The following is a 72,089-nucleotide window of genomic DNA, read 5'->3' on the forward strand; positions in this document are numbered from 1 at the left end:
TTGCAGATGAGGTAACTGGGGCACCGAGAAGTTAAGTGACTTGCCCAAAGTCACACAGCTGACAAGTGGCCGAGCTGGGATTTGAACCCATGACCTCTGACTCCAGAGCCCATGCTTTTTCCACTGAGCCACGCTGCTTCTCAGAACGTGTTGGTGATGCAGTTCTGTAAAACGTGCTGAGGCTGGGGAGGAATTAGCCTGTAATTCAATTCAATCTTATTTATTAAGCGCAGCCTGCTCAAGGAAAATAACAGAACGTGTTGGTGAGTACAGCGTAGCTCAGAGGAAAGAGCACGGGCTTAGGAGTCAGAGGTCTTGGGTTCGAATTCTGGCTCCGCCGCTTGCCAGCCGTGTGACTTTGGGCAAGTCACCTCACGTCTCTGGGCCTCAGTTACCTCATCTGCCAAATGGGGATGAAGACTGCGAACCTCACGTGGGACAACCCGATTACCCTGTTTCTACCCCGGCGCTTACAACACTGCTCTGCACATAGCAAGCGCTTAACAAATACCAACATTATTATTTCTGTAAAAGGTGCTGAGGATAGGGAGGAATTAGCCTGTAATTCAATTCGATCGTATTTATTAAGTACTTACAGTGTGCAGAACACTGTATTAAGCGCTTTGGGAAGAACAATACAACAATAAGCAGCGACATTCCCTGCCCACAACGAGCTCATGGTCTAAATGCGGGGAAGACAGAGATCGGCGCTTAGAAGAGTGCTTGGCACATAGTAAGCGCTTAACAAATACCATTATCATTATTATTATTATTATTATTAGGACTTGGAGAGCTGAGAGTTCACTGGAGGGGGTTATTGTAAGAGAGGGATTTAAGGAGGTTTTGAATGTGGAGAGAGTTGGAGTCTGTCTTCTAGAGAAGCAGCGTGGCTCAGTGGAAAGAGCCCAGGCTTGGGAATCAGAGGTTATGGGTTGTAATCCCAACACCGTCACTTGTCAGCTGTGTGACTTTGGGCAAGTCACTTAACTTCTCTGTGCCTCAGTTCCCTCATCTGTAAAATGGGGGTTGAAACTGTGAGCCCCACGTGGGACAACCTGATTACCTTGTATCTCCCCCAGCGCTTAGACAAGTGCTTGGCACAGAGTAAGCACTTAACCAATTCCCTCATTATTATTATTATTGTCCACAGTATCTGACCAAAGGGGAAGCAGCATGGTCTATTGAAAAGATCCCAGGCCCGGAAGTCAGGAGGACCTGGGTTCTAATCCCGGCTCTGCCACTTGCCCGCTGCATGACCTTGGACAAGTCACTTGACTACTCTGTGCCTCAGTTCTCTCAACTATAAAATGGGGTTTCGACCCTTAGACTGCACACCCCATGTGGGACCGTGTCTGACCTGATTAACTTGTATTATCATTTTTTTTCATTATGATATTTAAGTGCTTACTATGTGCCAAGCACGGTTCTAAGAGCTGGGGTGGGTAATCAGGTTGTCCCACATGGTGCTCACAGTTTTAATCCCCATTTTACAGAGGAGGGAACTGAGGCAGAGAGAAGTTAAATGACTTCCCCGAGGTCACACAGCAGACAAGTGGTGGAGCCGAGATTTGAACCCATGTCCTCAGATTCCCAAGCCCGTGCTCTTTCCGCTAAGCCACGTTGCTGCCCCGCTTCTACACCATCGCTTATTATAGTGCTTGACACATAGTAAGCACTTAAAAGATACAATTTAAAAAAGAAAAATACTGACCATCTTAGGCATCCAACCTGTGTTTTTGTTTGCTGCCCATTTGCTCTTGTTTGCTGCCGATTTGTGGGTTCAAAGCTTAGGTGGAACCAAGTAGGGATCATCTGCTCAAATTCCAACACATTTGCCCCCATAATAGTAGTTGTTAAGCATTTATTCCGTGTGCTAAACCCTGTGATAAGCTTTGGGTAGATAGGATACAATCAGACACAGTATTTGTCCCACACAGAGCTCACAGTCTAAGGGAGACCAAGTAGGAAATCCTCTTTAACAGATGAGGAAACTGAGGCCCAGAGAAGTGAAGGGACTTGCCAGGGTCACGCAGCAGGCAAGCGGCGGAACCAGGATTAGAATCAGGTCCTCTGACTCCCGGAACCATTTCTTTCACTGCAGATTTGGTGGAGAAAGCACAGGTACAGTACAAAATACAATACAAAAGCAGCGTGGCTTAGTGGAAAGAGCCCGGGGTTGGGAGTCAGAGGACCTGGGTTCTAATCCTGCCTCCACCACTTGTCAGCTGCGTGACTTTTGGGCAAATCGCTTCACTTCTCTGGGCCTCAGTTCCCTCATCTGTAAGATGAGGATTAAGACTGTGAGCCCCACGTGGGACAACCTGATCACCTTGTATCTATCCCAGCGCTTAGAACGGTGCTCGGCACGTAGTAAGCGTTTAACAAATGCCGTCATTATTTATACAACAATAAACGGTGACATTCCCTGCCCACGGTGAGCTTACAGTCAAGAGAGGGGGGAGGCAGACATCAATACAAATTAGTAAATTACAGATATGTACACATATATAAGTGCTCTGGGGTTGGGAGAGGGGAAGAGCAAAGGGAGCAAGTCAGAGTGACGCAGAAGGGAGTGGGAGATGAGGAAAGGTGGGGCTTAATCAGGGAAGGCCTCTTGGAAGAGGTGGGACTTCATTAAGACTTTGTGTTGGGGGGGAGGGAGGAGATTGTCCGTCTGATAAAGCCTACGGCAGTGGCTATTCCCAGTTTGCCTCCCGGAAGCAGCATGGCGTGGGGGATAGAGCACGAGCCTGGGAGTCAGAAGCTCGTGGGTTCTAATCCCAGCTCCACCACTTGTCTGCTGGGTGACCTTGGGTAAGTCATTTCATTCTTTCAATCGTATTTGTTGAGCTTCAATTCTCTGGCCCTCAGTGACCTCATCTGTAAAATGGGGATTGAGACCGTGAGCCCCACGTGGGACAGGGACGGTGTCCAACCGGGGAAGCAGCGTGGCTCAGTGGAAAGAGCCTGGGCTTCGGAGTCAGGGGTCATGGGTTCGACTCCCGGCTCTGCCACTTGGCAGCTGTGTGACTGTGGGCGAGTCGCTTCACTTCTCTGTGCCTCAGTGACCTCATCTGTAAAATGGAGATTAACTGGGAGCCTCACGTGGGACGACCCGATTACCCTGTATCTACCCCAGCGCTTACAACAGTGGTCTGCACATAGTAAGTGATTAACAAATACCAACATTATTATGATCATTATTTGCTTATTTCCACCCCGGCGCTTAGTAGAGTGCCTGGCACCTAACAAGCACTTAACAAATACCACAATTATTATTATTAGTTTCAGGCTACCTTGAATGGATGAGCAGGGGAGAACTCCAGGTGGCTTAATGTCATCTAAGAATGAGGCGGGGAAGTGTTTAGTGACAGATGGCAGTAGGAAAGATGAGATAATATAAATACAGAAATAGATCGAAAATACAAAACAGTGTATAAGCTTGCTGCTGCTGACGATGATGGCATTTGTTAAGTGTTTTCTATGTGCCGGGGACTGTACTACGAGCTGGGGTAGATACAAGCTAATCAATTGGACCCAGTCCCTGACATGGGATTTATAATCTTAATCCCCGATGTACAGATGAAGTAACCGAGGCACAGAGAAGTGCAGTGACTTGCCCAAGATCACACAGCAGCAAACGGCGGAACCGGAATTAGAACCCAAGTCTTTCTGACTCCCAAGCCCGGGCTCTATCCACTAAGCCAAGCTAGTTATCATTTTTAGGTCACATCGGTCCCCTTCCTATCCCAAAACAGCGTGGATGATCGCAAGTCCCACTTTGGAATAAATAAACTCCGTCAGCCGTGTTCTGCATCAGCACCAAGGCCATTAGAAGCCTTGGATATTCATTCCTACTCTTCTCTCTGCCCATCATCGATAACTAACGTCATGAGCCAAAGCACTCTGCTAAGCTCTATGGTCGATACGATACAATTAGGTTGGACCAAGTCCCTGTCCCCGGTAGAGCTCGTAGTCTAAGGGGAAGAGAGGGCAGCTTATCCTATCCCTATTTTACGGGTGAAGAAACTGAGACCCAGTGAGGTCAAGTGACTTGCCCAAGGTCACAGAACGGGCTAATGGCAGAACTGAGATTAGGAGCTGGGTCCCCGGACTTCTTATCTGCAAAGGCTCTATCCTCGGCCCCCGGCAGTAATGTTTTTTGAAACCATCTGGTTCCCTTCTAATAATAACAGTGATAATCACTCAGTCGATCCGTGGTATTTGTTGAGCGCTTACTATTTGCTATTGTTTTAAGGAGATGTTCTTCCCCTTGATTCTATTTATTGCTAGTGTTCTTGTTCTTGTCCGTCCGTCTCCCCCGATTAGATCGTAAGCCCGTCAAAGGGCAGGGACTGTCTCTCTCTGTTGCCGATTTGTCCATTCCAAGAGCTTAGTACAGTGCTCTGCACATAGTAAGTGCTCAATAAATACTATTGAATGAATGAATACTATGTTCAGAGCACTGTGCTAAGCACTTGGGAGAATACTAAACAACAATATTAGCAGACACAGTCCAGCAGCGTGGCTTAGTGGCAAGAGCTGTGGTTTGGGAGTCAGAGGATGTGGGTTCTAATCCTGCTTCTGCCGCCTGTCTGCTGCGTGACCTCGGGCAAGTCACTTCACTTCTCTGTGCCTCAGTTACCTCATCTGTAAAATGGGGATTAGGACTCTGAGTCCCATGTGGCACAACCTGATTACTCTGTATTTAGAAGCGGTGTGGCTTAGTGGAAAGAGCAGGGGCCTGGAAGTCAGGGTTCATGGGTTCTAATGCCGACTCTGCCACTTGTCAGCTACTGTGACTTTGGGCAAGTCACTCAACTTCTCTGGGCCTCAGTTACCTCATCTGTAAAATGGGGATGAAGACTGTGAGCCCCAAGCAGGGCAACCTGATTACCCTGTATCTACCCCTGCACTTAGAGCAGTGCTTGGCACATAGAAGGCACTTAATAAATACCATCGCCATTATCATTATTATTATCATTATTACCTATACCAGTGCTTAGAACAGTGTTTGGAACTTAGTAAGCACTTAAATTCCATAATTACTATTATAACAAGTTTACAGTCTAGAGGGAAAAATAGGCATCCAGGAACAAAGTAAGTATAAAAGGAATTGATCATTACACCATCACACCCTAGTACATAATGAATAAGAAGGAGAGTCAAACTCATGAAGCTGAGCATGGAGCCCACTGCCTAAATAGCTACGATTAATAATAATAACAATAATGATAATAATTTGCAGTATTTAAGTGCTTACTACGTGCCGGGTACTGTGCTAAGTGCCGGGGTGGATACCAGCAAATTGGGTTGGACCCAGTCCCTGTCCCACGTGGGGCTCACAGTCCCAGATGAGGAAACAGAGGCCTTGAGAAGTGAAGTGACTTGCCCAAAGTCACACAGCAGTCAAGTGGGAGAGCTGGAATTAGAAGCCAGGTCCTTCTGACTCCCAGGCCCATGCTCTATCCACTAGGTCAAGCTGTTTCTCACTAGTAATGATGATCATTCATTCATTCAATAGTATTTATTGAGAGCTTACTATGTGCAGAGCACTGTACTAAGCGCTTGGAATGGACAAATCGGTAACAGATAGAGACGGTCCCTGCCCTCTGACGGGCTCACGGTCTGATCGGGGGAGACGGACAGACAAGAACAATGGCAATAAAAAGAATCGAGGGGAAGAACATCTCATTAAAACAATAGCAAATAAATAGAATCAAGGTGATGTACATCTCATTAACAAAATAAATGATATTTATTTATGAATCTATTAATAATAGTATGTATTAAGTACTTACTAGGCTCCAATCGCTGTACAAAAACTTGGGGGTAGATGCAAGATCATCAGGTTACACACGGGGCTCACCGTCTAAGGAGGAGGGGGAACAGATCTAGAATCCCCATTTTGCAGATGAGGGAACTGAGCAACATGGAAGTGAAGTGACTTGTCCAAGGTCACACAGCAGACAAGTAGAAGGGCAGGGATTAGAACTCAGCTCCTCTGACCCCCAGGCCCGGGCTCCTCTATTTCATTACCCTATTCATTTTGCTAATGAAATGTACATCGCCTCGATTCTATTTAGTTGCCATCGGTTTTGACGAGATGTTCTTCCCCTCGACTCTATTTATCGCCATCGTTCTCGTCCGTCCGTCTCCCCCGATCAGACCTTGAGCCCGTCAAACGGCAGGGACCGTCTCTATCTGTTGCCGACTTGTTCATTCCAAGCTCTTAGTACAGTGCTCTGCACATAGTAAGCGCTCAATAAATACTACTGACTGACTGACTCCTGGCCGTGCTGCGTCCCTTCCGTCTCCCAATTCAGGCCCCCAAGAGATCTGGACTGTTGCCTTGAAAAACAAAATCCTGTTGCGCAATTATTCCTTGTTTCTCCATCTTCTTAGACTCCTCCTTGGCTCAAGACAACAAGTTGAACCCAGCCAAAAGAAAAGGGTATGTTCTGTTGAGAAAGATTCATTATTTCCCAGTCCTCTTGCACTCCAGCTTCCAACACAAACTGGACCAGCAGATGTTTGTCCTAGTTTGGAAGCTAGAAATGGAGGGGAAAAAAATAATATTGTGTAACACTAAAGGATTTCCAAGGATCTTCTATCTGTATTTGGAGCTAATGTCAATACAAGCCATATGGATTTACTCTTGTAAATGGAATTAGTGTCACATACACACACCAGCACATACACACTCACACACCAGTTTTTTCCCTTTTCAGAGCAAAATGGAAATTACAGAGAGCCCGCTCTCTTCCTCACCGCCCCAGCTTTGGTGCCCTCCTATCGCGTCCCTTCCGATTGTCAAATGATAACTGTGTGTCGAAAGATCAAGGAAAATTGTCCACTTCAATCTAGTTTAAACCCGCTTCTAGCCTCTGGAATGTCGACTCTGTTTCTAACGCGTTTCTTGGCAGCGTCTGCTTTATTTGTGCTTAAAAATGAATCGTGCACCCTTAAAAGTGATGAGTTGGCTGACTTTCCTGTCTACTGAAGACAAAATAGAACAGATCACACAACCCTCCCCCGTCTTTAAAGGCCTGTTGAAATCACATCTCCCACAGGAAGCCTTCCTGATTGATTTCTGATCTCCCCACCTCAAATAATAATGATTATGGTATTTGTTAAGCGCTTACTCTGTGCCAGGCACTTCTCTAAGCTCCGCAGTGGATACGAGCATATTGGGTCAGACACATTCCCCGGCCCAAGTGGGGTTCACGGTCTTCATCCCCTTTTTCCAGATGAGATAACTGAGGCCCAGAGAACTGAAGTGGTTTGCCCAAAGCCTCACAGCAGATAAGCTGCAGAGCTGGGATTAGAACCCAGGACCTTCTGACTCCCAGGCCTGAGCTCTATCCACTACTCCATATCCCCTCTGCTGTTCCTTCTGTCCGTTTCCCCGACACAGAGCTACTAAACATATTCTAATACTCTACCCGCTAGACTCTATTGTTCTCGTCTGTCCGCCTCCCCCGATTAGACCGAGCGCCCGTCAAAGGGCAGGGACCGTCTCTATCTGTTACCGATTTGTCCATTCCAAGCGCTTAGTACAGTGCTCTGCACATAGTAAGTGCTCAATAAATACTATTGAATGAATGAATAAGCTCAACGTGGGCAGGGAATGTGTCTGTTTATCGTTGTACTCTCCCCAGGGCTTAGTATAGTACGAGAAGCGGTGTGGCTCAGTGGAAAGAGCCCGGGCTTGGGAGTCACGGGTCGTCGGTTCTAATCTCGGCTCTGCCACTTATCAGCTGTGTGACTTTGGGCAAGTCACTTCACTTCTCTGTGCCTCAGTTCCCTCCTCTGTAAAATGGGGATGAAGACCGTGAGCCCCACGAGGGACAACCTAATTACCTTGTGTCTACCCAGCGCTTAGAACAGTGCTTGGCACATAGTAAGTGCTTAACCAGTACCAAATTTTTAATTATCATTATTACAGTGCTCTGCACACGGTAAGCGCTCAGTAACGTGGCTCAGTGGAAAGAGCATGGGCTTGGGAGTCAGAGGTCATGAGTTCGAATCCCAGCTCTGCCACTGGACAGCTGTGTGACTGTGGGCAAGTCACTTCACTTCTCTGGGCCTCAGTTCCCTCATCTGTAAAATGGGGATTAACTGTGAGCCTCACGTGGGACAACCTGATTACCCTGTATCTACCCCAGCGCTTAGAACAGTGCTCGGCACATAGTAAGCGCTTAACAAATACCAACATTATTATTATTATTAAATACTATTGAACGAATGAATGAATGAACTCCCTAGCTCTCGGCCAGTGCTCTGCAGGCAGTTGTAATGTAAGCTCCTTGAGGGTGGGCAGCTTGGCTATTGACTCTATTCTAGTCTGACAAGACTTTAATCACTTTGAGGGCAGGGATTGAGTCTTCAAAGTCTCCTGGAGTGTTCGGTGCTCCGCAAAGAGTAAGCATTCAGTAAACACTTCTCAGTTCCCTCTGCTGTAAAATGAGGATTAAGAGTGTGAGCCCTATGTGGGACAGGAACCTCTTTCCCATTCACCCCACACATCCAATCCATCACCAAAGCCTGCCGGTCTCACTTCCACAATATCGCCGACATCCGCCCTTTTCTCTCCATCCGAACTGCTACTATGTTAGTACAATCACTCATTCATTCGTTCATTCATTCGATAGTAGCTATTGAGCGCTTACTATGCGCAGAGCATTGTACTAAGCGCTTGGAATGTACAATTCGGCAACAGAGAGAGACAATCCCTGCCCAGTGACGGGCTCACAGTCTAATCACTCATCCTATCCCTACTGGATGACTGCATCAGCCTCCTTTACTGAACTTTCAGCCTCCCGTTTCTCCCCACGTCAGTCTATATACTTCACTCTGCTGCCAGGATTATCTTACTGCAGAAACACTCAGGGCGTGTCACATCCTTCCTCAAAAATCTCCAGCGGTTGCCCGTCAACCTCCGTATCGAGCAAAAACTCCTCACTATTGGCTTCAAAGCCGTCCGTCCCTTTGCCCCCTCCTACCTCACCTTCCTTCTCTCCTTCTCCGTCCCAGCCCTCACACTCCGCTCCTCTGCGGCCGCTGAGCTTCTCAGTGGGGCCTCGTTCTCTCCTGTCCCACCTTCGACCCCTGGCCCATGTCCCACCTCTGGCCCGGAACGACCTCCCTCCTCAAATCTGCCAAACAATCACACTTCCCCCCTTCAAAGCCCTACTGAAGGCTCACCTCCTCCAAGAGGCCTTCTCACACTGAGCCCCCCTTTTCCTCAGCTCCTCCTCCCCTCCCTATGGCCCCAACTCGCTCCCTTTGCTCTACCTCCCTCTCTCTGCCCCACAGCATTTGAATGTATTTATGTCCATATCTATAATTTTATTTATATTGATGCCTGTTTACTTGTTCTGATGTGCCATTATATATATGTATATATAATTCTACTTATTTGTATTGTTGCCTATTTACTTGTCTTGATGTCTGTCTTCCCCCTTCTAGACTGTGAACCCGGTGGAGGCAGGGATTGTCTGTCCCTATTTGTTGCTGAATTGTACTTTCTAAGCACTTACTACAGTGCTCTGCACACAGTAAGCGTGCAATAGATACAATTGAATAAATGATGAATGAATGAATACCTTGTATCTACCCCAGCTCTTAGTGCTTGGTACACAGTAAGCACTTAACAAGGACCATAATTACTATTATAGTATTCTGCACAGAGCGAAAGCTCAATAAATACCATCGGCTGATTAACTTACTCTCCACACACCGCCGGCGCTCATTAAATACGATTGAAGGAGTGGGTCAACGTAATGATTTACTGGTTTTTAACCGTAGATTTGGAGAAGTACGTTCACGTTTGGGGTGAATAGAAAATGCCCTTTTTTTCAAATGAAAATATTTCTACCCACGTTGTATAATGGAGACTGCTGCTTCAGAGGTGCGATTTGCATGACAATAATGTCAACCACTTTTGAGGTCTTCTAAGCTTCCTATCAAGCCTGTCACATCAAGGCAAAGGTGTTGAATTAGTGTCCCAGTTCCCCCTCCTTCTCCCCTTCCCCCCATCATATGATGTATTCATTCATTCAATCGAATTTATTGAGCACTGACTGTGTGCAGAGCACTGTATTAAGCGCTTGGCAGATACAGTTCTGGAACAAATAGAGACAATCCCTGCCCAACAGTGGGCTCACAGTCTAGAAGGGGGGAGACCGACAATCACTTATACCTCACCCCAAAAACCCCAGCTCTCTGCCCCCTGGAGAATTTAGTCTCACTCTGTATAGTTCTGCCTTAATTAACAGGATTTGCATTTTAAGCCAACTCAGACCTCTCCAAATGATCAATTGTTTTATCGGGAGGAAACTGAGGCCCAGAGAAGTTCAGAGGTTTGTTCACTGATGGATCTAAGTGGGCCTAAAAGATTCAGCAGGCAGCTGGAGAGACTTGAAGGCGGGGTGGGTAGCGAAGATCGTACCGCCTGATCATTTCTTCAAAAAATGAATTATTTTTCCACACTCCTTGCAGGATTGGGAGCTTGTTTCTGCTTGCATCTTCTCTCTCTCCAAAAGCCCTCCTTCTCCTCAAAGAAAGGCTAAGACCCCCAGACAATGAGCTCGTTTTAGGCAGAGATTGCCACTGTTTATTGTTGTATTGTCCTTTCCCAAGCACTTAGTACAGTGCTCTGCATATAGTAAGCACTTAATACATATAAATGAATGAATGAATGAATGGGGGAGGAGGGGGGAATGGTAAAAGCCCCACCCTTCTAAAAACACATTTTGATGAAATTTTCAGGCACATAGGGTCTTCGAACTTCAAGATTGAATGAAGGAATGCAGTGAGGGAGAGGGAATTCTGAAGCTCACCTCATTGATTAAATGATACAAAAATCAGAGTCCGCTCTATCAGTGGTTTTCTTAACATGTGGGAATAATAATAATAATGGTATTTGTTAAGCACTTACTATGTGCCAGGCACTGTACTAAGCACTGGGGTGGATACAAGCAAATGGGGTTGGACACAGACCCTGTCCCACATGGGGTGCATGGTCTCGAGCCCCATTTTCCAGATGAGGTAACTGAAGCCCAGAGAAGTGAAGTGACTTGCCCAAGGGCACACAGCAGGCCAATGGCAGAAGCGGAATTAGAACCCATGACCTTCCGACTCCCAGGCCCATGCTCCATCCACTATGTCATGCTACTTCTCTACTGAGGAAACTGAGGCCAACACCTCCAACTTAACCTGTCCAAAACAGAACTCCTTATATTCCCACTCAAGCCCCAAGAGAAGCAGTGTGGCTTAGTGGAAAGAGCCCGGGCTTGAGAGTCAGAAGTCATGGCTTCTAATACTGGCTCTGCCACTGGTCTGCTGTGTGACCTCGGACAAGTCACTTCACTTCTCTGGGCCTCAGTTACCTCCTCTGGAAAATGGGGATGAAGACCGTGAGCCCCACGTGGGAAAACCTGATGACCTTGTAATGTTGGTATTTGTTAAGCGCTTACTATGTGCAGAGCACTGTTCTAAGCGCTGGGGTAGATACAGGGTCATCAGGTTGTCCCACGTGGGGCTCACCGTGAATTCCCATTTTCCAGATGAGGGAACTGAGGCCCAGAGAAGTGAAGTGACTCGCCCACAGTCACACAGCTGACAGGTGGCAGAGCTGGGAGTCGAACCCATGACGTCTGACTCCGAAGCCCAGGCTCTTTCCACTGAGCCACGCTGCTTCCCCCAGACCTTAGAACAGTGGTTGGCACACAGTAAGCGCTTAACAAATACCATCATTTTTATTATTATCATTAACCTTCTCATGAATTTCCCCTCCTTGTAGAAAGCACCACCATCCTTAGTGTCTCACAAGCCCATCCTTGGCGTTATCCTTGCCTCTTAACTCTCATTCAACCCACATAGTCAGTTTGTCACCAAATCCTTCACAGCCTCACTAAAATCCGCCCTTTTCCCTTTTCCTAGCACTTTTCCTATCCCGCCTTGATTAGCGTTTCAGCTCCTCGCTGATCTCCCAGCCTCCTGTCTCTCCCCACTCCAGTGCAAAGTTCACTCTGCTGCCCGGATTATTTCTCTCTAGAGACGTTCAGTCCATGTCCCCCCACTCCTCAAGACCCTCCAGTGGTTGCCCATCCACCCCTGCATTAAACACCGGCTTAAAACACTGGCTTAGGGAAGCAGCGTGGCTCAGTGGAAAGAGCACAGGCTTTGGAGTCAGAGATCATGGGTTCGAATCCCGGCTCGGCCACTTGTCAGCTGGGTGACTTTGGGCGAGTCACTTCACTTCTCTGGGCCTCAGTTACCTCATCTGTAAAATGGGGATGAAGACTGTGAGCCCCACGTGGAACGACCTGATTCCCTTGTGTCTACCCCAGCGCTTAGAACAGTGCTCTGCACACAGTAAGCGCTTAACAAATAGCAACGTTATTATTATTATTGTTCTCTGTGCCTCAGTTACCTCAGCTGTAAAATGGGGATTAAGACTGTGAACTCCACGTGGGACAACCTGATTTCCATGTGTCTACCGTAGCTCTGAGAACAGTGCCTGGCACATGGTAAGCGCTAACAAATGCCATCATCGTTATTATTATTATTCTCTGTGCCTCGGTTACCTCAGGTGTAAAATGGGGATTAAAACTGTGAGCTCCATGTGGGACAACCTGATTTCCTTGTGTCTAACCCAGCCCTTAGAACAGAGCTCGGTACATAATAGGCACTTAACAAATACCATCATCATTATTACTGTTTAAATAGCCTAAAGGATGAGGGCAAGTGTACAGTATAGTAAGTGCTCAGTAAGTATGACTGATTGATTGTCAGGGAAGGCTTCCTGGAGGAGATGGACCTTCAATAAGGCTTTGAAGGGGGGAGAGTCATCATCTGTGGGATTTGAGGAGGGAGGGGGTTCCGGGCCAGAGGCGGGACGTGGGCCAGGGGTCGGCGGCGAGATAGACGAGATAGAGGGACAGAGAGAAGGTTGGCAATAGAGGAGTGGAGTGTGTGGACTGGGTTGTAGTAGCAAAATAGCAAGATAAGGTAGGAATGGGGCAAGGCCTTACAGGGCTTTTAATAATAATAATAATAATAACAATGTTGGTATTTGTTAAGCGCTTACTATGTGCAGAGCACTGTTCTAAGCTCTGGGGTAGATCCAGGGTAATCAGGTTGTCCCACGTGAGGCTCACAGTTATTCGCCATTTTACAGATGAGGTAACTGAGGCCCAGAGAAGTGAAGTGACTCGCCCACGGTCACATACTGACAAGTGGCAGAGCCGGGGGTCGAACTCATGACCTCTGACTCCGAAGCCCAGCCTCTTTCCACTGAGCCACGCTGCTTCCCTAAGCCAGTGTTTTAAGCCGGTGTTTAATGCAGGGGTGGTTGGGCAACCACTGGAGGGTCTTGAGGAGTGGGGGGACATGGACTGAACGTCTCTATAGAGAAATAATCCGGGCAGCAGAGTGAACTTTGGACTGGAGTGGGGAGAGACAGGAGGCTGGGAGATCAGCGAGGAGCTGAATCACTAATCAAGAAGGGGTGGAAAAGTGCATTTGTTAGTGCTTACTATGTGCCAAGCATTGTTCTAAGTGTTCGAGTTGAGTGACTTGCCCAAGGTCACACAGCAGACAAATGGCAGAGCCGGAATTAGAACTCACATCCTCTGACTCCCAAACCTGTGTTCTTTTTAATGTTTTAGTGTTTCATTGCTCCCGAGGTGTCTGCCTCCAGTCCACCCATTCCCTGCATTTAATATCTGTGGTATTTGTTAAGCATTTACTACATGCCAGGCACTGTAATAATGTTGGTATTTGTTAAGCGCTTACTGTGTGCAGAGCACTGTTCTAAGCGCTGGGTAGATACAGGGTAATCAGGTTGTCCCACGTGGGGGGGGTCACAGTCTTCATCCCTATTTGACAGCTGAGGTAACTGAGGCCCAGAGAAGTTAAGTGACTTGCCCCCAGTCACACAGTTGACAAGTGGCAGAGTCGGGATTCGAACTCATGACCTCCGACTCCCAAGACCGGCCTCTTTCCACTGAGCCACGCTGCTTCCCGTGTACCGTACTAAGCGCTGGGGCAGAAACAAGCTAATTGGGTCGGACACAGTCCCTGTCCCCCATGGGGCTCACAGTCCTAATCCCCATTTTATCGCCAAAGTAACTGAGACAAAGAGCGGTGCCTCTACACCGTAAGCTTCTTGTGGGAAGGGAATGTGACTGTTTTTTGTTGTATCGTCTTCTCCCAAGCACTTAATACAGTGCTCTGCACCCAGTAAGCCCTCAATGAATACAATTGAATGAATGAAGTGACTTGCCCAAGGTCACAGAGTGGACAAGTGGCGGAGCCGGGATTAGAACCCAGGTCCTAGTGACCTCCAGACCAATACTCTATCCTCTAGGCCAAGCCGCATCTATCATTTGTAGATAGTGAGCCCCTCGAAGGACCACCTCTGTGTCTAATTCCCACCTCGCTGCTCCTTCCTAGCACTTAATACATGGGGTTTACCATCTTAATCCCCATTTTACAGGTGAGATAAATGAGGCGCAGGGAAGTGAAGTGACTCACTCAAGGTCACACAGCAGACAAGTGGCGGAGCCGGGATTAGCCACTAGGCCATGCACAGTGAGTGCTCAGTAAATACTATTACTAGCATTCCTACAACACAACAGGCAAAACTTCTGATCTTTCCTGCTAGAGCGAGAGTGAGAATTATAAGACCCAGATGGAAGATTCAGTACCTTACAGAGAAGCAGCATGGCATGATGGATAGAGCAAGGGCCAGGGAGTCAGAAGGTCCTGGGTTCTAATCCTGGCTCTGCCACTCGTCTGCTGTGTGACCTAGGGCAAATCGCTTCACTTCTCTGTGGTTCAGTAACCTCGTCTATATAATGGGAATTGAGACTGTGAGGCCCATGAGGGTTAGGAACTGTATCCACCCCCGCACTTAGAACAGTGCCTGGCCCATAGCAAGTGCTTAGAAAATATCATAATAATCATTATTTTTATTAGAAACTATTATTAATAATAATGTTAGTATCTGTGAAGCGCTTACTACGTGCAGAGCACTGTTCTAAGTGCTGGGGGAGATATAGGGTAATCAGGGTGAGGCTCACAGTCTTAATCCCCATTTTACAGATGAGGGAACTGAGGCCCAGAGAAGCGAAGTGACTTGCCCACAGTCGCACAGCTGACAAGTGGCAGGGCCTGGATTCGAACCCATGACCTCTGACTCCCAAGCCCGGGCTCTTTCCACTGAGCCAAGCCGTAGCTGTAGTGACCTTCCGACGCGACGCGGCCTTACAGCCACGCTCATCTACGGACGAAGGAAATTTGACTTTACGGTGGATCCAGATCTTTCTGTTTCCTCCGGCATAAATAATTGGCACCTAAATTGATTTGCAGCAATCAGCTATTCTCCACGTTAAAAAATAGATTTGTTAATCAGGAAAGCCCAGATGCACAGGTCTCATCCAATAGGGATGGTGCCTAATATGCAAAAATCAGAGCTTCAGAATTTCTTCTTTTGTTTGTTGGCTTCACATGATTTAAGCTCCCCAATTGATGCCACTAGGTTGTGGGAATGAAAAGCTTGGGCTCCATTTCTCATCTCTCGTCTCTGCGGAGCGAGGGTTGAAAGGATTTCATTTTCGGTCCTTTGAACCTGCTGGCTTTTGTAGGCAGAATCCAGGGTTCGGATTTAAATAGAACTCTGGTATTTCAATGGGAAGAATTAGCGTTAAATTGGAGGGGAGGGAGAGGAGTTGAGGCAGTGAGTGAAGAGGGGAGATCAGTTAACATAACGAAGGCTGGTCGTATTAGGGTACTGGCCCCGAGATTATCAGAATTTTTTCTTTGGTTCTTTTTGTTTTGGTTTGGTTTGGTTTTTTATGGTATTTGGTAAGTACTATGGGCCAGGCACTGTACCGAGCCCCGGAGTAGACACAAGGTAACCAGGTTGTCCCACATGGTCTCCTTTTACACACGAGGGAACCGAGGCACAGCCAAGTGACTTGCCCAGGATCACACAGCGGGCAGGTGGTGGAGCCGCTGGGATTAAAACTCGGGTCTTTCTGACTCCCAAACCCGGGCTCTACGCAATAAGCCATGCTGCTTCCCTGTATTTTAATAATGATAATAATGTTGGTATTTGTTAAGCGCTTACTACGTGCAGACCACCGTTCTAAGTCATCAGGGTAATCAGGTCGTCCCACGTGAGGCTCACAGTTAATCCCCATTTGACAGATGAGGGAAATGAGGCCCAGAGAAGTGAAGTGACTCGCCCACAGTCACACAGCTGACAAGCGGCAGAGCCGGGACTCAAACCCATGACCTCTGACTCCCAAGCCCGGGCTCTTTCCACTGAGCCACGCCGCTTTTAGATGAGGAAACCGAGGCACAGTGAAAAGTAAAGTGACTAGCCCAAGGTCACACAGCAGGGAAGTGGCAGAACTGGGATTACCTGACTTCCAGGCCTGAGTTTTAACCACGGTTTATGTGAGAGCCACCCGGAGGTCAGAGAGACTTTGGTTTTACTTCCTTCTCCTCCAATCTAGTCCACTACACGGTCGAAGTATAATAATAATGTTGGTATCTGTTAAGCGCTTACTATGTGCAGAGCACTGTTCTAAGCGCTGGGGTAGATACAGGGTAATCAGGTTGTCCCAGGAGAGGCTCAAAGTCTTCATCCCCATTTTCCAGATGAGGTAACTGAGGCCCAGAGAAGTGAAGTGACTCGCCCACAGTCACACAGCTGACAAGCGGCAGAACCGGGAGTCGAACTCATGACCTCTGACTCCCAAGCCCGGGCTCTTTCCACTGAGCCGTGCTGCTCTTCTAAGCGCTTACTCCGTGCCAGGCACCGCTCTAAACGCCGCAGTCGACACAAGATATCCGGATCGGTTACAGCCTCTCTCCCACTTGGGACTCACAGTCTTAATCCCCATTTTCCAGATGAGGGAACTGAGGCCCAGAGAAGTGAAGTGACTTGTCCAAGGTCACACAGCCGGCAAGGGGTCTCAGCAGATACGAGCCTGCAGTGGGACAAGCGAGGAAAGGTCTCTCTCAGGCTTCACTCAAATCCCAGAGGAAGGTTTGGGAATTGAACCGTCTGCCATTGAGCTGACCTCACCTCAGCATGCGGCGATAGAGGCTGGCAAAAGGCTGATTTGCATCCCGAGGATCCGATGCCCTTTCTCTATTAATAGAAATAACAAGGCACAGTGTGTCTCGATGCCATTCCATTTCCCACATGCCACCACACCTCTACTTCTATCGTCAGCTGGCTTCAGGGGAAGCTGATTTCTCTCCACGGCAGACCAAGAATATCCCATCGCGGCTAATGACGATTCGTTTGAGTTTCATCCCGTCTCGGAATCGTTAGGGTGGCTGTCAACAAGAGCGATTCTTGGGGTGGAATTCTCCCCTCTTCTCATTACCCTGCTAGAAAAATAAGGGATGTGTCTCGATGTGTCGTACTAAGCTTCTGGGAGACCTTGAATGTCGAAAGAGGCCGGTAAATAGTTTGGATTCAACATCCGCTCCTCCCAGCACTTGTTAAATGAAAAGCGTCAGATTTTGCACAGCCATCGAACGACGAAAAGGGGCCGGTGGACTAGTTTTCTCCGAGATGACGAAGGATGCATCTGAAAAAAAAAAACCTCTCCCGGCTTGGAATTAGGGAGGTGGTTTGCCCTTATTTTTCTGCTCTATAAAATAATCCTTGCTCAGGGGAGGCCTCATCGCATCCTGCCGACCGCGATTCTCCTCAGGACTTAGGACAGTGTCAGTGCTTAGTACAGTGCCTGGCACTTAGTATGCAGTCAACAAATACCACGATTATTATCATATTTGCCACTCAGAAAATACCACGGTGAGGTCTCTTCTTCCTGGCTGTGGTAGAAATAGTAAAGAAGAAGCAGCGTGGGGTAGTGGAAAGAGCCCGGGCCTGGGAGTCGGAAGATCATGGGTTCTAATCTCGGCTCCGCCACTTACCTGCTGGGTGACCTTGGGCAAGTCACTTCCCTCCTCTGTACTTCAGTGATGTCATCTGTAAAATAGGAATGGAGACTGTCCACGTGGGACAGGGACTGAGTCCAACCCCATTTGCTTAATAAGCATTTAACAATTACCATGATTATTATTATTATCTATGTTTAGTCAGTTGGACGTTTAATCAATCGGTAACATTTATTAAGCGCCTAGTACAGTGTTTTGCGCACAGTAAGCCCTCGATACAAATGTATTTACAATACAGTAAGCACTCAGCACAAACGTTTGACTGAATGAATTTATCGAGTGCTTACCCCGCGCGGCGTATATCGTGGTAAGCTTTTGGGAGAGTACGGTATTACTACCCGTGGGGCTTTGACTTTCTCCTATCGCCATCCCGCTTTTTTCGTTTCATTCAGAGTGCCTTGGATCATTCTAATAATAATGATAATAGTACTGTTGGTGTTTATTAGGTGTTTACTATGTGCCGAGTAAACACTGGGAGTAAATCAGTCTAAATCAATCATATTTTCTAAGCCCTTGCCGTGTGCAGAGCACGGTACTAAGCGATTGGGAGAGTACAACACAGCAGAACTAGCATGCGTTCATTCATTCAATCGTATTTATTGAGCGCTTCCTGTGTGCAGAGCACTGTACTAAGCGCTTGGAAAGTACAATTCAGGAACAGATGCAGACGATCCCTACCCAACAAAGGGCTCACAGTCGAGAAGCAGGAGACAGACAACAAAAGAAAACAAGTAGCAGACATGTTCCCTTAATGACCTTGCAAAATAATCCTGGTTCCGCCCTCCCCGGGGCTCATAAGGGAGGGAGAGGAGGTATTTTATCCCCATTTTACAGAGGAGAATGGAGGCCCAGAGAGGTTCCGTGACTTGCTCAAAATCACACAGCAGGTCAGGGACAGAACTGAAGTGCAATAAAGTTAGTCGACTTGTTCCCTTCCCTCAAGGAGTTTACAGTCTACTGTGTGCAGAGTCCTGGGCTGAGCTACTGGGAGATGATAATAAGAGAGTTAGTAGATATGATCCCTACCCTCGAAGAGCTTCCAGAAGAATGGGGACAGAGCACTGTTCTAAACACTGAGGAGACAATAGAGAAGCAGCGTGGCTTAGTGGAAAGAGCACGGGCTTTGGAGTCAGAGTTCATGGGTTCGAATCCCGGCTCGGCCACTTGTCAGCTGTGTGACTTTGGGCGAGTCACTTAACTTCTCGGTGCCTCAGTGACCTCATCTGTAAAATGGGGATTAAGACTGTGAGCCTCCCGTGGGACAACCTGATGACCCCGTATCTCCCCCAGCGCTTAGAACGGTGCTCGGCACATAGTAAGCGCTTAACAAATACCAACATTATTATTAATAAGAGAGTTCGTAGATGGGATCCCTGACCTCTGATACCAGTTCTTTGCTCCTTCATTCTTTTTCTCTCAGAAAGGAACCAGTTTCGTTCTCCTCTGGAATCCCTCTCTAATGAAGCCCGTTAGAAAATCTGGTTAACGAGGCCAGTACAGGACATCTGCTCTCTCTGCACCTGGCAACAGAGCATGGTCTTTCTACACTCCCGTCTTCCGTTTCACCTTGTCTCATCCCAATTCACTCAGTCGTATTTATGGAGAGTTTATTGCGTAGAAAGCCCTGTACGAAGCGCTTAGTACCGTCCTCCTGCCCTGGGCGGAGCCCAGGCTTTGGATCCAAGCCCAGATCTATTCGATTGAAGCTGACGGTGAGTCTCTGACCCTCAAGGAGCCTACATTCTAGGGAAGTTAAATTTCCAGAAAACCCAGTGAGATTTCCACTCATTCATTCATTCAATCGGATTCTATTCGATCGTATTTATTGAGCGCTTACTGGGTGCAAAGCACTGTACTAAGTGCTTGGGAGAGAACAACAGAACAACAAACACATTCCTTAGAGGCCACCTGTGATTTGGTGACCCTAAAGTTCTTTTAAAGCCATCTTTGAAGATGAAGATAAGGTAAAATAACACTAATGATGATGATGATAAGTGTGATATTTGTTAAGCGCTTACTAAGAGCTAGAGCGGGTGACAGACATTAATAGAAATAAAGTAAAATAGAGCAATAAAAAGAGGCAATCCCTGCCCACCACAAGCTCAGAGTCTAGAGCAGGGGAAAAAGACATCAATACAAGTAAACAGGCATCAATATAAATAAATAAAATGACAGATATATTATATAAGTGCTATGGAGTGGAGAGAGGGGGGAAGAGCAAAGGGTGTGAGTCGGGGTGACATGGAAGAGAAAGGGAGATGAGGAAAAGTAGGGCTTAGTCTGGGAAGGCCTCTTGGAGGAGATGGGCCTTCAATAGGGTTTTGAAAGGGGGAAAGTGATTATCTATGGGATTTCATTCAGTTCAATCGTATTTATTGAGCACTTACTGTGTGTAGAGCACTGTACTCTGAGGACAGATTTGAGGGGAGAGGGCATTCCAGGTGAGAGGCAGGATGTGGGACGGGGGTCAGCGGTGAGACTGGCTAGGTGGAGGGCCAGGGAGAAGGTTAACGGCACCAGAGGAGCGGAGTGTGCGGACTGGGATGGAGAAGGACAGAAGCCAGGTGAGGTAGGAGGGGGCGAGGGGAAGGACGGCTTTGGTCAGCAGGAAATGTGGGATCAGTCACAAGGAACTGTCAAATCATCTGCACCTTCCCCCCTCATGGTGCAATGGAAAGAGGCCGGCTCCGGGAAGCGGGACGCCTGGGTCCAGGAAGCTGTGGCTGCTGGGGCCGGGCCGTGGATGGGGAAGGGGTGTGAGGGTAGAAGGAAAGAAGGGCCAGGACGTCCCGCCAGGTGGACGGGACCGGTGGGAATCGGGAAAAATCTGTGGCGCACGTTGGAGGGGAAGACCACGGCGGTGAGCTAGGCCGCCGGCCTCCGGGCCTACGGGCTCTGGGCCCACGTCGCGTGGCTCAGTGGAAAGAGCACGGGCTTTGGAGTCAGGGCTCATGAGTTCGAATCCCAGCTCTGCCACTTGTCGGCTGTGTGACTGTGGGCGAGTCACTTAACTTCTCTGTGCCTCAGTTCCCTCATCTGTAAAATGGGGATTAAGACCGTGAGCCCCACGTGGGACGACCTGATTCCCCTATGTCTACCCCAGCGCTTAGAACAGTGCTTGGCACATAGTAAGCGCTTAACAAATACCAACATTATTATTATTATTATTACAGAGGGACCTGGACTTGGGCAAATCTCTCCACGGCCACTCCACCCTGTTCTGCGGCCCTGCCTTTAAGCCACAACCCCCTCCCAAATCCCTCTGGTGAGAGACATCCGACCTTGGAGTCTCGAGACACGAATAATGAGTTCCCCATTACAGTGAAAGATGTAGTCCGAGCACTTCGATAAGTCCAAAAGCCATTACCCTTCCGTGAACTAATTAACTTTAAATAGTTTCTCCAATACGTTAAGCTCCCGAGGCCATTTTGTGCTTGTTGGAAATGTTGAACATTGACTTGGTTGATTAACGCAGGTTCGCCGTATAGCGGATTAGCCGTGGGATTAATTCAAGTTCTATTGGCTAGAGCGGTTTAGATCCGGGGTTGATTTCTGATGGCCAATGTGTATCGATCAATCAATATCAATCAATCAGTGTTTATCGTGTTCAGACCACTGCACTTGGGAGAGGAAAATACAACACAGTCGGTAGACAGGTTTCCAGATGACATGGAGCTTATCATCTGGAAGGGAACTAGGACCTTTTCTTCAGGCCGAAGATCTAAATGGGGAAATTCTACTTAAAATGAATTAGAAATCTGACAGTTGCATTAAACTCTTTAGGCCCAGAAACAAACGGATGAAATGATTGAAGTGAATTCTCAGAATAACTGTGAAATATCACTAGATATAAAGCCCGGGCCTGGAAGTCAGAAGGTCGTGAGTTCTGATCCCGCTCCGCCACTTGTCTGCTCAGTGGCTTCTCACTGAGAAGTGCCTCAGTTCCCTCATCTGTAAAACAGGGATAGAGATGGCGTACCCCATGCGCGACAGGGACTGTGTCCAACACAATTCGCTTGTATCCACCCCACTGCTTAGGACAGTGCCTGGCACATAGTAAGCGCTTAACAAACACCACAATTATTAAACTGGGAAAAACCTTGCAAATTAGGGGAGTATAAGCATAAACCACTGTTTCAAGAAGAGGAAAATCATAGCAGGTAATTCTTAGATCCTTGATGGGGGAGAGGCAGAATGATTATTAAATTATCAATGCTATTTTAACTCTAATTATTCTACTATGATGATGATCATAGTAATAACAATAATGATATCTGTTAAGCAATTACTCTGAATCAAGAACTGTTCTAAGCACTGGAATAGTTACAAGGTTATCAGTTTGGACACGGTCCCTCGTCAACTTGGGGCAAATCTAAGTAGAAGGGAGGATAATTTAAACTCTCATTCTTACAGATGAGGAAACTGAGGCCCAGTGAAGTGACTTGGCCAAAGTCATACAGCAGATAGGAGGCAGAGCCAGATCTAGAACCCAGATCCCTTGATCCCCCGCCAGACCCGTGCTCTTTCCACGAGGCCACGCTACTTCTTTTTTGTGTGTTTCCAGTGCTTAGAACAGTGTGAGTTGCAGAGTAAGCATTTAACGGTAATTATTATTGTTATCTTTACCATTATTATTTGAAAAAAATGAACACTACAGCAAACTCTGTATGATCACTGTCAGTGTAAATGCCTTCATTTGTTCTTCCTCTGCTTCCATCTGCCTCAGTAAATAGCTTCTCTTAGCAGAAAGAGCCCGGGTTTGGAGGGTCAGAGGATATGGGTTCTAATCCCATCTCCACCACTGTGCTGTGTGACTCTGGGCACGCTGCTTCACTTCTCTGGGCCTCGGTTCCCTCATCTGGAAAATGGGAATTAAGACCGAGAGCCCTACGTGGGACAACCTGATCACCTTGTATCTTCCCAACTGCTTAGAACAGTGCTTGGCCCATAGTACCATCATTATTATTATCAGTCTCCCCCATTAAATTGTCAGCTTGATGGCAGAGAATCTGTGCATCGCATTACAATCATAGTACTTTGAGTGTTTAGGTTAGATTTAGAATAGATTATAATCTCAGATTATAAACTGATAATCCCAGTTGTTACCTCAGTCCCTCAGTCAGTCAGTGAATAATAGTAATGTTGGTATTTGTTAAATGCTTACTATGTGCAGAGCACTGTTCTAAGCACTGTGGGAGATACAGGGTCATCAGGTTGTCCCACATGAGACTCACAGTCTTAATCCCCATTTTACAGATGAGGGAACTGAGGCACAGAGAAGTGAAGCGACTTGTCCACAGTCACACAGCTGACAAGTGGCGGAGCTGGGATTCGAACCCATGACCTCTGACTCCCAAGCCCAGGCTCTTTCTACTGAGCCACGCTGCTTCTCTACTTGAGTATTGCGTGGCTCAGTAGAAAGAGCTACTGTGTCGGCCTTCTCTCTGACCTCCCTTCTTCCTCTCTCGCCCCGCTCCGGTCTATTCTTCATTCCGCCGCCCGGCTCATCTTCCCGCAGAAACGATCTGGGCCTGTCACTCCCCTTCTTAAACACCTCCAGTGGTTGCCTATCGACCTCCGCTCCAAACAAAAACTCCTCACTCTAGGCTTCGAGGCTCTCCGTCACCTTGCCCCTTCCTACCTCTCCTCCCTTCTCTCTTTCTCCCGCCCACCCCGCACGCTCCGCTCTTCCGCCGCCCACCTCCTCGCCATTCCTCGGTCTCGCCTATCCCTCCTTCGACCCCCGGGCCACGTCCTCCCGCGGTCCCGGAATGCCCTCCCTCCTCACCTCCGCCAAACTGATTCTCTTCCCCTCTTCAAATCCCTACTTAAAACTCACCTCCTCCGAGAGGCCTTCCCAGACTGAGCTCCCCTTCTCCCTCTACTCCCTCTCCCCCCCCCTTCACCTCTCCGCTGCTTAACCCTCTTTTCCCCCCATCTCCCTCCGCTCCTCTCCCTCTCCCTTCCCCTCCCCTCGGCACCGTACTCGTCCGCTCGACCGTATATAATTTCATCACCCTATTTATTTTTTTAATGAAATGTACGTCGCCTCGATTCTATTTAGTCGCCATTGTTCTTTCGAGACGTTCTTCCCCTCGACTCTATTTATCGCCATCGTTCTCGTCCGTCCGTCTCCCCCGATTAGACCGGAAGCCCGTCAAAGGGCAGGGACCGTCTCTATCTGTTGCCGACTTGCCGACTTGTTCATTCCAAGCGCTTAGTACAGTGCTCTGCACATAGTAAGCGTTCAATAAATACTATTGAATGAATGAATGTCTGCTGTGTGATTTAGGGCAAGTCGCTTAAATAATTATAAATAATTACAGTATTTGTTCAGCGCTTACCATGTGCCAGGTCCTCTACAAAGCATGGTGGATACAAACAAATCTCATTGGACACAGTCTCTGTCACACATGGGGCTCACTGACTCAATCCCCATTTAACAGATGAGGTAACTGAAGCATAGGGAAGTGAAGTGAATTGCCTAAGGTCACATAGTAGACAGGTGGCAGAGCCGAGATTAGAACCCATTACCTTCTGACTCCCAAGCCCGCGCTCTAGCCACTAGGCCATGGCGCTCTGTGTGCAGAGCACTATATTAACTGTCTGGAAGAGTAGATTGAAATAGAAAGAGAATGTTGGTATTTGTTAAGCGCTTACTATGTGCCGAGCACTGTTCTAAGCGCTGGGGTAGACACAGGGGAATCAGGTTGTCCCACGTGGGGCTCACGGTCTTAATCCCCATTTTGCAGATGAGGTAACTGAGGCACCGAGAAGTGAAGCGACTTGCCCAAAGACACACAGCAGACAAGTGGCCGAGCCAGGATTCGAACCCATGACCTCTGACTCCAAAGCCCGTGCTCTTTCCACTGAGCCACGCTGCTTCTCTAAGAGCTTCTCTAAAAGAGAAGCATCATGGCTCAATGGAAAGAACCCAGGCTAGGGAGTCAAGGGTCATGGGTTCTATTCCCGGCTCCACCACTTGTCAGCTGTGTGACTTTAGGCATTCACTTCACTTCTCTGGGCCTCAATTCCCTCATCTGGAAAATGGGCATAAAGACGGTGAGCCCCACGCGGGACAGCGTCATTACCTTGTATCTACCCCAGCACTTAGAACGGAGCTTGGCACATAGTAAGTGCTTAATAAATCCCATCGTTATTATTATTGTTATTATTATTAGAAAGACCTGGTCCCTGCCCTCAAGGAGCCCCCAGTCTAATCTGTGCAGAACACACTGCACTGTACACTTTGTGGAATAATAACAGACGTTAAAAAAAAAAAGATGTAATTTGTAAAGCGCTTACTCTGTGCCAACCACTGTTCTAAGCAACCCTTGCACTCAGTGCTGCATTTCACAGGCAAAGTTGTCTTCAGATGAGAAGGACAGCGACATCTGACCTCGACCTCTCTCCCCCTTTATATCTGACAGATAATCCCTCTCCAGACCTTCGAAACCTTTTTAAAGTCACACCTCCTCCAAGAGGTCTTCCCAGACTAAGTCCTCCTTTCCCTTACTCCCTCTCCCTTCTGTGTCACTCCTTACACTTAGATTTATCTCCTTTAAACCCTTGATATTCATCCCACCCTCAGCCCCACAGCACTTACGTCGGTATCTCTGATCGACATTAACGTCTGTCCCCCCTTTCATTCAGTCGTATTTATTGAGCGCTTACTGTGTGCAGGGCACTGTACTAAGCGCTTGGGAAGTACAATTCAGCAACCAATAGAGACAAATTCCTGCCCACAACTGGCTCACAGACTAGAAAATAATTTTAAGCTTCCCCTTGTAGACCGTAAGCTCCTTGTGGTCAAGGGAATGTGTATATCAACTCTGTGATTTTGTATTCTACCGAGTACTCGGTACAGTACTCTGCACACAGTAAACACTCAATAAATACCATTGTCTGTCGTGTGACCTTGGGCAAGTCGCTTCACTTCTCTCTGCCTCGGTTCCCTCATCTGTAAAGTAGGGATTAAGACTGTGAGCCCCATGTGGCACGGGGGCCGTGCCCAGCGCGATTTGCTTATATCCACCCCATCCAGCGCTTAGAATAATCAGGCAATCAATCAATCACCAGTATTTATTGAGCCCTGACTATGTGCAGAGCATCATTCTAAGCACTTGGGAGAGTACAAAACAACAGAATTAGCAGACAGGCCGCTGCCCTAAACAAGCTTGCAGTCTAGAGGGGGAGGCAGATGTTAAAATAAACAATTTATAATATATCATTTACAGATAAGGGAACTGAGGCCCAGGGAAGTTAAGCGATTTGCCCACGGTCACATGGCAGGCAAGTTACAGGTCAGGATTAGAACTCAAGTCCTCTGAAACTCCAAGGCCTGGACTCTTTCTACTAGGCCAGTAACTGAAACATAATAAGCGCTTAACAAATACCTTAATGGTAATGATCATGGTAGTTGTCGGTAGCAGCAATGACATTTTCCAGCTCAACCGTTTTTTACGGGACTAAGGGACTAAAGAAAGACAAAAAGAGCAGCGTGAATGGCGATAGGAAGCGTCTGTTCTTTCATCGATTCCTCACGCTTGGAATCCCATCAGGTACCAGATGGAACCTGACTACAGCCAACAGATAAACAGCACGCTATAATTCCGGCCTGCTAAACTGCCCCAAACCACCCGGAAGAGATTAGCCGTAGAAGACGGTGGCCATTGCTGCCATAGGTGATAGAAAAAGTCATCTTTCTCTCAAGAATTCCCATCTCCCTTCTCCTCGGGGCCGCTCACGGAGGCACAGAGCGGAACTTGTTTTCCAGGCCGGTAGCCGGAGCCGTAGACGGCCCCCTCCGATTCGGTTTTACGCTGCAGAGACCTCGAGTGATGGGGTTTGCTAAGGAGAGAAGAACTTATCAAAATTCCCAGAGCTGCCGGAGAAAGAGCCCATACCACTCCTGACCTAGAAAGACAAGTGGATTTAGAAATGAATTCTCACCCCGGGCTGTTGGTTTTGCTTTACTGTCGTTCTATTCCAGGTTGCATTCTGGGCCTGAGGGAAGAGGGGTCTTTGAGTGTTTCTGCCAGGTAGGGAATTCCTTCATCAGTGATTCACCTCAAAATTTCCCAGCCCCTTCTGCGGCCCAGACTTTTGTATTGGAGTCTTCCTCTTGGCTCTCCGTAGAGCCTGGCACGGACTGATTTTTTTTTTAATCGCATTTATTAAGCCCCTACTGTGTTCCAGGCACTTTACAATGCGCTGGGGTAGGTCCGAACTCATCAGTCCCTGTTCCGTATCACAGTCTTAATCCTCATTTTACAGCTGAGAGAACTGAGGCCCGGAGAAGTGAAGTGATTATTCCAGAAGAAGTTCCGGGACTCGGTCACCCATCCTGTTGTCAATCAATCGATCGATCGGTAGTTCTTGTTGATTGTCTTGTAGTCTGTAAGATCATCCTCTAAACTGTAAGCTTGTTGTGGTTAGGGAACGTGGCTACCAACACTGTTGTACTCTTCTCAGAGTGCTCAGTCTAGTGCACACAGGAAGCACTCAATAAATAGGATTGATTGATTGATTGATTATTCATGTCCATTAGCTTCTGCCCATCTCCTCCCCCTGGCCTCCCTGCATCTCACCCCCAAAATCCAGAAGCAGCATGACCTAGGGATAAACAGCATGGTCTAGTGGATAGAGCATGGAAATAAACATCAGATGGATCTGGGTTCAAGTCACGGCTCTGCCACTTGTCTTGGGCAAGTCACTTCACTTCTCTAATGCCTCGGTGACCTCATCTGTAAAATGGGGGTAAAGGCAGAGCCCTATGTAGGACAGGGACTGTGTCCCAGCAGTTAGTATATATGGTAAGCACATAACACTTACCACTATTATTATTTTTTATTATTATTATTATTAACACCTGAGAGCACAAGCACAACTTCCCCATCCACTGCCACACCCCAAATTCCTCTCATCCTCCCGTCCCCTCCCCAACCTGCACCTCACCCCGACATCCCCCAGAGATAATGACTCTTCCCAGCTTTCAAAGCCTTATCGAAGGCCCGTCTCCTCCAAAAAGCCTTCCCTGACTGCACCCTCCTTTCCTCTTCCCCCACTCCCTTCTGCATCGCCCTGACTCTCTCCCTTTATTCATCCCCCTCCCAGCCCCACACCACTTATGTCCGGATCGTTCATTTTTATTAACGTCTGTCCCCCCCGCTAGATGCAAGCTCATAGTGGGAGGGGAATGTGACTCTCTATGGTTTTATTGCACTCTCCCAAGCGCTCAGTAAATACGACTGAACGAAGACACCTCCACATCTTCCCCACCCTTGACCATGGGCCTATGAGCCGATCCTCTGGCTCTTTCTTTTCTCCCTCCTCAACCAGGCGAAACAACCAGGATGTGAGGTGCACATCCCCTTGATCCTATTTATCTTGATAATGTTGTCTTGTTTTTGTTTTGTTCTGTTTTGCTCTGCTGTCTCCCCTGTTTAGACTGTGAGCCCGACACTGGGCAGGGCTGGTCTCTAGTTGTTGCCGAATTGTGCATTCCAAGCGCTTAGTACAGTGCTCTGAACATAGTAAGCGCTCATTAACTGTGAATGAATGAATGAATGAAACCTACACCAGCAGCTCACCCCACCTGAGGCAGATTCCTTTCTTTCTACTGCTGCTTAGTTGTCACCGCCAACATCAAACTCTTCCTGGCTCATCACGCCTCGCTGCCCAACGCATCGATCAATCCATCAGCGGTACTGACTGAGCACTTACTACGTGCAGAGCACTGTACTAAGCGGGGCCTAGTGGATAGAGCACGGGGCCTGGGAAACAAAACGACTTGGGTTCTAGTCCCGGCTCCGCCGCTTGCCTGCTGGGTGGCCCTGGGCAAGTTGCTTCACGTCTCTGGGCCTCAGTTAGCTCATCTTGTAAAGCAGGGATTGAGACTGGGAGATCTACGTGGGACAGGGACTGTGTCCAACCTGATTTGTTTGTTTCCACCTCAGTGCTTAGAAGAGTGTATAGAAGAAGAGCACTTGTGTATATATGTATATGTCTATAATTCTGTTTATATTAATGCCTTTTTCCTTGCTTTGATTTGTATATATCTCTAATTCTATTTATTTATATTGATGCTCTTGATGCCTGTTTACTTGTTTCGATGTCAGTTTCCCCCCTTCTAGACTGTGAGCCCGTTGTTGGGTAGGGATTGTCTCTATCTGTTGCTGAATTGGACTTTCCAAGCGCTTAGTACAGTGCTCTGCGTACAGTAAGCGCTCAATAAATATAATTGAATGAATGAATGTATAAATGAGTGCTGACACCTACAAAGCACTCACCAAATACCATCATTATTCTCTAGATTCTAAGTCTGTTTTGCACAGGGAGTGTGTCTATTGCTATATTGTACTCTCCCAAGTGCTTAGTACAGTTCTTTGCACACAGTAAGTGCTCAATAAATGCGATCAAATAAATGAATACAGTGCAACCTAATCAGCAGACACTTTCTCTGCCCATAAGGAGTTTACTGACTAGAGGAAAAAATGAATTCACCCAGTGAGCACTTAATAAATACCATTACTACGCAAGAGAAGACAGTGAGCTCATTTCTCCCTTCGTTTGAAGGAACGAAAGGAGGAAAGAAAACATGCAAAAATCTCAAGAGTTTCCACTCTACAGAGAGACAGAATGATTCTAGAGGTGCATTTCATGACGGGATTATTTAACCCAGGGTTCACGGGTGATTACATTCTGAATCGTCTAGGCATTTATTAAGACTATTTTCAATTGTCTGGAGGAGAAACGATGATGTATGAGAAAAGCTGCTTTTAAATGAAAAGTCTCCTGGCTAAAGATGACCTTAATCTTTCAAGCTTGACCTTCCCCGTATGTAAAACAACAACGACGACTGTTGCTAACTTTCCAAGTCCCTGAAATGTGAGGACTAATGCTCAGGTCAAGTACTAAAAGATGCATTCGGACAGCTTTTCTTACTGTCTGCGGGTAAGGATCATCCTAGAAGCAGCGTGGCTCAGTGGAAAGAGCACAGAGTCAGAGGTCATTTTTCTAATCCCGGCTCCGCCGCTTGCCGGCTGTGTGACCTTGGGCAAGTCATTTAACTTCTCTGTGCCTCAGTTACCTCATCTGTAAAATGGGGATTAAAATCGTGAGCCCCACGTGGGACATCCTGATCAGCTTGTATCCCCCCGGCGCTTAGAACAGTGCTTTGCACATAGTAAGCGCTTAACAAATACCACCATTATTAGAAACAATGAAATTAGGCCTGCCAGTCAGAAGGCCATGGGTTCTAATCCCGACTCTGCCACTTGTTTGATGTGTGATCTTGGGAATGTCACTTCACTTCACTGGGCCTCAGTTACCTCATCTGTAAAATGGGGATTGAGGCTGTGAGCCTCACATGGGATAATAACAAGAATAATAATAATAATTATGGTATTTGTTAAGCGCTTCCTATGTGCCAGGCACTGTACTAAGTGCTGGGATAGATTAGACTGTAAGCCCGTCACTGGGCAGGGACTGTCTCTATCAGTTGCCGAATTGTACATTCCAAGCGCTTAGTACAGTGCTCCGCACATAGTAAGCGCTCAATCAATACTATTGAATGAATGAATATAAGTAGATCAGGCCAGACACAGTCCCTGTCCCGCATGGGGCTCACAGTCTCCATCTCCATTTTCCAGATGAAGGAACTGCGGCCCAGAGAAGTGAAATAACTTGTCACTGATCACCCAGCAGACAAGTGGCTGGTCTGGGATTTGAATCCATGACCTCTGCCTCCCAGGCCCGGGTTCTTTACACTACACCATGCCGCTTCTCTATAATAATGGTATTTGTTAAGCACTTACTATGTACCAAGAACTCTTCTAAGCACTGGGGTAGATAAAAAGTAATCAGGTTGTTCCCCGTAGGGCTCAGAGTCTTAATCCCCATTTTACAGATGAGGGAACTGAGGCACGGAGAAGTTAAGTGGCTTGCCCAGGGTCACACAGCTGACAAGTGGCAGAGTTGGGATTGGAGTCCACATCCTCTGACACCCAAGCCTGTGCTCTTTCCACTAAGCCATGCTGTGTCTAAACCAATTTGCTTGTATCCACCCTAACGTTTAGTAGAGTGCCTTAGTAAGTGCCTAACACATACCTTAAATTTTTATTAAACAGTGATTTTTCGTGGAGGTCTGTTGTCGTGATTGGGCTATTTTGAATTTTTTCCCAGATTTCCTTTGTGTTACTGGGTAGAGATGGGCAGGGGCGGAGGGCAATTCCAGAAACGTACCGGAAGAGAGAACTTAAATACGATTGCTTTAGCGTTCTGTTTAATCAATAGGGGGGAAATGAGAAGTTAGATTGTTTCCCGTTGCTTCAGATTGATTTTATGTCTTTCACAGGAAGTGTTGGAAAAGAGAGTCGCTCTATGAAAGACCTTCACTTGGAGAAGCAGCGGTGCTCAGTGGAAAGAGCACAAGATCGGGTGTTAGAGTTCATGGGTTCTCATCCCGGCTCCGCCGCTTGTCAGGTGTGTGACTTTGGGCAAGTCACTTCACTTCTCTGTGCCTCAGCTCCCTCATCTGTAAAATGGGGATTAAGACTGTGAGCCCCACGTGGGACAACCTGATCCTCCCAGCACTTAGAACAGTGCTTCGCACATAGTAAGCACTTAACAAATATCATTATTATTATTATAAGTGTCTCCCTCACCCAGTCAGGCAATCTACCGTATTTAGTGAATGCTTACTGTGTGCAGATCACTGTCCCAAGCGCCGGGGCGAGTCTCGTCTTATGCGATCGAGTCGTCTCCGAACCACAGCGGCTCCAAGGACGCATCTCTCCCAGAACGCCCCACCTCCATCTGCAACCGTTCCTGTAGTGTAATCCGTAGAGTTTTCTTGGGAAAAATCCAGAAGTGGTTGACCGTTAGCTCCTTCTGCGCAGTAAACTCGAGTCTCCGCCCCGGACTCTCTCCCGGACCGCTGCTGCCCGGAACGGGGGTATTTTGACTTGTGGCGGATGGCCTGCTCCTCACTAGCCACTGGCCAAGCTCGGAATGGAATGGCCAAGCCTCTGCTTCACTCTCCCTCCCGGAGTCGAGACTGGTAGAGGGCTGGAAACTCTCCAGGTGCCACCCTGAGAGTGGTCTGGGTACGGTACGATACACCAATAATATATTCCCTGCCCATAGCGAGATTACAGAATCCCACATCACCAAGGTGAGGGGTAACGGCAGATGGAAATCACTCTCTCCACCCCTCGGTTCTTCTCGGAGTTTGTAAAGCTTGGAAATGTTCAAGATGATTTTGGTAGTATGTACATATTACATCCGTAGGCTTAATGGATTTATTCATATCAGGGTCCATCTCCCCGCCTAGATTGTAATCAATCAATGGTATTTGTTGAGCGTTTACTGTGTGCCAGGCACTGTACCCAGTGCTGGGGTGGATACAAGCAAATTCGGTTGGACGCAGTCCCTGCCCCATGTGAGGTTCACTGTCTCGATCCCCATTTGACAGATGAGGTAACCGAGGCCCAGAGAAGGGAAGTGACTTGCCCAAAGTCACACAGTAGACAAGTGGCGGAGCAGGGATTAGAACCCATGACCTTCTGACTCCCGGGCCGGTCTCTGTCCACTACACCATGCTGCTTCCCAGATCGAGCAGACAGAATCCCTGCCCATAGCACTGTGAGCAGGGAAGACATCAACCACTTCCCTTATAGTGTACGCTCCAAGTGCTTAGTAGAGCGTTCTGCGCACAGTAAGTGATCGATAAATACGTTTGACTATCTGACCGCTTCAGTTCCCTCATCTGTAAAAAAGAGCTGAAGATTAGCACTTAGTACAGTGCTCTGCACCTGATAAGTGCTCCATAAATACTATTGAATGAATGGAAGACTGAGCCCTATGAGGGACGGGGACTGTATCAACCCGATTGCCTTGTATCTGTACCAGCTCTCAAGGGTTTTACAATCTCTCTGCCTCCCTTTCTCCTTAGATCTCAGGAAGCAGCATGGTCTAGAGCACGGGCCAAGGAGTCAGATGGTCATGGGTTCTAATCCTGGCTCCACCACATTTCTGCTCTGTGACCTTAGGCAAGTCATTTCAGAGTCAGAGAAGCAGCGTGGCTCAGTGGAAAGCGCCTGGGCTTTGGAGTCGGAGGTCATGGGCTCGACTCCCGGCTCTGCCGCTTGTCAGCTGTGTGACTGTGGGCGAGTCACTTAACTTCTCTGTGCCTCAGTTCCCTCATCTGTAAAATGGGGATTAAAAGTGTGTGAGCCCCACGTGGGACAACCTGATTACCCTGTATCTCCCCCAGCGCTTAGAACAGTGCTTGGCACCTAGTAAGCGCTTAATAAATACCAACATTATTTCACTTCTCTATGCCTCGGTTACCGTAAAATGGGGATTGAGACTGTGAGCCCCATGTGGGACAGGGACTGTGTCCAACCCAATTTGCAAATATCCACCCCACTGTTTTGTACTATGTGCCCCACTGGCACATAGTAAGCACTTAACAAATACCATAGTTATTTTTATTATCATGAGCTCCAGGTGGGACAGGGAATGTACCCTACCTGCTTATCTGGCATCTACCCCAGTACTTAGAACGGTGCTTGGTACATAGTAAGTGCTGAGATTCTCAAATTCCTCTTCTCCAATTCTCTCCTTGGCCCCCTCCAATCCGGCTTCCATCCTCTTCACTCCATGAAAATCATCCTCTCAAAGGTCACCAGTCATCTCCTTCTTGCCAAATTGAACGGCCTCTACTCCATCCTAATCCTCCCCGTCCTCTCAGCTGCCTTCGCCACGGTGGACCACCCCCTTTCCCTGGATACATGATCCAAGCTCAGCTTCACTGACTCTGTCCTCTCCCGGTTCTCCTCTTATCTCTCTGGCCGTTCATTCTCCGTCTCCTTGGCGGGCTCCTCCTCTGCCTCCCAACCCCTCACTGTGGGGGTCCCTCATGGTTCAATTCTGGGTCCCCTTTCGTTCTCCATCTCCACCCGCTCCCTTGAAGAACTCAATCACTCCCACGGCTTCAACTTTCACATCCCAAATCTCCATCTCCAGCGCTGATCTCTCTCCCTCTCTGCAGACTCGCATTTCCTCCTGCCTTCAAGTCATCTCTACTCGGCTGTCCTCCTCTCACCTCCAACTTAACACGCCCGAAACACAGCACGCGGTAAGCTCGCAATAAAGATGAATGAACGGAGAAATGAATGAATGCTGTAGAAATACCACTGCTATCATTAGGGTGATGATGATGTATGTGCTGAGAGGTAGAATGACAAGAAGGAGCAGGCTGGTGAAGAGCTTTCGATCGGAAGTATTTATTGAACGCATGCTATTCATTCATTCGTAGAGAAGCAGCGTGGCTCGGCGGAAAGAGCGCGGGCTTTGGAGTCGGAGGTCATGGGTTCGAATCCCGGCTCGGCCACTTGTCGGCTGTGTGACTTTGGGCAAGTCACTTAACTTCTCGGTGCCTCAGTTCCCTCATCTGTAAAATGGGGATGAAGACCGTGAGCCCCACGTGGGACAACCCGATTCCCCTGTGTCTACCCCAGCGCTTAGAACGGTGCTCGGCACATAGTAAGCGCTTAACAAATACCAACATTATTATTATTATTATTATTCGTTCATTCAGTGTATTTATTGAGTGCTTACTGCATTCAGAGCACTGGATTAAGCACTTGAGAGAGCACAGTACAACAGTAAACAGACACATTCCCTGCCTGCAATGAGCTGACAGTTTAGAGACAGGCTGACAGACATCGATACAAATAAATAAAATGACTGATATGGACATAAGTGCAGTGGGGCGGGGAGAGGGGGGAAGAGCGAAAGGAGCAGATCAGGACGATGCAGAAGGGAGTGGGAGAAGAAGAAAGGGGAAGCTTAGTCAGGGAAGGCCTCTTGGAGGAGATGGGCCTTCAGAAAGGCTTTGCAGTGCGGGGAGAGTCGTTGTCTGTGGGATTGGAGGAGGGAGGGCGTTCCAGGCCAGAGGCAGGACGGGGGCCGGTGGACGGCGGTGAGACAGGTGAGATGGAGGCACTTGGACGAGCAGTCTAGGATTATACTGAGTCCTGGGGTTGATAGAAAATCATCGGGTCCCACAGGGGCCTCACTGTTTAACTAGGAGAGAGAACAGGTATTGGATCACCATTTTTCAGATGAGGAAACTGAGGCTCAAATATCAGATTAAGAGAAATGTGGGGTTTCTGTTTATTCTTAATGGTATTTGTTAAGCATTTACTAGGTGGCAAGCACTGTTCTAAGTGCTGGGATAGATATCAATTCATCAGGTGGAATCCAGTACCTGTCCCACATGGGGCTCACAGTCAAGGTATTGAAAGTATTGAATCCCTTTTTGACAGTTGGGGAAACTGAGGCATGGAGAAGTAAAGTGACTTGCTCACAATTCAGTCCTTCATTCATTTGATTGTATTCATTGAGTGCTTACTGTGCGCAGAGCACTGTACTAAGCGCTCGGGAGAGGACGCTACAACAAAAAACAGGCCCATTCCCTGCCCGCAACGAACCTACAGTCTACAGTGGGGGAGACAGACATGAATACAAATAAATAAAACTACAAAATTACACAACAGTCAAGAGGTGGAAGCAGAATTCATTCATTCATTCAATCGTATTTACTGAGCGCTGACTGTGTGCAGGGCACTGTACTAAGCGCTTAGAATGTACAATTTGGCAACAGATAGAGACAATCCCTGCCCAACAATGGGCTCACAGTCTAAAATGGGGAGACGGCAAAACAAGACAAAACGAGAATCAGAGTCCAGGTTCTAAACTCGTCGGAGGCAGGGAATATGTCTGTTTAGTGCTATGAAGTACCCTCCCAAGCGTTTAGTACAGTGATTTGAACACAGTGAGCGCTCAATAACTATGAATGAATGAATGAATGAATGAATGAATGAAAGGTCTTCTAACTCAAAGCCCCCTTGCTCTTTCCACTAAACCAGGCTGCTTCGAATAAATGGTATGGGAAGCTGTGAGTATTTAAATGCTTAGGTGCCTACTGGCAACTGAGGGGATAGTAGGGGATGAGCCTTGTGACAGAGATTAATAATGTTGGTATTTGTTAAGCGCTTACTATGTGCACAGCACTGTTCTAAGTGCTGGGGTAGATACAGAATAATCAGGTTGTCCCACGTGAGGCTCACAGTTAAGCCCCATTTTACAGATGAGGTGACTGAGGGACAGAGAAGTCAAGTGACTCGCCCACAGTCACACAGCTGACAAGTGGCAGAGCCGGGAGTCGAACCCATGACCTCTGACTCCGAAGCCCAGGCTCTTTCCGCACTGAGCCACGCTGATTTGACAAGCACTATGGCCAAATGGACAGAGCGCGGGCCTGGGAGTCAGAAGGTCGGGGGTTCTAATCCCAGCTCTGCCACTTGCCCGCTCTGTGGCCTTGGGTAAGTCATTTCACTTCTCCGTGCTTCAGTTTCCTCACTAAAATGGGGATGAAGACTGTGAGCCCAGATGGGACAGAGATTGTGTCCAACCTGATTTGCTTGTACCCACCCCAGCTCTTAGAATAGTGTCTGTCACACAGTTAACATTTACCAGATTTCACAATTATTATTATTAGTTGAAACCGAGGTACACTGAAAAGAACTCGAAAGGAAGGCAGAGTGTGAGCTGGGCTGTGGTGGGAGAAGAGAGTGGATAGGTGAGAGAGAGAGCTATTTAAAAAACACTCATCGGGTTAAAAGATTGCTATTTTTCTTGCGGTAATTATACTGCTTTTTCCTCATCCTTCTCATATTGATCCATATGATTCACAAGTTTTAATCAGCATCTCCTTGCCTTAATTACAATCTCAATTAATTTTCTTGGCATGTAGCTCAGGTTCAGTGGTCTGTAATTCTCAAAGGTACAATGAAGGATTTTTCTGAAGAAAGACGGTGACATTCTCCTCTGAGGGTTGGAAAGTGTAGATCAGAGATAGCAACTGCAGGGGAGTGCGTGCTTTGTTTTTCTTTCGCTCTGCAGAATGAGAAAAGCCATTCCTTCCCGGGCCACACCAAAATTCCAGTGGCGGAGCCGCACCATTATTAAGCTGCTGGTGGTTCTTCGGAATCTCCTGGATTTTGAGTTTGCTAATCTCCTGGGGAGAAGGAGGACAAAAGTTCTGAATGAATAGTTCAGGTTGTATTTATTCATGCTTTGTTCCATCGGTGTTTGCGGAGTGCTTTGCGAGGAGCGTGGCTTGGAGGACTGGAGCGTGGGCCTGGGAGTCAGAAGAACCCGGGTTCAAATCCCGACTCCACCATCTGTCTGTTGTGTGACCTCGGACGAGTCACTTCACTTCTCTGAAGTTAGAGAAGCAGCGTGGCACAGTGGGAAGAGCTCGGGACTGGGAGTCAGAGGTCACGGGTTCTAATCCCGGCTCCGCCATCTGTCAGCTGTGTGACTCTGGGCAAGTCACTTAACTTCTCGGTGCCTCAGTTACCTCGTCTGTAAAATGGGGATGAAGACTGTGAGCCTCACGTGGGACAACCCGACGACCCTCTATCTACCCCAGCGCTTAGAACAGTGCTCGGCACATGGTAAGCGCTTAACAAATACCAACATTCTCTGGGCCTCAGTTTCCTCATCTGTGAACAGAGGACTGAGACTGTGAGCCCCACATGGGACAGGGATTGTGTCCAATCCGATTTGCTTGTATCCACCCCAGCTCTTAATGAAGTGTCTGGCACATAGTGAGTGCTTAACAAATACCATAATTATTATTATTATGAGGAATGTTGGCCTTGTGACCATTCCTATTGGATCTTATCCCGGCTCTGCCCCTTGTCAGCTGTGTGACCGTGGGCAAGTCACGTCACTTCCCTGTGCCTCGGTTACCTCGTCTGTAAAATGGGGATTAAGACTGTGAGCCTCACGTGGGACAACCTGATTACCCCTGTATCTACCCCGGCGCTTAGAACAGTGCTCTGCACACAGTAAGCGCTTAACAAATACCAACATCTTCCTGAGCCGTCTTGGGCTGCTGCTAACACGGCGGCTCTGTCTGTGGTCTTGGACTAAACACAGCCGGAGATTCTGCATTCTCTGCCGGCTGGAGGTGGGATCGGGGGGGGGGGGGGGGGTGTCCCGAGCCCTCCTCCCCCACACAGCGACCCCCGACAAGGCAGACCCCAGGTTTGCCCTCGGGCCGGGCCGCCTGACCGGTCCACGGGGGGCTTCCAGAAAGTAGGTCATCACTGAGGTCTGGGAAATTGGCTTGAAACCCCACCCCGATGAGCCATTTAGCTCTTTGCTGCAGAGGAAAAACAGCGGCTTTCATGGCCAGCATCTTTATAAAACCCAGCTGTGCCTTTAATCACTTTTTTTTTCAATTTAATGGTACTCGCTAAACGCCTACTAGGAAACAGGCACTGTACGAAGCGCTGGGATAGATACAAGAGAATCAGGTTGGACACACGTAGTCTCTTTCTCTGTTGTGACCCGGGGAGGTGGAAGGGGTAACTGCCGTAGCAAGGGTAATCGTGACATCATTCACGGAAAATATTCACAAGCCTCCACGTCGGTGCTCCCGCTTTTCCTCCTCAGATTCCTCTCCCTAATGATGCTATGTATTGAAGGCTTACTTTGGGTCAAAGCACTGTGCTGAACACTGTGCTGAGTGCTGGGGTGGACACAAGAGGATCAGATCGAGAGAATCTCTCTAGGCCGCGTGAGAAGCAATGTGGTCTAGTGTATGGAGTAGTAACAATAATAACAATAATAATGTTGGTATTTGTTAAGCGCTTACTATGCGCAGAGCACTGTTCTAAGCGCTGGGGGAGATACAGGGGAATCAGGTTGTCCCACATGAGGCTCACAGTCTTAATGCCCATTTTACAGATGAGGTAACTGCGGCCCAGAGAAGTGAACTTGCCCACAGTCACATAGCTGACAAGTGGCAGAGCCGGGATTCGAACCCATGACCTCTGACTTCAAAGCCCGGGCTCTTTCCACTAAACCACGCTGATTCTCTTGGCTGGCCTGGGATGTGGGTTCTAATCCCGGCTCCTCCACTTGTCTGTTGTGTGACCTTGAGCCAGTCACTTCGCATCTCAGTGCCTCAGTTCCCTCATCTGCAAAGTGAGGATTCAATTCCTATTGTCCCTCCGACTTGGACTGTGAGCTCCATGTGGGACCCGGTGATCTTGTATCTCCCCCAGTGCTTAATACAGTGCTTGGCACATAGAAAACGCCCAACAGAAACCACAAATACCAGCAAGAATCTCATCCCTATTTTACAGGTGAGGAAACTGAGGCCCAGAGAGATCAGACCCAGTGTCGGCGCTCAAAGGCTATTAGGGAGGGAGAGGCAGGTATTATTTAACCCCATTTTACCGATGAGGAAAATCAGGCCCACAGTGGTTAAATGACTTGCCCAAGGTCACCCAGCAGGCAAAGCTGGGATTAAAACCTGGCTCTCCTGACTCCAAGCCCTGGGTTCTTTTCCCTAAAACTACGCCCCTTCCTTTCTTGCATCATTAAAGCAGCGTGGCCTAGTGGACAGAGCACGGGCCTGGAAGGCAGCAGGACCCGAGTTCTAATCCCAACTCCGACACTTGTCTGCTGTTTGACCTTGGGCAAGTCACTTCATAGAGAAGCTGCGTGGCTTAGTAGAGAAGCAGCATAGCTTAGTGGAAAGAGCACAGGCTTGGAAGTCAGAGGTCGTGGGTTCTAATCTTGACTCCGCCACCTGTCAGCTGTGTGACTTTGGACAAGTCACAACTTTTCTGTGCCTCAGTTACCTCATCTTTAAAATGGGGATTAAGACTGTGAGCCCCACGTGGGACGGGGAATGTGTCCATCCTGATTAGCTTGTATCTACTCCAGTGCTTAGTACAGTGCTAGGCGCATATTTAGAACTTTTTTATGGTATTTGTTAAGCACTTACTATGTGCCAGGCATTGAGAAGCAGCATGGCCTAGTGGATTGAGCACGGGTCTGGGAGTCAGAAGGACCTGGCTTCTAATCCCAGCTCCTCCACTTGTCTGCTGTGTCACCTTGGACCAGTAACTTAACTTCTCTGTGCCTCAGTAGCCTCATCTGTAAAATGGAGATTAAGGCTAAGAGCCCTTTTTAGGACAGGGACTACACCCAACCCGATCACCTCGTATCTACCCAAGCGCTCAGTACAGTGTAGAAGTAATAATACACCCTTCTAGACTGTGAGCCTGTTGTTGGGTAGGGATTGCCTCTATCTGTTGCTGAATTGTACTTTCTAAGTGCTTAGTAGTGTTCTGCACACAGTAAGCGCTCAATAAATACGATTGAATGAATAAATGAATGACCACAGTTATTATTATTATTATTATTATTACTGGGGTAGATAAAAGGTAATCAGATTAGACACAGTCCATGTCCCACATGGGGCTCACCATCGAAGAGGGAGGGAGAACAGGACCTCAATCCCCATTTTCCAGATGAGGTAAATGAGGCGCAGAGAAGGGAAGCGACTCGCCCAAAGTCACCCAGCAGACGAGTGGCGGAGCAGGGAATAGAACCCAGGTCCCGTGGCTCCCAGGCCCGGGCTCTAGCCTCCTCTTGGCTCTGGATGGAAGTCTCGTCTTTGGAGAGAATCACAGATAGAAGCAAGTTGGCTTGCGTGGATCTTCGGAGAGCTGTGCTATTTCTGCTAACGAGAGCGGGGCCCACCAAATCCGCTTCCAAACGAGGCAAATGAACCAATTAAGCCTCCAAATGTACCTGATCCAGACGCGTCCCCTAACGACCCAACGCGTCAGACCTCCCCCCGTCACTTCTGTCACTGCCTTGTCGCTGGAGCTGTGCTTATTAAGCGCCAGGCGAAAGCACGTAGGGAAAAGCACCGGAGAAGCAGCACGGCCTAGTGAATAGAGCCCCAGCCTGCGAGATGGAAGGACCCGGGTTCATTCATTCCCTCATTATTCAATCGTATTTATTAAACTCTTACTGTGTGCAGAGCGCTCTACTCAGCACGTGGAAAGTACAACTGGGCAACAGATAGAGACAATCCCTACCCGACAAGGGGCTCACAGGCTAGAAGGGGGAGACAGACCGCAAAACAAGTAGGCAGGCATTAATACCAACAGAATAGATAAATAGAATCATAGATGTATGCACATCAATAAAATAGAGTAGTTAATATGTACAAATATACATAAGCGCTGTGGGGAGGGGAAGGGGGTAGAGCAGAGGGAGGGAGTCGGGGTGATGGGGAGGGGAGGAGGGGCACAGGGAAAGGGAGGGCTCAATGTGGGAAGGCCTCCTGGAGGAGGTGAGCGCTCAGTAGGGCTTCGGAGAGGGGAAGAGGGTTAGTTTGGCGGACGTGAGGAGGGAGGGCGTTCCAGGTCAGAGGTAGGACGTGGGCCGGGGGTCAGGTTCATTCATTCATTCAATAGTATTTATTGAGCACTTACTAGGTGCAGAGCACTGTACTAAGCGCTTGGAATGGACAACTCGGCAACAGATAGAGACAGTCCCTGCCCAACAACGGGCTCACGGTCTAAATGGGTGAGGCAGACAGCAAAGCAAAACAAAACAAAAACAAGACAACATCATCGAGATAAAGAGAATCAGATCGGCTCCGGGGTGTGTCTCCCGTGGGACCTGAGACAAGTCATTTCACTTCTCCGGGCCTCAGTTTCCTCATCTGTAAAATGGGGATTAAGACTGTGAGCCCTATGTAACACCGAAACTTTGTCCAACCCTATTATCTTGCATCTACCCCAGCGCTTAGAACAGTGCCTGGTCGCAAACCAGCTCACACACTTCTCCCCTCTCTTATGGTCAGCCTAACTCACTGGGCCCGGCTCTCGTGTCTTTCATCGGCAACCCCTTGCTCACGCCCGCCTTCCTTCCCATTCATTCATTCGATCGCATTTATTGAGCGCTTACTGTGTGCAGAGCACTGTACTAAGCACTTTGAAAGTACAATTTGGCAACAGATAGAGACAATCCCTACCCAACAACAGGCCCAGAACTCCCTCCTACCTGCCCATCTGGGAGACGGGAGCTCTCCTCACCTTCCAAGCTCTAGTAAAATAACCTCTCCCCGAGGAATCTGTCAGCTCACTGTGAGCAGGGAACGTGTCTACCAACTCAGTCGTATTGTTCTCTCCCAAGCACCTAGCAGCGGAATAACAATAATAATAATAATAATAATAATGGTATTTGTTAAGCGCTTACCACGTGCAAAGCACTGTTCTAAGCACTGGGTGGGATAAAAGGAGATCAGGTTGTCCCACATGGGGCTCACAGTCTTAATCCCAATTTTGCAGATGAGGTAACGGCACAGAAAAGTTAAGTGACTTGCCCAAAGTCACACAGCTGATAAGTGACGGAGTTGGAATTAGAACCCGTGACTCGGACTCACAACGCTGCTTCACGGCTTAGTGGCGAGATCACGGGCTTGGGAGCCAGAGGACGACCGTTCTAGTCCCGGCTCCACCGCTTGTCTGCTGCGTGACCTTGGGCAATCTACTTCACTTCTCCGGTGCCTCATTATCTCCTCTGTAAAGTGGGGATTAAGATTGTGAATCCCACAAGGGACGACCTGATTTCCTTGTACCTCCCCCAGCGCTTAGAACAGTGCTTGACACATAGTAAGCGCTTACCTTCGTACGAAGCAAAAACTCACTATTGGCTTCCAAGCTGTCCAACCCCTTGCCACCCACCTACCTCACCTCCCTTCTCTCCTTCTCCATCTCACCCCACACACTCTGCTCCTCTGCTGCCTTTAACTTTCTCACTGGGCCTCGTTCCTGCCTGTCGCGCCACTGACCCCTTGCCCACGTCCTGCCTCTGGCCTGGAACACCCTCCTTCCTCACATCCACCAAACTAGCTCTCTTCCCCCCCTGCAGAGCCCTACTGAGAGCTCACCTCCTCCAGGAGGCCTTCCCAGACTGAGCCCCCCTTTTCCCCTGCTCTTCCTCCCCTCCCCAGCGCCCCGACTCCCTCCCTCTGCTCTACCCTCTTCCCCACCCAACAGCACTGGCGTATATATGTATATATTTATTATTCTATTAGACTGTGCGCCCGTCAATGGGCAGGGACTGTATCTGTTGCCGATTTGTACGTTCCAAGCCCTTAGTACGGTGCTCCGCGCATAGTAAGCGCTCAGTGAATACTATTGAAATAATTCAATAATGGAAATAATTGAATGAATTCTATTCATTTTATTTATGATGTGCATAGATCTATAATTCTATTTATTTATTTTTGATGCTAATGATGCCCGTCTACTTGTTTGGTTTTGTTGTCTGTCTCCCCCCTTCTAGACTGTGAGCCCATTGTAGGGTAGGGATTGTCTCTGTTGCCAAATTCTACTTTCCAAGCACTTAGTACAGTACTCCGCACTCAGTAAGCGCTCAATAAATATGACTGAATGAATGAACAAATACCATAATCATTATTATTACAGAGTAAGCACTTAACAGATACCATTATCTCACTGTTTTATTGTTATCGCATTTCCCCTTCTTAATGCTTTATTGTTATCACATTTCCCCTTCTTAATGTTTTATTATCGCATTTCCCCTTCTTAATGTTTATTGTTATCACGTTTCCCCTTCTTAATGTTTTATTGTTATCGCATTTCCCCTTCTTCCACACTCCAACTCTCCAACTGCATCAACCGGTAATTCCATCAGAGGTATTCACTGACTGCTCCCTGTGTGCAGAACATTGCTCTTAGTCTTGGGAGAAGGCAGTACAGTTAGTAGCCAGGATCCCTGCCCTCGAGAAGCTGACCCTCTACTTTATGCAGAGCACTGTACTAAGCACTTGGGAGAGCACGATTGAGCCAAGGACCTTGGTAGTCTCCTGTGTGCGGAGCACTGTACTAAATACTTGGGAGAGTAGAGGAATGTAGATAAACATAATCCCCGCCCTTGAGGAGTTTATCCATCTTGCGTTTTGCTCATAGCTCTCCAAAGGCAGGGCCGGTACCTTTTATTAAACAGTCAATGGATGGTACTTATCGAGCGCTTACCAAGCGCTTAGTACAGCGCTCTGCACATAGTAAGCGCTCAATAAATACTATTGAATGAATAAATAAATACTATTGAATGAATATGTGCAGAGCACTATAATAATAATAATTATGGTATTTGTTAAGCACTGACTATGTGCCAAGCACTGTTCTAAGCGCTAGGGTAGATACAAGGTAAACACGTTGTCCCACATGGAGGTCCTAGTCTCAATCCCCATTTTACAGGTGAGGGAACTGAGGCACAGAGAAGTTAAGTGGCTTGACCGAGGTCTCACAGCAGACAAGTGGCGGAGCCGGGATTAGAACCCGTGTCCTCCGACTTTCCAAGCCCAGGCTCTTTCCACTAAGCCACAGTGCTACACTAAGCGCTCGGCAGAGTGCAATACAACCGAATTAGCCGATATGTTCCCTGTCCATAACCCAGCTTTTTAACTATACTGAACTCTTCCAATAGTGAATAAAAATGATTATGGCATTTGTTAAGGGCTTACGGTGTGCCAGGCACTGTTCTAAGCGCTGGAGGAGATACATTCATTCATTCATTCAATAGTATTTATTGAGCGCTTACTATGTGCAGAGAACTGTACTGAGCGCTTGGAACGAACAAGTCGGCAACAGATAGAGACGGTCCCTGCCATTTGACGGGCTCAAGGTCTGATCGGGGGAGACGGACAGACGAGAACGATGGCAATAAATAGAGTCGAGGGGAAGAACATCTCGTAAAAACTGATGGCAACTAAATAGAATCGAGGCGATGTACAATTCATTAACAAAATAAATAGGGTAATGAAAATATATACAATTGAGCGGACGAGTACAGTGCCAAGGGGAGGGGAAGGGAGAGGGGGAGGAGCAGAGGGAGATGGGGGGAGAAGAGGGTTAAGCTGCGGAGAGGTGGGGTGGGGGGTAGAGGGAGTAGAGGGAGAAGGGGACCTCAGTTTGGGAAGGCCTCTCAGAGGAGGTGAGTTTTAGGTAGGGTTTCGAAGAGGGGAAGAGAATCAGTTTGGCGGAGGCGAGGAGGGAGGGCGTTCCGGGACCGCGGGAGGACGTGGCCCGGGGGTCGAAGGAGGGATAGGCGAGACCGAGGAATGGCAAGGAGGTGGGCGGCGGAGGAGCGGAGCGTGCGGGGTGGGCGGTAGAAAGAGAGAAGGGAGGAGAGGTAGGAAGGGGCGAGGTGACGGAGAGCCTCGAAGCCTAGAGTGAGGAGTTTCTGTTTGGAGCGGAGGTCGATAGGCAACCACTGGAGGTGTTTAAGAAGGAGAGTGACAGGCCCAGATCGTTTCTGCGGGAAGATGAGCCGGGCAGCGGAGTGAAGAATAGACCGGAGCGGGGCGAGAGAGGAGGAAGGGAGATCGGAGAGAAGGCTGATACAGTAGTCTAGCCGGGATATAACGAGAGCCCGTAGTGGTAAGGTAGCCGTTTGGGTGGAGAGGAAAGGGCGGATCTTAGCGATATCGTAAAGGTGAGACCGGCGGGTCTCGGTAACGGATAGGACGTGTGGGGTGAACGAGAGAGACGAGTCAAGGACGACACCGAGATCGCGGGCCCGAGAGACGGGAAGGACGGTCGTGCCATCCACGGTGATAGGGAAGTCTGGGAGAGGACCGGGCTCGGGAGGGAAGACGAGGAGCTCGGTCTCGCTCATGTTGAGTTTTAGGTGGCGGGCCGACATCCAGGTGGAGACGTCCCGGAGGCGGGAGGAGACGCGAGCCCGAAGGGAGGGGGAGAGGACGGGGGCGGAGATGTAGATCTGCGTGTCATCTGCGTAGAGATGGTAGTCGAAGCCGTGAGAGCGAATGAGTTCACCGAGGGAGTGAGTGTAAATGGAGAACGGAAGAGGGCCGAGAACTGACCCTTGAGGAACTCCGACGGTTAAAGGATGGGAGGGGGAGGAGGCTCCGGCGTAGGAGACCGAGAATGACCGGCCAGAGAGGTGAGAGGGGAACCGGGAGAGGACAGAGTCCGTGAAGCCAAGGTGAGATAAGGTATGGAGGAGGAGGGGATGGTCGACGGTGTCAAAGGCAGCAGAGAGGTCAAGGAGGATCAGAATGGAGTAGGAGCCATCGGATCTGGCAAGAAGGAGGTCACGGGTGACCTTAGAGAGAGCGGTCTCGGTAGAGCGGAGGGGACGGAAGCCAGATCGGAGGGGGTCCGGGAGAGAATGGGAGTTAAGGAATTCTAGGCATCGACTGTAGACGACTCGTTCTAGGATTTTGGAAAGGAAGGGTAGTAGGGAGATAGGGCGATAACTGGAAGGGGAAGTGGGGTTGAGAGCGGGTTTTTTTAGGGTGGGGGAGACGTGGGAGTGTTTGAAGGCAGAAGGGAAGGAGCCATTGGAGATTGAGTGGTTAAAGATAGAAGTTAAGGAAGGGAGGAGGGCAGGGGCGACGGTTTTAATAAAGTGAGAGGGAATGGGGTCCGAGGTGCAGGTGGAGGGGGTGGCGTTTGCGAGGAGGGAGGAGATCTCCTCTGAGGATACTGCAGGGAAGGATGGAAAAGTAGGGGAGAGGGTCGGTGGGGGGAGGGGAGAGGCGGAGGGGTGACTTTGGGGAGCTCAGACCTGATCGTGTTGATTTTCGTGAGGAAGTAGGTGGCCGGATCATTGGGGGTAAGAGATGGGGGAGGGGGAGGAACAGTGGGCCTGAGGAGAGAGTTAAAGGTCCGGAACAGTCGGCGGCGGTGACGGGCATGGGTGTCGATGAGGGAGGAGAAGAAGTTTTGCCTGGTGGAGGAGAGGGCAGAGTTAAGGCAGGAAAGGATAAATTTGAAGTGTGTGAGGTCGGCTCGCTGCTTGGACTTTCGCCAGCGGCGCTCGGCGGCTCGAGCGTAGGACCGTAGGAGGCGGACGGAGGAGGTGATCTGGGGCCGTGGGTTAGTGGAGCGAGAGCGGCGGAGGAGAGGGGGGCGAGAGAGTCGAGACGAGTAGAGAGGGTGGAGTTGAGAGCGGAGACCCGATAGTCGAGAGTGGGAAGTGAGGACAGGGCGGCGAGGTGAGGAGAGATGCTTTTGGGAAGACGGATGGGATCGAGAGAGCGGAGGTCTCTGTGGGGCAGTAGCGAAGATCTGCAGGGGGAGGGAGTGTGAGAGATGAGGCAGGTGAGAAGGTTACGGTCGGAGAGAGGGATTTCAGAGTCGGCGAGGGAGGAGATAGTGCAGCGGTAGGAGATGACGAGATCGAGGGTGTGATCGAGTCGGTCAGTGGGCGCGGTACGGTGGAGCAGGAGGTCGGCAGAGACGAGGAGGGATAGCGGGCGGGCGGCAGAGGAGTCGTCGGGTACATCAATATGGATGTTGAAATCTCCGAGGATCAGAGTGGGCAGAGAGAAGGAGAGAAGGGAGGTGAGATACCTGGTAATCAGGTTGTCCCACGTGGGGTTCACACTCTTAATCCCCATTTTAAATACCAACCTTATTATATTTATTATGTACTATGCGCCACATTGAGTGGTAGTGTAGATTTTATACAATGAGTTCATACACGGTGCCCATACTACATGGGGCTCACAATCAGAAGGAGGTTGGAGAAAAGATATCAAATCCCCATTTTACGCATGAGGAAACTAGGGCACAGAGAAGTGAATTGCTTACCCAGGGCCACACAGCAGACAAATGATGTAGCAGGGCTTACAACTCAGGTTTTCTGATTTTTTCCCCTAGGCCATGCTTTTCTACATGCTTAGTAATAATAATAATACTCAAGTGCTTACTATGTGTTAGGCACTTGACTAAGCGCAGGGGTGGTTATAAGAAAATCAGGTTGGACACAGTCTCTTGTTCCACGTGGGGCTCACAGTCTCAATCCCCATTCTACAAATGACGTTGCGGAGGCACAGAGAAGTGAAGTGACTTGCCCTAGGTCACACAGCAGACAAGTGGCGGATCAGGGATTAAAACCCATGACCTTCTGACTTCCAGGCCTGGGCTCTATCCATTACACCATGCTCATCATATCGTATGGAATTAATTAACACCATATTACATCCCTACCTGTATAAATGCCAACTAATTGCTTAAGAAATTCCACTTTCCTCCTTCTCCTCCTGCTTCCCTGTCATCACCATCATCATTTTCTTCTTAATGTTATTTTTCTTCTTCCTCATCTTTTTTCGTCTTCTTCCTCTTCTTCCTCTTTATTTTTTCTCTCCTCCTCCTCTTCCTTCTCCTCCTCTTTCCCTATCATCATCATCATGGGGAAGCAGCGTGGCTCAATGGAAAGAGCCCGGGCTTCGGAGTCAGAGGTCATGGGTTCGACTTCCAGCTCTGCCACTTGTCAGCCGTGTGACTGTGGGCAAGTCGCTTCACTTCTCTGGACCTCAGTTACCTCATCTGTCAAATGGGGATTAACTGTGAGCCTCACGTGGGACGACCTGATTACCCTGTATCTACCCCAGCGCTTAGAACAGTGCTCTGCACATAGTAAGCGCTTAATAAATACCAACATTATTATTATTATCAACATCATCATTTTCTTATTTTTCTTCTTCCTCCTCTTATTCCACTTTTTCTTCTTCTCCTCCTTTTCCTCCTTCTTCTCCTCCCCCACCTTCTTATCTTCCTCCTCCTTCTCCACCTCTTCCTTCTTCTCCTCCTCCTTCCCTCTCATCAACATCATTTTCTTCTTCTTATTTTTCTTCTTCCTCATCCTCTTTTTCTTCTTCCTTTCCTTCTTCCTCTTTTTCTTCTTCTCCTTTTCCTCCTTTTTCTCCTCCCCCACCTTCTTCTCTTCCTTCATCTTCTCCTCCTTCTTTTTCTTCTCCTCCTCCTCTTCCTTCTTCTTCTTTTTTCCCTCATTATTTTCTCATTATGAGCACATGTGCTGGAAGGGGACAGGCATGGTAGGGTGGCTGAAGAGTGGATGGTGACGTTGCTTCAAACCACTAACAGGACAGGAAGCTGCTATTTTGGATCCCTTTAGCCCTGACTGGAAACATTCAGGTCACCTGTGGGGAGATACCCCCCAAGTCAGCTGGGGTTGCCGACCGGAGAGTGGCTCGGAGTTCTTTAGATTGGGTGACGACGAGCCAAAGACCAGACACCCAGCCAGAGTGATGAGTTCTGCCTCTTTATTGGTTATACTCACACACTGTAGCACAGCTAGCAAGCGAAGGAAGGGGGCCGAGGCCTAATCAGCGGGGCAGACTCCGCAGGGCTCGGTCTAAAAGCCTACGGCTAATGATAGCAGTAATACTTCTTATATAATAATAATAATAGTGTTGGTATTCGTTAAGCACTTACTATGTGCAGAGCACTGTTCTAAGTGCTGGGGTAGATACAGGGTCATCAGGTCGTCCCATGTGAGGCTCACAGTTAATCCCCATTTTGCAGATGAGGTAACTGAGGTACAGAGAAGTTAAGTGATTTGCCCACAGCCACACAGCTGACAAGTGGCGGAGCCGGGATTCGAACCTATGACCTCTGACTCCCAAGCCCGGGCTCTTTCCATTGAGCCGCGCTATATACGAAGCCCCCTCGACCCGGTTAGTCCTCACCGTGTTCCCAGGACGTCTATCTGATTGGGACAGTTCCCGTTCCGCAACCTTGTATTGTAGCAGTTCCGTGTCCTCGATGTGGGTTGCTCAGGCGGAGGGAGGCGGGGAGTTCACAGATAGGACACTCTTCCCACATCCTCACAGTGGCCATCGCCCCCCAGGGTGCTCCTTCCATCAGAAATACTAATAATAATGATTATTGTTATGGTATTTAAGCCCTTGTTATGTGTCAAGCACAGTTCTCATCACCGGGGTAGATACAAGGTGATCAGGTTGTCCCCTGTGGGGCTCACAGTCTTAATCTGCATTTTACAGATGAAGTCACTGAGGCACGGAGAAGTGAAGTGACCTTGGTCACACAGCAGACAAGTGGCGGCGCAGGGATTAGAACCCACGACCTCTGACTTCCAAGCCTGTTCTCTTTCCACTAAGCCAAGCTGCTTCTCCTTCCCCTCCTTCCCCTCAAATGGCACCAGGGCTCAGCAGGCAGAGTCATATGAGAACCCAGGGCTCCTGGGAATCAGAAGTTCATGGGTCCTAATCCTGGATCCTCCACTTGTCTGCTGTGTGACCTTGGGCAAGTCATTTTACTTCCTCTGGGCCTCGTTTCCCTATCTATAAAATGAGGGTCGAGATTCAGAGCCCCACGTGGGACAGGGACTGTGTCCAACCTGATTTGCTAGGATCCACCCCACCACTATGTTCCATAGTTCCTGGAACATAGTAAGTGCTTAACAAATACCATAATTATTATTACTAATCATGTTGGACACAGTTCCTGTCCCACATGGGGCTCCCGTCCTATCCCCATTTTACAGACGAAGTAACTGAGTTCTAGGGAAAGACCCTCTCTGCCTAGTGACCAGAGTGAGGCGCAGATGGCAGATTTAAGCTCAACCGAGGCAGCACGGTTGGAAACCAGCAGAGCTGTGGGGATTTACCTCTCAGGGCCGGGAAGTTTGAGCTGGGGTTTAGTGAAATCACAGAGAGACTATTCACTCCTGGAAAAATGAGGCAGAAGGTAGGGGTAAAATCTGGGAATAATAACGTTGGTATTTGTTAAACACTTACTCTGTGCCGAGCACTGTTCTAAGTGCTGGGGTAGATACAGGGTCATCAGGTCATCCCACGTGAGGCTCACAGTTAATCCCCATTTTACAGATGAGGTAACTGAGGCCCAGAGAAGTGAAGTGACTTGCTCACAGTCACACAGCTGACGAGCCGGGATTCAAACTCATGACCCGTGACTCCCAAGCCCGGGCTCCTTCCACTGAGCCACGCTGCTTCTCATTATATTACATCCCTCTAGACTATGAGCCCCTTGTGGGCAGGGAATATGTCTACCTACTCTGTTGTACTGTACTCGAGAAGCAGCGTGGCGCAGTGGAAAGAGCACGGGCTTTGGAGTCAGGGCTCATGAGTTCGAATCCCAGCTCTGCCACTCGTCAGCTGTGTGACTGTGGGCAAGTCACTTAACTTCTCTGTGCCTCAGTTCCCTCATCTGTAAAATGGGGATTAAGACTGTGAGCCCCACGTGGGACAACCTGATTCCCCTGTGTCTACCCCAGCGCTTAGAACAGTGCTCTGCACATAGTAAGCGCTTAACAAATACCAACATTATTTATTATTACTCTCCCAAGAGCTTAGAGATTACAATAGTCTTGATTCTATTTATTGCTATTGTTCTCGTCTGTCCGTCTCCCCCGATTAGACCGTAAGCCCGTCAGAGGGCAGGGACTGTCTCTGTTACCTATTTGTCCATTCCAAGTGCTTAGTACAGTGCTCTGCACATAGTAAGCGCTCAATAAATACTATTGAATGAATGAATAATAGTCACGGTACTTGTTCATTCTTTCATTCGTATTTATTGAGCGCTTTCTGTGTGCAGAGCTCCATATTAAGTGCTTGGAGTACAATATAACAATCAACGAACACAACACTTGGCTTCTCTGGGCCTCAGTTCCCTCACCTTTAAAATGGGGATTAAGGCTGTGAGCCCCACGTGGGACAACCTGATTACCCTGTATCTACCCCAGGGCTTAGAACAGTGCTTGGCACATAGTAAGTGCTTAATAAATACCATAATTATTATTATTATTCCCTGCCCTCAGTAAGTTTGCAGCCTGTGGTCTACAGTTAAGCATTTACTATGTGCCAAGCATTGTTTTAAGCACTGGGGTAGATAAAAGTTAATCAGACTGGACCCAGCCCCCATCCCATATTGGACTCATATCCTTAAGTGGAAAGAGCACGGGCTTTGGAGTCAGGGCTCATGAGTTCGAATCCCAGCTCTGCCACCTGTCAGCTGTGTGACTGTGGGCGAGTCACTTCACTTCTCGGTGCCTCATTTCCCTCATCTGTAAAATGGGGATTAAAACGGTGAGCCCCACGTGGGACAACCTGATTCCCCTGTGTCTACAGAACAGTGCTCTGCACATAGTAAGCGCTTAACAAATACCAACATTATTATTATTTTTACAGAGGACTCAGCTGAGGGACAGGACCATTAAGTGACTTGCCCAAGGTCACCCAGCAGACAAATGACAGAGGCAGCAATAGAACCCTATTGATGCCTATTTACTTGTTTTGTTGTCCTTCTCCCCCCTTCTAGACTCTGAGCCCGTTGTGGGCAGTTATCTCATCTGTAAAATAGGTATGAAGACTGACAGCCCCTTAAGGGACACCGACTGTGTCCAACCTGATTAGCTTGTATTTACCCCAGTGCTTAGTACAGTGCCTGGCACATAGTAAGCACTTAACAAATACCATAAAAAAAAATTGTACAGCGGTAATCACCAGGAGCAGCGGGGCCTGGAGCCGTGATTTTCTGGAGAGAAATAATAACAGACAGGGCTATTTAGCAGAGTTCCATTAATAAGAACAGTTCTTCCCCTTCGGTGGAAAATAAATCAGGAGCTAATTAAGACTCTGGACGAGGTGGTTGGGTGAAATAACTCTTTTCTCGGGCCACTGTGACAGCCGGGGTTCCGGCAGAGTTGGGAAGATTTGGTGTGTGCCGGCTCTTAGTGGACAGAGCCCAAGCCTGGGAGTCAGAGCTCTTGGGTTCTAATCCCGGCCCTGCCCCTTGCCTGCTCTCTGACCTTGGTTGGACAGGTTACTTCACTTCTCTGGGCCTCAGTTACCTCATCTGTAAAACGGGGATTGACACTGCGAGCTCAATGTGGGACAATGACTGTGTCCAACCTGATCTGCTTGTATCTACCCCGGTGCCTAGTATCCCGACTCTGCCCCTTGTCAGCTGTGTGACTGTGGGCCAGTCACTTCACTTCTCTGTGCCTCAGTCCCCTCATCTGAGAAGCAGCGTGGCTCAGTGGAAAGGGCCCGGGCTTGGGAGTCAGAGGTTATGGGTTCAAATCCTGGCTCAGCCACTTAGCTGTGTAATTTTGGGTGAGTCACTTCACTTCTCAGTGCCTCATTTCCCTCATCTGTCAAATGGGGATTAACTGTGAGCCTCACATGGGACAACCTCATTCCCCTCTATCTACCCCAGTGCTTAGAATAGTGCTCTGCACCTAGTAAGTGCTTAACAAATACCAACATTATTATTATTATTATTATTATTACAGTGCCTGACACATAGTAAGTGCTTAACAAATACCACAATTAATATTATTCTTCTTCTTGGTTTATGCCTCTCGGGGCATCAGTCCCCGATTAGACTGTAAGCCCGTCAATGGGCAGGGATTGTCTCTTTCTGTTGCCTAATTAATAATGTTGGTATTTTGTTAAGCGCTTACTAGGTGCAGAGCACTGTTCTAAGCGCTGGGGTAGACGCAGAGGAATCAGATTGTCCCACGTGGGGCTCACAGTCTTCATCTCCATTTTACAGATGAGGTAACTGAGGCACAGAGATGTTAAGTGACTTGCTCACAGTACCTTCCAAGCGCTTAGTACAGTGCTCGGCAAATAGTAAGTGCTCAATAATACTATTGAATGAATGAATCATATTTATTGAGCGCTGTGTGCAGAGCATTGTACTAAGTTCTTGGGAGAGTACGATAAGCAGTGTGGCTTAATGGAAAGAGCCTGGGTTTGGGAGTCAGAGGACCTGGGTTCTAATTCTCGCTCTGCCCCTGGTCTGCTGTGTGACTTTGGTCAAGCCACTTCACTTCTATGGGCCTCAGTTACATCATCTGTAAAATGGGGATTAAGCCCCAGGTGGAACAACCTGATTACCCTGTATCTACACCAGTGCTTAGAACATAGTAACACTTAACAAATCCCATCATTATTATTATTACAATATAAGAATATAGCGGACACTTTCTCTGCCCACAGTGAACTTATGCTCTAGAGGGGTAGAGAGACATGAAGAGAAATAAAGAAATACTAGATCTGGACATAAGTGGTGTGGGGCTGGGAGGGAGGATAAAGAAAGGGAGCAAGTCAGGTTGACACAGAAGGGAGTGGAAGAAGGTACGAAGATTCCTCAGATTCATAGATTAGTCTGATTCAACTTTTCCCATTCAGCTTTTACCTGTTTTCCTCCTCCCACTTCATTCATTCATTCAATAGTATTTATTGAGCGCTTACTATGCGCAGAGCACTGTACTAAGCGCTTGGGATGAACAAGTCTGCAACAGAGACGGTCCCTGCCGTTTGACGGATTTACGGTCTAATCGGGGGAGACGGACAGACAAGAACAATGGCAATAAATAGAGTCAAGGGGAAGAACATCTCGTAAAAACAATGGCCTTACACCCTCCATTCTTCATCCTTAATGGTATTTTTAGGTGCTTACTATATGCTAGACGCGGTACTAAGAGCCCGCAGTCTACAGTTAAGTATTTACTATGTGCCAAGCACTGTTTTAAGCACTGGAGTAGATAAAAAGTTAATCGTTCTTCATTCTTCATCCTTAATGGTATTTTTAAGTGCTCACTATATGCTAGACACGGCACTAAGAGCTGGGGTAGATACAAGCTAATCGGGTTAGACAGGGTTCCCGTCCAACATGGGGTTCACAGTCTTAATCCCAGTGGAAAGAGCCCGGGCTTGGGAGTTGGAGGTCATGGGTTCGAATCCCAGATCTGCCACCTGGCAGCTGTGTGACTGTGGGCGAGTCACTTCACTTCTCTGTGTCTCAGTTATCTCATCTGTGATGAGATCCCCCTCCACCTGTGATCCCCCTCCACCTGCGCCTCGGACCCCATTCCCTCTCACCTTCTTAAAACCATCGCCCCTGCCCTCCTCCCTTCCTTAACTTCTATTTTTAACCACTCGATCTCCAAGGGCTCCTTCCCCTCTGCCTTCAAACACGCCCACGTCTCCCCCATCCTAAAACAACCCGCTCTTGACCCCACTTCCCCCTCCAGTTATCGTCCTATCTCCCTACTACCCTTCCTTTCCAAAATCCTAGAACGAGTCGTCTACAGTCGATGCCTAGAATTCCTTAACTCCCATTCTCTCCCGGACCCCCTCCGATCTGGCTTCCGTCCCCTCCGCTCTACCGAGACTGCTCTCTCTAAGGTCACCCGTGACCTCCTTCTTGCCAGATCCGATGGCTCCTACTCCATTCTGATCCTCCTTGACCTCTCCGCTGCCTTTGACACCGTCGACCATCCCCTCCTCCTCCATACCTCATCTCACCTTGGCTTCACGGACTCTGTCCTCTCCCGGTTCTCCTCTCACCTCTCTGGCCGATCATTCTCGGTCTCCTATGCTGGAGCCTCCTCCCCCTCCCATCCTTTAACCGTCGGAGTTCCTCAAGGGTCAGTTCTCGGCCGTCTTCCGTTCTCCATTTACACTCACTCCCTCGGTGAACTCATCCGCTCTCACGGCTTCGACTACCATCTCTACGCAGATGACACGCGGATCTACATCTCCGCCCCCGTCCTCTCCCCCTCCCTTCGGGCTCGCATCTCCTCCCGCCTCCGGGACGTCTCCACCTGGATGTCGGCCTGCCGCCTAAAACTCAACGTAAGCGAGACTGAGCTCCTCATCTTCCCTCCCAAACCCGGTCCGCTCCCAGACTTCTCTATCACCGTGGATGGCACGACCGTCCTTCCCGTCCCGCAGGCCCGCAATCTCGGTGTCGTCCTTGACTCGTCTCTCTCGTTCACCCCACACATCCTATCCGTTACCGAGACCTGCCGGTTTCACCTCTACGATATCGCCAAGATCCGCCCTCTCCTCTCCACCCAGACGGCTACCTTACCGCTACGGGCTCTCGTTATATCCCGGCTAGACTACCGTGTCGGCCTTCTCTCTGACCTCCCTTCCTCCTCTCTCGCCCCGCTCCGGTCTATTCTTCATTCCGCTGCCCGGCTCATCTTCCCGCAGAAACGATCTGGGCCTGTCACTCCTCTTCTTAAACACCTCCAGTGGTTGCCTATCGACCTCCGCTCCAAACAAAAACTCCTCACTCTAGGCTTCGAGGCTCTCCGTCACCTTGCCCCTTCCTACCTCTCCTCCCTTCTCTCTTTCTCCCGCCCACCCCGCACGCTCCGCTCCCCCGCCGCCCACCTCCTCGCCGTCCCTCGGTCTCGCCTGTCCCGCCGTCGACCCCCGGGTCACGTCCTCCCGCGGTCCCGGAACGTCCTCCCTCCTCGCCTCCGCCAAACTGATTCTCTTCCCCTCTTCGAAACCCTACTTAAAACTCACCTCCTCCGAGAGGCCTTCCCAGACTGAGCTCCTCTTCCCCCTCTACTCCCTCCTCCACCCCCCCTTTACCTCTCCGCAGCTAAAGCCTCATTTTCCCCTTTTCCCTCTGCTCCTCCACCTCTCCCTTCCCATCCCCACAGCACTGTACTCGTCCGCTTGACTGTATATATTTTCGTTACCCTATTTATTTTGTTAATGAATTGTACATCGCCTCGATTCTATTTAGTTGCCATCGGTTTTTACGAGATGTTCTTCCCCTTGACGCTGTTTAGTGCCATCGTTCTCGTCCGTCCGTCTCCCCCGATTAGACCGTAAGCCCGTCAAACGGCAGGGACCGTCTCTATCTGTTGCCGACTTGTTCATCCCAAGCGCTTAGTACAGTGCTCTGCACATAGTAAGCGCTCAATAAATACTATTGAATGAATGAATGAATGAATGAATGAATCTGTAAAATGGGGATTAAGACTGTGAGCCTCACGTGAGACAACCTGATCACCCTGTATTTACTCCAGCACTTAGAACAGTGCTCTGCACATAGTAAGCGCTTAACAAATACCAACATTATTCTTTTCCAGATGAGGTAACTGAGGCCCAGAGGAGTGAAGTGACTTGCCCAAGGTCACCCAGCAGACACGTGGCAGAGCTGGGATTAGAAGCCACGTCCTTCAGCCTCTCATGCCCCTCCTCTATCCACTGGGCAACACTGCTCTTTTGCATTCACAAGTCGCAGGAGGTAAAGGACCGCCCATCTCAGTGATGACAATCCAAGTAACCATTCATTCATTCAATCGTATTTATTGAGCACTTACTGTGTGCAGAGCACTGTACTAAGCACTTGGGAAAGTACAATACAGCAATAAACGGTGACATTTTCTGCGAGTTTACAGTCTAGAGAGGGGGATTTAGACATCAGTGCAAATAAATCAAATTACAGGTATGGACATAAGTGTTCTTCCTACACACTAAGATTTCAGCTCTTTAGTAAAGCCCCCCAAGACCCCATGTGTGTGAAGCAACAAGGCCTAGTGGATAGAGCCCGGGCCTGGGAGTCAGAAGGTCATGGGTTCTAATTCCTCCTCTATCACTTGTCTGCTGTGTGACCTTGGGCCAGTCGCTTCACTTCTCTGGGCTTCAGTTACCTCATCTGGAAAATAGGGATGAAGACTGTGAGTCCCCTGTGGGCCAGGGACTGTGTCCAACCTGACCATCTTATATATACCCTGGCGTTTAGAACAGTGCCTGACACATAGTAAACACTTAACAAATACCCTAATCATTATTATTATTGTTGTCATCATTATTAAGGTGTACTAGCCCAGTTTAATCTGGAGATGCATACCTTTGCCATCAATCATATTTATTGAGAGCTTCGCAGCAAAGAGTTCCACCTTTTGCAACTAAAGAAATCCAAACTCCTAAATCAAGGTGGCTCTCTAGGTTAAGCTCCTACAACACGCCAAGCACCGTATTGAGAAGCAGCGTGGCTCAGTGGAAAGAGCCCGGGCTTGGGAGTCAGAGGTCATGAGTTTGAATCCCCCCCCCGCCACTTGTCAGCGGTGTGACTGTGGGCAAGTCACTTCACTTCTCTGGGCCTCGGTGACCTCATCCGTAAAATGGGGATGAATCCGTGTGCCTCACGTGGGACAACCTGGTTACCCCGTATCTCCCCCAGCGCTTAGAACAGTGCTCGGCACATAGTAAGCGCTTAACAAATACCAACATTATTATTATTATCATTATTATATTAAGGGCTGGGCTCGATACAAGTCAGTCACAGACCCCGTCCTTCATGGGGCTCACAGTCGAAGAGTGGGTATTAAATCCCCGTTTTACAGATAAGGAAACTGAGGCTCAGAGAAGGTAAGAGACTTGCCTAAAGTCACTCAAATGGCTCTCTTCTCTAGGCCATGCTGCTTTTCAGTGTTTTCCAGATCCTCTTTCGTTCATTTATTTAATCGTATCTATTGAGTGCTTTCTGCACGCAGAGCACTGTACTAAGCATTTGGGAGAGTACAATAGAACAGTAAACAGACACATTCCCTGCCCACAACGATCTTGCAGGCTAGAGGGGGAGATAGACATTAATAGAAATAAATAAATGACAGATATGGACATGAATGCCGTGGGGCTGGGAGGGGGGATGAAGAAAGGGAGGAAGTCAGGATAATGCAGAAGGGAAGGGGAGAAGAGGAAAGTTGGGCTTAGTCTGGGAAGGCCTCTTGGAGGAGATGGGCCTTCAAAAAGGCTTTGAAAGTCGGGAGAGTAAGTATCTGTGGGATTTGAAGAGGGAGGCCATTCCAGGCCAGAGGTAGGATGTGGGCCAGGGGTCGGCGGTGAGGCAAGTAAGCTGAAGGCCCAGTGAAGAGGTCAGCGGCAGCAGAGGAGCGGAGTGTGCGGGCTGGGATGGAGAAGGAGAGAAGGGAGGTGAGGTAGGAGAGGCAGCGTGGCTCAGTGGAAAGAACACGGGCTCTGGAGTCCGAGGTCATGGGTTCGAATCCCGGCTCGGCCACTTGTCAGCTGGGTGACCGTGGGCGAGTCACTTAACTTCCTTGTGTCTCAGTCACCTCATCTGTGAAAAGGGGATTAAGACTGTGAGCCCCACGTGGGACCACCTGATTCCCCTGTGTCTACCCCAGCGCTTAGAACGGTGCTCGGCACATAGGAAGCGCTTAACGAATACCGACATTATTATTAGGTAGGAGGCGGGGCAAGGCGGTGGACTACTTCAATGTCAACGGCGAGGAGTTTCTATATGATGTGGTAGAGAAGCAGCGTGGCTCAGTGGAAAGAGCACGGGCTTTGGAGTCAGAGGTCATGGGTTCGAATTCCGGCCCGGCCACTTGTCAGCTGTGTGACTTCGGGCAAGTCACTTAACTTCTCGGTGCCTCAGTTGCCTCATCTGTAAAATGGGGATTAAGACCGTGAGCCCCACGTGGGACAACCTGAATGCCCCGTGTCTACCCCAGCGCTTAGAACAGTGCTCGGCACATAGTAAGCGCTTAACGAATACCAACATTATTATTATCATTATTGGTGGATGGGCAACCACTGGAGTTTTTTGAGGAAGGGGATGATTTTTCCTGAATATTTTTATAGAAAAGTCATCTAGGCAACAGAGTGAAGTATGGACTGGAGTGGGGGAGACAGGAGGCAGGGAGGTCAGCGAGGAGGCTGAGATGGTAATCGAGGCAGGGTAGGATGATTGGATTTACGTGATAGCAGTTTGGATGGAGAGGAATGGGTAGAATTTAGCCCTTAGTGCCCATCCGTTAGATTCCTACATATATTTGATGGTACTTGCTTTTTTATTTGTATTTAATAATAATGTTGGTATTTGTTAAGCGCTTACTATGTGCAGAGCACAGTTCTAAGCGCTGGAGTAGATACAGGGTAATCAGGTTGTCCCACGTGAGGCTCACAGTTAATCCTCATTCTTACAGATGAGGTAACTGAGGCACAGGGAAGTGAAGTGACTCGCCCACGGTCACACAGCTGACAAGCGGCAGAGCTGGGATTCGAGCCCATGATCTCTGACTCCTAAGCCCGTGCTCTTTCCACTGAGCCACGCCGCTTCTCTATTCTTTGATCGATAACGGTGTGCGAGAACACTGTTTTGGAAAAATCCTTGTTTGGAGGATGGAGGTGTGAGCCTCCTGTTTGAACAGCTGCAGAAACAAACAGATTGTCAATATTTTGGGGTCTGATTTGGGGTCTTTTTGGAAAAATTGAACGTCAAAGCACATCCAGATGGGCAAATCAGAACGAGGCCTAGTGGGAAAAGCACAGGACTGAGAGTCACAAGACCTAGGTTTTAGTACCAGCTCCTCCACTTGCAAGCTGTGTGACCTTGGACCAGTCATTCAACTTCTCTGTGCCTTAGTTTCCTCAACTGTAAAATGGGGGTGAAATATCCGTGTTTTTCTTTTTTTAATGGTACTGGGTAATTGCCTAAGAGGTGGATGGACAACCACTGGAGGTTCTTGAGGAGTGGGGAAACTTGGACTGAAGGCTTTTCTGTGTAAATATCACTTGTTGGCACACAGTAAGCGCTTAACAAGTACCATGATCATTATAAATGATCCGCTCAGCCCGGTGAAGTGTAAATTGGTGTGGGGAGAGGCAAGAGGTCAGGAGGTTAGCGAGAAGGCAGTCATAGTGTGATAACCCACTGTGGGCAGGGACCGTCTCTATCTGTTGCTGAATTGTACTTCCCGAGGGCTTAGTACAGTGCTCTGCGCACAGTAAGCGCTCAGTAAATACGATCGAATGAACGAATGAATGAATGGTAGGGTAAGCGCTTGGATTAGTATAGAAGAACTTTAGATGGAGAAGAAAAGGCAGACTTTAGCAACGTGGTGAAGGTAGGACAGGACTTAGTGACAGACTGAAGACGTGGGCGAAACGAGAGAGATGCGTCGAGGACAACCTCAAGGTCACAGGCTTGTGAGGGAGGGAGGATGACGGCGTTGTCTACAGCGCAGGGAAAGACACGGGCGGGACAAGGCTTGGGTGGAAGGATAAAGGGTTCCATTTTGGACATGTTTAATTAGGGGTGTCGGCAGGACATCTAAGTAGAGATGTCTTCAAGGCAGAAGGCAGTGCGAGATTGCAGGGCAGGAGAGAGATGTGGGCTGGAGATGGAGATCTGGGAATCAAATCTGGCTACTCTCTGGCTTCCCGGCCACCGTCTCCCTCCAACGCAGGGTAGCCGGCCAAGCCGCGCGAAATTCTTGACGGGCCAACCAGCTGCCGTGCAGACGGGGTAATCGAATGCAAAGATTGCTCCTTTACGGTCTCGAAGACTCGGGAGGGGGAATTGATTTTGCCTTTCGCACAGTTACGGCGCCGCACCGTGTCGGAGGCGGGGGGACGTGGTGGGCTGTTTTAATTCACAAAAATTGAATTTAAGCAGCCGGCCCCAGGTGTCGGCTGATCGGTTCGTGCAGAAAGCTGAGCTGCGTGAAAGGGGACGGTGAAAATGGATTTGCTTCACATTTAGAATTCTAATCCGGGCAACGACCCGATCGCTGGGAAAACTTTCTGGAGCGAAAAAGATGCCTTTTTTTGGAGAGGAAACAGGTTGGGTTTGAAGGGGTCGAATGGTCCAAACACCCGATGATTTTACAAATGACCGAAGATTACAAAATAAAGAGATCGACAAATCCTACATCCCCCGGGAAACCTTCCGTGACTATTTTTCCTCTCCCCAAGACAAAACCTTCTAACCACACCACAGCACTCAGTCCCTCCAATCAAACAATAAGTCGACTCCTTAAGCGGTTCTTCCCCCATTCTGTAACTAATGATAGTAATAATTAATAATAACAGTAATGGTGCTCGTAAGGGCTTACTATGTGCCACGCTCTGTTCTGAGCACTGGGATAGTGAAAAATTAATCAGATTGGACACAGTCCCTGTCCCACCCGGGGCTTTCACACTTTTAATCCCCACTTTCCAGAATGAGGGAACTGAGGCCCAGAGAAATTAAGTGACTTGCCCAAGGTCACACAGAGGTCATGTGGCAGATCCGGGATTAGAACTCAGGTCCTTCTGAACCCAGGCCTGGATTCTATCCCGCTAAGCCACACTGCTTCCTTATAAATGATTTTGTATCTGTTTCCCCCATTCGAATGTAAGCTCCTTGAACAGTAACAACAAAAATAATAACTTCTGTCTTCGTTAAACACCTGCTATATACAAAGCACTGTTCTAAGCAGTGGGATTCTAATCAGGTCAGACACAGTCCCTGACCCACATGGGGATTCACAGTCTAAGCGAGTTGGAGAATAGGTATTAACTCCCTATTTTACAGATGAGGAAACTGCGGCCCAGAGAAGTGACGTTACCTGCCCAAGGTCACACAGCAATCGTGGGCGGAATTGGAAGCGTGAGCTTGTTTTGGGCAGGGATTGTCACTCTTTATTCTCGTACTCTTCCAAGCGCTTAGTTCAGGACCCTGCATACGGTAAGAGCTCAGTTAATACAATTGAATAGAACCCAGATTTCTTGGCTCCTGTGCTCTATCCCCTTGGCCATTCTAAATTACTCTCCCCTTCTTCAAAGACTTATTGAAGGCCCATCTCCTCCAAGAGGCCCTCCCAGACGAAGCCCCTCCTTTCCTCTTCTCCCGCTCCCTTCTGCGTCACCCTGACTTGGTTCCGTAATTCACTCCCCCTCCCAGCTCCACAGCACCTATGTCCATTGTCTCGTCTTATGCTGTAGACGCCATATCTGCCATTTATTTATATATATATATACATGTCGGCCTCCCCCTCTAGACTCTAAGCTTGTTGTGGGCAGGAAATGTGTCCGTTACGGTGTTAGAGCGTGCTCTCCCTAATCCTAGAGAAGCAGCGTGGCTCACGGGAAAGAGCACGGGCTTTGGAGTCCGAGGTCATGGGTTCGAATCCCCGCTCGGCCACTCGTCAGCTGGGTGACTTTGGGCGAGTCACTTCACTTCTCGGTGCCTCGGTTACCTCATCTGTAAAATGGGGATGAAGACCGTGAGCCCCACGTGGGACGACCTGATTCCCCTGTGTCTACCCCAGCGCTTAGAACAGTGCTCGGCACATAGGAAGCGCTTAACAAATACCAACATTATTATTATTATTATTATTATTAATCCTTAGTACCCCCAGTAAGCGCTCTAGCCCATAAACCTGGCATTATCCACGATTCATTTCTCTCATTCAATCCACATTTCAATCTGTCACCAAATCCTGTGAGTTCAACCTTCCCCGCCTCACAAAAAATCCGTCCTTTCCTCTCCATCCAATCGGCTACCACATTGATAATAATAATAATAATAATGTTGGTACTGGTTAAGCGCTTACTATTTGCAGAGCACTGTTCTAAGCGCTGGGGGAGATACAGGGTCATCGGGTTGTCCCACGTGAGCCTCCCGGTCTTCATCTCCACTTTACAGATGAGGGAACTGAGGCCCAGAGAAGTGAAGTGACTCGCCCACAGGCACACAGCTGACAAGTGGCAGAGCAGGGATTCGAACCCATGACCTCCGACTCCCAAGCCCGGGCTGTTGCCACTGAGCCACGCTATCCGATCACTCACCCTATTCCACCAGGATTACTGCATCAGCCTCCTTGCTGACCTCCCAGTCTCCTGTCTCTCCTCGCACGGGGGCTCACCTGGCCTAGCGGCTAGAGCCCCGGCCTGGGAATCAGAAGGTCATGGATTCTAATTCCAGCTCCGCCACTTATCTGCTGTGTGACTGTGTCCAACCCGATTTCCTCATTTCCATCCCAGAGCTTAGTAATAAAAATGATAATAATGTTGGTATTTGTTAAGCGCTTACTATGGGCCGAGCACCGTTCTAAGCGCTGGGGTAGACACGGGGGAATCAGGTCGTCCCACGTGGGGCTCAAGGTCTTCATCCCCATTTTACAGATGAGGTAACCGAGGCACCGAGAAGTGAAGTGACTCGCCCACAGTCACGCAGCTGACGAATGGCCGAGCCGGGATTTGAACCCATGACCTCTGACTCCAAAGCTCGTGCTCTTTCCACTGAGCCACGCTGCTTCTCTCCTCTGGGCCTCAATTACCTCACCTGTAAAATGGGGATTGAGACTGTGAGTCCCATGTGGGACAGGGACCGTGTCCAACCCGATTTCCTCATTTCCACCCCAGAGCCTAGTAATAATAATAATGATAATGTTGATATTTGTTAAGCGCTTCCTACGTACAGAGCACCGTTCTAAGCGCTGGGTAGATACAGGTGTATCAGGTTGTCCCACGTGGGGCTCACGGTCTTAATCCCCATTTTACAGATGAGGTCACTGAGGCCCAGAGAAGTGAAGTGACCTGCCCACAGTCACGCAGCTGACAAGTGGCAGCGTCGGGAAAGAGTCCCTGGCACCTAGTAAGAGCTTAACAAATACCATAATTATAATTATTATTTGACAGATGAGGTAACTGAGGCCCGAGAAGTGAAACAACTTGCCCAAGGTCACACAGCAGAGAGGTGGCGGAACTGGGAATAGAACCCATGACCTTCTGATGACCTTGATTCTATTTATTGCTATTGTTTTCGTCTGTCCGCCTCCCCCGATTAGACTGTAAGCTCGTTAAAGGGCAGGGACTGGCTCTGTTACCGATTTGTCCATTCCAAGCGCTTAGTACAGTGCTCTGCACATAGTAAGCGCTCAATAAATACTATCGAATGAATGAATGAATGATTCCCAGTCCCGGGCTCTGGCCACGATTCCATGCTGCTTCTCAACTCCAGAGGGAGTTGGAAAGAGAAGATATTCAGTCCGTTGTATTTACTGAGCCCTTACTGTGTGCAAAACACCGTGCTAAGTGCTTGTGTTATTCAGGGAAGGCTTCCCGGAGGAGATGTGATTTTAGTAGGGCCTGAAGGTGAGGGGGTCTGTGGTCTGCTCGACGGTCTTAGCAAGGGAGCTGTGGGAGAGAAGAGAGGCAGTGTCGCCCAGTGGTTAGAACACAGGCCAGCGAGTCAGAAAAACCTGGGTTCTAATCCCGGCTCCACCACTTGTCGGCTGTGTGACCTTGGGCAAGTCGCTTCTCTTCTCTGGGCTTCAATTCCCTCATCTGGAAAATGGGGATTAAGAGTATGAGCCCTATGTGGGACAGGGACTGTGTCCAACCTAACTTGTATCTACCCCAGCATTTAGAACAGTGTTTGGCACATAGTAGGCACTTAACAAGTACCATTTTGATTCATGTATTTATTTAAGGATGCCACCAGAGTTCGGATTTTCAAAATGTTTTGGTGCTTCAAAAATGTCCTGCAAGTTTCTATGCTGCATTTACTGCAATGCAGATGGCTTCACGTAGAACTAGTGCAGAGAACTGGCTCTTTGCCAGCCTCTTACCCATGAATAATAATAATAATAACAATAATAATCAAGGTAATAATAGTTTTTGTTGAGCACTTCTAATGGACCAAGCACTGTGCTAAGCACTGGGGTAGGTACCAGATATTGAGGTCAGACACCTTCCCCGCCCTACATGGGGCTCACAGTCTAAGTGGGAAGGAAAACAATTCTCATTCATTCAATAGTATTTATTGAGCGCTTGCTATGTGCAGAACACTGTACCAAGCGCTCGGAATGGACAATTCTCGACTCCCCATTTAGCCGAAGAGGAAAGCGAGGCCCAGAGAAGTGAAGTGACTTGTTCAAGATCACGCAACAGGCAGGCATGCCACTGGTCTGCTGTGTGACCTCGGGCAAGTCCCTTCACTTCTCCGTGCCTCAGTTCCCTCATCTGTAAAATGGGGATGGAGACCGTGAGCCCCATGTGGGACAAGGGTTGTGTTCAAATTGACTAGTTTGCATCTACCCCAGTGTTTAGTACACATAATAAGTGTTTGACAAATACAATTAAAAAGCAGGGGTGTGGAGGGGGAGGAGGGCAGAGATGGAAGCGCTTAGTACAGTGCCTGACACACAGTGAGCGCTTAACAAATACCATCAATATTAATTAGGATCCAGGTCCTCCGAGTTCCAGCCCCTAGGCCTTGCTGGTTCCCAGTCGGAGGTGGTCCTCCGTTCCATCTTAATTTGCTGCTTCCCGTAGGGAAATGATTTCAATCGGATCTTATTGGTCCGGTGAAATTTTCTGGTTCTGTCCCGGGGGGGGTGAAGAGCTGCTTGGGACAATTCTTCAAAGCCCTGACTTGAGCCTCACATTTCCTTTCCCCTGATTATCCCGGAGATCAGTATCATGCATCTGGAGCTCGAAATAAAATCAAAGAAACCCGTTCGAGTCTGATTATTTTAGCCCGGGGAAAGAGCGCATAGAACATATCCAATGTGCATCTAAGAAGATATTTAAAAGAATAACTAAATTCAGAACCGGGCAAACAAAATCAGATGTATTCAGGGACAAACAGATTCTAAAATGAACAAGGCAGAGTAAAGATTTTATTAACCAGACGTGTCCTCCTAACAGTATATTTCAGATTGAATAACTGCAGCGTGGCTCAGTGGAAAGAGCCCGGGCTTTGGAGTCAGGGGTCATGAGTTCGAATCCCAGCTCCTCCACTTGTCAGCTGGGTGACTGTGGGCGAGTCACTTCACTTCTCTGTGCCTCAGTGACCTCATCTGTAAAATGAGGATTAAGACTGTGAGCCCCACTTGGGACAACCTGATTCCCCCGTGTCCACCCCAGCGCTTAGAACAGTGCTCTGCACATAGTAAGCGCTTAACAAATACCAACATTATTATTATAACTTGCCCTCTTCTGGTCTCTCTCCAAAGAAGGTAATAGTAGTTGAAGCTGTTACAATATTAGTAGCCGTAACGGTATTTTTTGAGCATCCCACTGGGCGCCCTACACTGTCCTAAACACCTGGGAAATTACATCGTGATGTACATTCCCATCCCACAAGGAGTTTCCACTCTAGCAGTTGACGCCGTGGCTTAGTGGATAAAGCCCGGGCCTGGGAGTCAGAAGGACCTGGGTTCTAACCCCGGCTCTTCCACATCTGCTGTGGGGCCTTGGGCCAGTCACTTCACTTCTCTGGACCTCAGGAAGCAGCATGGTTCAGTGGAAAGAGCCCGGGCTTGGGAGTCGGAAGTCCTGGGTTCGTATCCCAGCTCTGCCACTTGTCAGCTGTGTGACTGTGGGCGAGTCACTTAACTTCTCTGTGCCTCAGTGACCTCATCTGTAAAAATGGGGATTAACTGTGAGCCTCACGTGGGACAACCTGATTCCCCTGTATCTACCCCAGCGCTTAGAACAGTGCTCTGCACATAGTAAGCGCTTAACATTATTATTATAGATAAAATAGGGATGAAGACTGTGAACCCCATGTGGGACAGGGATTGTGTCCCACCCGATTAATTTGTATCTATTCATTCCTTCAATAGTATTTATTGAGCGCTTACTATGTGCAGAGCACTGTACTAAGCGCTTGGAATGAACAAGTCGGCAACAGATAGAGACGGTCCCTGCCGTTCGACGGGCTCACGGTCTGATCGGGGGAGACGGACGGACGGGAACGATGGCGATAAATAGAGTCGAGGGGAAGAACGTCTCGTAAAAACAATGGCAACTGTATCTACCCCAGTGCTTGGCACATTGTAAGGGCTTAACAAGTACCGTGATTATTTTTAATATCCAAGAAACGTTTGCGTATAGGATGATTCAGAGCTTCCCATTAAAGACCAGGGACCTGAGTCTGAATTCTGTTTCCCCTCCCCTCCCAAAGCCAGAGGTCATTGCCAGGGGATTGCCATCTCCGCAGCCTTTAGAGCTCCAGGGACATTGAAACGGTCCGTTACACGGTGACTACTGTTACACACCAAACTCTATTACGCATTCAACAGTCCTGTACAGTGATCACTGCCATATGCTAAGCACCGTTACACACCCAGCACTATTTTTTTAATAATTGTTATGTGCTTAATATGTGCCAGGCATTGTTCTAAGCTCTGGGGTAATCAGGTTGGACACAGTCCATGTCCCACGTGGGGCTCACAGACTTAATCCCCATTTTACAGATGAGGGAACTGAAGCCCCGAGAAGTGAAGGGACTCACCTAAGGTCTTGTTTTGTTACGTTTTGTTTTGATTTGCTGTCTGTCTCCCGCGTTTCGACTGTGAGCCCGTCACTGAGCAGGGATTGTCTCTATCTGTTGCCGAACTGTACGTTCCAAGGGCTTAGTCCAGTGCTCTGCACATAGTAAGCGCTCAATAAATACTATTGAATGAATGAATGAATGAACTCAGGTCCAACTGGCTCCCGGGCCCAGGCTCTATCCACTAGGCCATGCTGCTGCTCCCTGGTATTCACTGAGCACTGTTCCCCAGGGGCATTGGGGAAACTGAGGCCTCCCACTAATAACAATAATAATAATGATGTTGGTATTTGTTAAGCGCTTACTATGTGCCGAGCACTGTTCTAAGCGCTGGGGTAGACACAGGGGAATCAGGTCGTCCCACGTGGGGCTCACGGTCTTCATCCCCATTTTACAGATGAGGTCACTGAGGCACAGAGAAGTTAAGTGACTCGCCCAAAGTCACACAGCTGACAAGTGGCCGAGCTGGGATTCGAACCCATGACCTCTGACTCCAAAGCCCATGCTCTTTCCACTGAGCCACGCTGCTTCCAACTGGGACATTTGTTAAGCACTTAATATGTGTCAGGAACTTTACCAAGCTTGTCCAAGCAAATCAGGTTAGACACAGTTCCTGTCCCATGTGGGGCTCACGGGCTCAATCCCCATTTTACAGAAGAACTAACTGAGGCACTGAGCAGTGAAGTGACTTTCCCAAGGTTACAGAGAAGACAAGTGGTGGAGCCGGGATTAGAACATGCGACCTGCTGATTCCCTGGCCGGGGAGATAGGCTTTAATACAAATGAATGAATTATGGATATGGACATAAATGGTGTGGAGCTGAGGGAGGGGTGAATAAAAGGTGCAAATCTAAGCACAAGGTCGATGCAGAAGGGAGCAGGAGAAGAGGAAATGAGGGCTTAGTCAGGGAAGACCTCTGGGAGGAGATGGGCTTTCGATTTTAGACCGTAAGCCCGTCAAACGGCAGGGACCGTCTCTATCTGTTGCCGACTTGTTCATTCCAAGCGCTTAGTACGGTGCTCGGCACATAGTAAGCGCTCAATAAATACTATTGAATGAATGATTGTTATTACGATATTTGTTAAGCGCTTATTATGTGCCGAGCACCGTTCTAAGCTCCGGGGTAGATACAAGGTAAGCAGGTTGACCCCGTGGGGCTTACAGTTTTAATCCCCATTTTCCAGATGAGATAACTGAGGCCCATTCGTTCATTCATTCAATAGTATTTATTGAGCGCTTACTATGTGCAGAGCACTGTACTAAGCGCTTGGAATGGACAAATCGGTAACAGATAGAGACAGTCCCTGCCCTTTGATGGGCGCACGGTCGAATCGGGAGACGGACAAAAACAATAGCAATAAATAGAATCGAGGGGATGAACATCTCATTAAAACAATAGCAAATAAACAGAATCAAGGGGATGTACATCTCATTAACAAAATAAATAGGGTAATGAAAATATATACAGAAAAGTGAAGCGGTTCGTCTAAGGTCACGGGGCAGACAAGCAGCAAAGTCGGGATTAGAACCCGTGCCCGTGCTCTTGCCACTAAAGCCAAGCTGCTTTGAAGATGGGGAGAGTGGTAATCTGTAGGATAGGAAGAAGGAGGGGTTGCCAGAACAGGTTCCCAACGGGGCTGAGAGGTCGGCGGCGAGATAGACGAGATGGAGGTACGGTGAGTAGGTTGGCATCGGAGGAATGAAGTGTACGGGTGGGGTCATGGGGAGAGAGCAGCAAGATAAATTAGGATGGGACAAGGTGTGTTTGAGTGATTTAACGTCGACGCTAAGGAGTTTCTGTCCGTCGTGGAGCAGGGTGGGCAGGTCCCGGAGGTTCTTGAGGAGTGGGGAAACGGAGGCTCAAAGGGTTCGTAGAAAAATGAGCCGGGCAGCAGGGTGAGCTGTGGACTGGAATGGGGAGAGACGGGAGGCAGGGAGGTCGGCGAGGAGGCTGATGCGGTATTCGAGGCGGGATGGGATAAGTGCTTGGCTTAATGTGGTCGCAGTTTGGATGGAGAGGAAAAGGAGGATTTTAGCGAAGTAGTGAGGGTTGAAGGTTGAGAGGATGGAATATAAGAGTTGAAGGAGAGGGATGAGTGGAGGATAGAACACCAAGGTTACGGGCTTGTGAGTACAATACAACAGAGTTGTGAAACTCACCTCCTCCGAGAGGCCTTCCCAGACTGAGCACCCCTTCTCCCCCTACTCCCTCTACCGCCCCCCCTTCACCTCTCCGCAGCTAAACCCTCTTTTCCCCCCATCTCCCTCCGCTCCTCCCCCTCTCCCTTCCCCTCCCCTCGGCACCGTACTCGTCCGCTCGACCGTATATATTTTCATCACCCTATTTATTTTGTTAATGAAATGTACGTCGCCTCGATTCTATTTAGTCGCCACTGTTCTTACGAGACGTTCTTCCCCTCGACTCTATCTATCGCCATCGTTCTCGTCCGCCCGTCTCCCCCGATCGGACCGTGGGCCCGTCGAACGGCAGGGACCGTCTCTATCTGTTGCCGACTTGTTCATTTCAAGCGCTTAGTACAGTGTTCTGCACATGGTAAGCGCTCAATAAATGCTATTGAATGAATGAATAAATACTATGGAATGAGTTGGTAGCCACGTTCGCTGACTACAAGGAGATCACAGTCCAGAGGACTTACTTCTTTCCAATTATCTTGTATTTATCCTAGCATGTAGCACAGTGTTGAGCACATAATAAACACTTAATAAATACCGACACACCTACTGTTATTATGGTTCAGAAGGTCAATTCTCTCTGGTTTGCAGGCTAAATGGACACCACCGTCCCACAACTGATTTTGTATTTGAAAATGTGTTTTCACTGCATCTTTTACGTTGGACGAATTCCCGCTTTTCAACTTCATCCACTTATTTTAAGCCCTTTCCACCAACATCCTATTAAAGCACTGAAAATTAGAAGAAAACCTAAACCGTCTTCTCCTAATTAGATATCTCCTTGGAATGAAGATGCAGCTTGTCTTCAAAGAAAGAACCCGGGCCTGGGAATCAGAAGGACCTGGGTTCTAATCGCAGCCCTACCAGGTGTCTGCAGTGTCACCTTGGGCAAGTCACTTCACTTCTCAGTGCCTCAGTTCCCTCATCTGTAAAATGGCCATTGAGATTGTGAGTCCCACGTAGGACACTTACTTTCTCGGAGAATTACTTAGCTCCCACGGCTTCAACTACCAAATCTATGTGGATGATTCCCAAATCTCCCAACCTCTCTCCTTCTCTTCAGTCTGGTATTTCCCCCTGCCTTTATGATATTCCGCCCACCCCTCAAACTTAACATGTACAAAACACAACTCCTTATCTTTCCACCCAAACTCTGTTCTCCCCACGACTTTCCCATCCCAATAGACAGATCCACCATCCTCCCTGCCTCACAAGCCCATAACCTCGGTGTTAACCTTGATTCATCTCTCCCATTCAATCTGTCACCAAATCATGCTGATTCAACCTTCACAGACCTTCACTAAAATTCACCCTTTCCTCTCCCTCTAAACTGCTCCCATCTTAATACAATCACTTACCTTATCCTGCCTTGATTACTTGATTACTCTTTGCTGACTTCCCAGTCTTCTGCCTCTCCCCCCTCCAGTCCGCGCTTCACCCTGCTGCTTGCACCTTTTTTCTTCAAAAGCATCCATGTTTCTCCTCTCCTCAAAAACCTCCAGTGCTTTCCCATCCATCTCCGTGTCAAACAGGAACTCCTCACCATTGCCTTTAAAGCAGTAAATCCCCTTGTCCTCTCTTACCTCACCTCATTACTCTTCTACTCCAAGGCACCCCACTCCTCTAATGGCAACCTACTCACTGAACCTCCATCTCTTCTAGCCTGTCGATGACCTTGCGCCCACATCCTGCCTCTGACCTGGAATGCCCTCCCTTCTCATAGCCAACAGGCAATGACTCTCCCTGCTTCAAAGCCTTATTGAAGGCTCGTCTTCTTCAAGAGGCCTTCCCCAACTAAGCCCTTCTTTCCTCTTTTCCCACTCTCTTTTGGATCTCCCTGTCTCGCTCCCTTCATTCATCACCCCCAATAGCTCCACAGCACCTGTGTCCATATCTGTGGTTTATCTATTTATATTAATATCCATCTCCCCCTCTAACCTGCAAGCTCACTGTGGAATGTGTCTGTTTTATTGATATAGTGTACTCTCCCAAGTGCTCAGTACAGTGCTTGATTCTTAAAAACAATGGCAACTAAATAGAATCAAGTACAGCACTTGATTCTATTTAGTTGCCATTGTTTTTACGAGATGTTCTTCCCCTCGACGCTGTTTAGTGCCATCGTTCTCGTCCGTCCGTCTCCCCCGATTAGACCGTGAGCCCGTCAAACGGCAGGGACTGTCTCTATCTGTTGCCGACTTGTTCATTCCAAGCGCTTAGTACAGTGCTCTGCACATAGTAAGCGCTCAATAAATACTATTGAATGAATG

The sequence above is a fragment of the Ornithorhynchus anatinus genome, chromosome 2, assembly GCF_004115215.2.
Source record: "Ornithorhynchus anatinus isolate Pmale09 chromosome 2, mOrnAna1.pri.v4, whole genome shotgun sequence".
In the NCBI taxonomy this organism is placed as follows: domain Eukaryota; kingdom Metazoa; phylum Chordata; class Mammalia; order Monotremata; family Ornithorhynchidae; genus Ornithorhynchus; species Ornithorhynchus anatinus.